At 36.7% G+C, this 62652-nt stretch overlaps 2 protein-coding genes and 1 long non-coding RNA gene across 3 annotated transcripts; 1 reads left to right on the top strand and 2 right to left on the bottom strand.

The window, feature by feature from the left end:
- Window positions 1–16084: 16084 nt before the first annotated feature.
- pck2 (phosphoenolpyruvate carboxykinase 2 (mitochondrial)) lies at window positions 16085–46125 on the bottom strand. Its single transcript, XM_036561436.1, has 10 exons — window positions 45804–46125; window positions 40180–40395; window positions 37761–37945; window positions 34244–34450; window positions 32281–32468; window positions 31937–32099; window positions 30065–30280; window positions 28273–28410; window positions 27831–27926; window positions 16085–17023 (listed from the first exon to the last, which is right to left on the bottom strand). The coding sequence occupies exons 1-10, from the start codon at window positions 45833–45835 to the stop codon at window positions 16554–16556; spliced, it is 1911 nt and encodes a 636-aa protein (XP_036417329.1). The 5' UTR covers window positions 45836–46125; the 3' UTR covers window positions 16085–16553.
- A 162-nt stretch (window positions 46126–46287) lies between these two features.
- LOC118801247 lies at window positions 46288–49303 on the top strand. Its single transcript, XR_005006485.1, has 4 exons — window positions 46288–46399; window positions 48068–48192; window positions 48464–48560; window positions 48641–49303. It is a non-coding gene; the product is annotated as an uncharacterized LOC118801247 (long non-coding RNA).
- A 103-nt stretch (window positions 49304–49406) lies between these two features.
- On the bottom strand, window positions 49407–51930 carry LOC118801246. The gene is made up of 3 exons (XM_036561437.1): window positions 51522–51930; window positions 51253–51402; window positions 49407–50005 (listed from the first exon to the last, which is right to left on the bottom strand). The coding sequence occupies exons 1-3, from the start codon at window positions 51667–51669 to the stop codon at window positions 49596–49598; spliced, it is 708 nt and encodes a 235-aa protein (XP_036417330.1). The 5' UTR covers window positions 51670–51930; the 3' UTR covers window positions 49407–49595.
- Window positions 51931–62652: the final 10722 nt, after the last annotated feature.

Genomic DNA, 62652 nt, shown 5'->3' with positions numbered 1-62652 from the left:
TAAGATGTCCAGTCAAGTTCTAGCTCTGTCATTGTGCCTCTCTCTATCTCACTCCAGTGGTGCCAATATGGTAGTGTGTGGATTGAGGCATAATCTATGTAGGCACAGCCAAAGTTAGGCTACATTATGGCAAGGTAAATGAACCCCCTGTTTCTCAAAAGCAATTAAATATGCATCTCCATCTGTTTTAAGCATCAGTTAGCCTACAGAAAACAGTGAATAAACAACAGGTTGTGTTACACAATGCTAGAACAAATAGTAGACTAGAACATTTGTATAATGTTCATTATAGAAAATACAAAGAAATGGTAAAAAACAAACAAGCCAAAGACAGTTATCAAACTGTTTAAAAAAATGACAGAAAAACGGAGGACATAATAAAACACATATTAGGTGCTTGGTTTTTTTTCGTCTGTGGTATTTACAAAGATACAGCCAAGCTCTCTCCCACTGGTTAATCCTTCAAGAGCTGGAATGAAGGCTTCCCAACATACTGACCACTAGAATCGTGTCATCATTTTGTAGTCTATTGCTACATGTAAGCTAAGGCTACTGCGCACTGAATTGACGTCATTAGACACAAGGCAGCCTCCTTAAAAAACTGTGCCAACCGACTGATACTAACTGAAGCATGATCTTTCTGTTCTGTTCATAACTTGATTTGAAAAGCTTGCAAGCATACCTTCACTTAGGATAATTCAGTACAGACTCAACATAACCTTACTGCTTACACCCTTAGGTTATCAGAATATTCTCATTATTATTTTGATGCCGGTAATTTTCTGAAGACATTTTCTCTGAACATCGCCAGCTTCTTGTTCGAATTTAACCTTAAATGGTGCAGCAGTTACATTCTGGCACCTGAGGTGTTATAATAACTGGTGTGCCATTTAAGGTGGAAGGGGAAAATTCAAACAAACAGCTGGTGAAAAAAGTTAAATTCAGCCTTGTAGTTTTAAAGCTGGCAGCATTTTTTGACATGGAGTTTTAGACTCTCAAAATATCCTAGGTTTTATTAAAGGGCATACCTCTAAAAATGTGCTAAGGTATCACATTTCTATAAGATAGCACAAATCGCCAGAACGCCACCATAGCCCGACTTACTTTCGTGTAGCTAAGTGACATCACATTGGTGCACAGTAACGTTACATTATCAGTAATGTTAACAGGACAAAACCTATCGGGTTCTGAACATATTTATGTACCAAAGGGTGTGATAAAGGCGATCTTTAGAAAATCTCATTCATTGTGGCCACAAAGAAATCTAGCTGAGACTCAGTGTTCCTACTACAGGCATAACGTCCCTACAGGCTTGTTCAACCATCGATGCATGGGAGGCGTGGCCGTGTGGAGCGACGAGCGGGAAGCACCAACTTTTCTTGTACATAAGTTGTTGTTGAGCAGTTAAGAGAGCTGCAGCAATGTTGTGTGTGCTGTTTTGTGTTGGGGTGTGGGGTAGAAGGTGGGTCTGGAGTCTCTACCATTAGTGGACTGTGTAGGAGTAGCACTGACCTGCCAGCTACCCGCTGCATTGTCAGCTATTGTGTTAATAACGGGGCACCTTTCTGAAATGGTATGTGCAGAGGTGAGCCTAGCCATCTTCTACCAAGTACTGCAAAACAGCAGAGGGCGCCCGCAAGTCCTCAGTGAATGGGAGAAATGGAGCTCAACGGATAAAAAGTTTAAATAGTTTCTAGTCACTTGCCCAGAACTTTACTTTAATTTTAGACAGTAGAACACTGTATTTTACTAAAAACATAAAGAAAACTTAACTATATATGCCCTTCTCTCTACGGCTAATGACTGCTAATTGGTTGGTGAGCGGAGCAGCTTATTGGCTGTTCACGCTCACAGACGTCATGGATGTACATGAGGCGCCGTTTAAAACTCCTATAACTTGAGTTTAAAAGCTCTTAAGAAATATTATAGCATTGTTAAAATGTTTTCTGCTATTAAATGTTCAGGAAATTAATGTATTCTTTTACATTAAACATGTTACCGTTAAATTTAATGGCATCCTATTGTTGTGAAAATGTACAGTTTAATACCCTTTTTACAAAAACAGGATATAACTGTAATTTAGTACATTTACAGTATAATACTGCAAGAGGTTAACACTTCATTACCTTTTTTGATGGGGGTTCACTAACTTTCCTGACAGGTACAGCTACAGATTTTTTCTGTACTGATAAAAACCATTGTGTTTTTACTGCTTGTTAATCTTGCCAGAAACGTAACATGCATGAAAGGGTTAATTATTTCACTGAACAGCTGACATAGCAATTTAAATTGTGACTTTAAAAATGAGACAAAAGCATATCTTATAAAAAAGTATATCTTGTAAAATGTGTTGCTTTATTGTAAGTAAAGTCTAGATGATTCCACTTGCAAACTCTTTGCACATTTTTTCACATCAGAAAATGCCATTTCAACAAAGGAAAGCATTTAGGCATTAAAATTAACAGCAAATCAACTTAGAAATTACCCATTTAAAAATATATATTGTTAAAGCTTGTTCTCTTTGTATGTCATGTCAGCATAAACATGAATTTTTACAATAATCTTTGTACAACAGTCTACAGCTGTAAAATCCTGTCTTTTCCTGCTTCATCTGTTCTTGTTTCCATCTGTGTCTGCATTTATCTTCCCATCTGCATTTTGTTCCATGTGCTTTTGTTGTTTTGCTCATTTCACTTTTCTTTTGTTTCTGGTTCTTTCTAGTGATGGCAAACCAAAGCTTTCCTCCTAACTAAATCATAAAAAAAAGGTTCATTACTCAACGCTTCATGACACAGTGCACATTAGTGGCATCTGGTGGCCAAAACCACAAAGTGCTTTGGGTATCTGGTGTACAAGTGATTTTTTTTCACAGATTTTAAAACTAAAAACACATTTGTTGTTTCAATAAAACAACTGCTAAAACTAAATTGTTTGTTGTGCATGTCTTCAAAATCTTATTGCTGTGTTATGTACAAATATCCAGGGTTGAGCAGAATGCTTAGAAAAAGTAGACTGAATAATGGAATGTATTCTATTACAATGCATTAAACAGTAATGTATTCAGAATAAATTTAGAAAACAGGACACACATAGTAAACAGAGCACATCTTGATAAGGCACATTGGTAAAACTATTCCTTTGTAACTATTATTACATTCACACTGTTGCTGGTAGGCATTTATCATTTATTGTTATGTAAATATTCTGTTAATATCTCTACAATTTTAAAGTTCTAAAATTTATTGACAAACTCCACAGCAGGGCTTTTGATAATCTATTTATATTTATCACAGCCCAAAGTCCATTGCTTATTCATCCATTAGCAAGGCTCATGTGGGCTTTGTGTATGATGTATTTAACATGTGACAGAATTTTGTGCTCATGGATGTGAAAGTAGTGCTTGTGGACAGGGCAGTAAAAGTGCTTTTGCAGTGGGCAGGGATTATTTAATGGTGGGTGGTCGTGAATATGGACATGAACATATATTATTCAGTTTTTGCTCAGTAATAAGATTTTTTTTTCACTGTGCTGGGGCTAAGTTGGTTTAGCCTTTGAAAGTACCCGCTCACATGGGACAAAATATTATACCTTATAAAAGTACTCCCTTTTTGTGACACATGCCTCGAAGCTTCAGGTTCAAGGGTGACATCACTAGTTCTTTCTTTGCTACTTTCTCCATGGACAACAATGAAACTGCCAGCTCACACACGCATCCTGACTTTTCGTCTCCCATCACCTTATGACAACTATGAATATTTTTACTTTTTAAGCATCTCCAGCTGGCTTTGTCAAGTCAACACAAAGTTTGACCACAAATTTCCCTTTTCTAGTTTTACTTATTAAAAGTAGACCTTTTACTAGTAGACTGCCATTGGAGAGCACTTCAGTAAGTGATGTCACATCATGGTGGCACTAAACTCAGCACTTGGCTTCCTTCACTGATTGAGAAATGGCAGGCTAAACACCTAGATACAACTGGAAGACCGGAAGACAAGCCGACTGGAAGAGACGTTTGCTGTTTCTCCTTCAATAGATAAGAACCAAGTGCAAGGCCCAGTGCAACCATATGAAATCACACTGCAACTATTGCAGGCATTTTGAATAAATGTTCTAGGTCATTTGATGTATACTATATATATATGGTTCCATGTGAAATGGTGTGAATGCCTAACCTTTGAATGAATTTCAGTGTGCATGCCGCTTCTCTTTGATACTGAAGATTGAAGTTGTAGAAAACACAGAAGCAGAAGCAAGCACTGAACAGATTACTTATTTTCCCTTCTTCAGAGTTAGTTATATGAAATAGTCTAATATCAACCATAGGCTAGCATGCTGCAAATGCTTTCAGACACAAAACTAGCTAAACCACATTAGTGTGGTTAACACATTTTCTCTAACAATATTGTGATTTCATGACCACAGACCACAGAATTCAGTTGTTAGCTAATTTAGTTAGATAGTTATCAAATGCTCCTTCTCTCTCTGAACTCTCCTCTTAAGGAAAAATGCACTGCTATGATGGTCTTCAGTCTTGCCAGCATTCGACGGCTAGTTGCTGAAGGTGCTAAAAACGCAGTCTCCTACAAAATGATAATCCAGACAGCTGGAAACGTTACAGATGAGTTTTGTATTTCCTCACAAGCAAAATGAAATGCCATGCTATAAATGTAAAATGTAAAGGTGGATGTAAATCACAAGCAATTGTCACAAGCTACTGCTAAGCTAGCTACATATCACTCAACTGTTGTAATGCATTAGGTTTAAAAGAAATAGCTGTTTTTAAGGATAACGTGATAATACCGTAAAAAAGGCTGAAAATTTACAGTCGCAATTCGTTTTACAGTAGAGAGCTATTTTTGTGTATAACAGGATAATACCATTGAAAACTGGCTGTTAATTTATAGCAATTTTTACAGTGTAATTCTCATCTCCACAAGTTCTCGTGTACGTGCCTCGTAACGTCTTCTTCTTCTCTACCAACAGCACAGTGGCATCAGATGTGGGATCGCCCCCTAGCAGCGGACAAGGCCACCCACTTTTTTTGGCTTGGAGAAACATTCCTGGTCACCAGGCATAGAAAGCTGCAGTACTGTGCACATATGAGGCACCCAAGAAAATTGTTTAAAACTATTATCTTGGCTGTAAATGTGTTTGGCAGTATAATACTATATACTATTAGAATAAATACAAATAAATATAAATGCTGTAAAACATAAGTTTTCCTTTGTTTTTTTGTAAAAGTTACTAATATCTTTGTTAGAAGAGTACAGCGAGAAAAGCATACATTTCTACTCTGTGCACTCCAGATATTGTCTAGATTTGTTACATTTCTTCACCAGCACAACTGATTTAATGACAACTGGTTTAATGAAGGAATGATTAGCTGAAGCTGGTAATGGGTGGAAAAACCAAGATGGCATTGCAGACGGCGACACTGGTTGGGAGCTTTGTTGTGATTTGTTTGTTTGTCTGGCTACAAGTGAACCCTATAGGAGGCAAAACCTCTTTTTGCCATTTCTTTTTCCAAACATCTGTACAAATATCCTGCCGAAATTGAAAATGAAATGAAATACCTACATTAGCAAATAAATTTTTCACATAAGCACGAGTCATATGTGACAAAAATAAAAATAAATTTAAAACAGCTATTAGTCATTAAATTTTAGTCATTATTCTGGTATTTCATGGCCATATCTAAAATGGAAAAGCTAAGAGAGAAACGAAAATCCAAGCTTCACTTTGACTTGACTTTTCTTCATGAAATGCATAATACGTGTCAAAGCTAAAATCAAAATGCAAATTTTACGTTCTTATTTCTTTTTCATAGCAATAGGCTGCATATCTCACAAAATAAAAATTAAAATGGATAAATCAACAGCAAAGTGACAGTTTGCAATTCAGTTTTCAGTGTGGACATGCTTTAAGTGTCAGAATAAAAAGGCAAATAGAAGCAAACACAGGCGCCATCTGCTGGTGATGTAATTTTCATTTCCCACTTTGCTTTTTCGTTTTCAAGTTAACCAACATGGAAATATATGTTTATCAACACTAGGCGGGGCTACGGGGTACATTTTTGGACACTCTCAGACCTCAGACCAGAACGGCATCTTTCCTCAGACTAAGCAACTTTGAGTCTCGGTAAAACCATCGTCATGTCTCAGGTCTGGTGCACTGAAAAAAAATGAAGTTGGCCCTTAGTAAATTTTACATAATAAAACTGTGCATGGTTTCTCAATTTAAAGTTTTTGCTTCAACTAAATAATAATAAGCAATGTTGAAAACCAGTAAACTAAGCATATGAAACATGTTTAAAGTGAATTAGAAATAATTATATTTGTGTCAAGGGGTCGAAACTGCTTTTCCCGAGCTGACGGCAGCCATTTTCTACACCTCGTCTCTGGGAAGATTTGGCTTACCTGAGAAAATTCTGTCATCTTACATTTACAAGGTAGGATATTGTATATTGTCTATTGTTTGTCATTATGGACATTTAACATATTCATGACATTTATGCAGAGAAATACAGTTAATTGCCAAAAACGTAGCTAGCCAGGTTAGTTTAAACTGATGCATATTCAAAGTACACGTAACGTTACTCGTCAAATAATCACTAAACTTACTAAGGCTGATCGCAGTGTTTTAATTGTAAAGGTCAATGTTTTAATTTAATGCGTCCTTCATAATTATCTGTCTATGTTGAGGTCCTCACTAAGTATGCGCATGAACACAACCGTTAGCTAGCGTTACTGTTGACCTAGCATGCTAGCTAGCTAGCTAGCTAAGTAACGGTGCCATTTCCTAAAGTTCACTGCAGACGAGTGCATTTTGCTGCTGTGTCATTGTACAAGTACACAGTAAAATATTGTTTTTACCATGTAGCGTTAGCTTAGCAAAGGTAGCATTAATGGCTAGTATGTTACAGACATCAGTTACCTGGTTTAATTTCAACGTTTTGTCCATTTAACACTTTTGTGCTCTGTTCGATGAACCCAGTTTGCAATGTGGTGTTCCAATATGGACTCTGATGCTGTTAGCACAGCTAGCTAGCATTAGTTAGCTCAGCAGACGTTAGTGTTAGCAGCTAGCTGGCTAACTTATCTAGTAGGCTACAAGCACCATGAAGCAGGTTTAACATTAATTTTAGTATTCTGTTCAGCACCAATCACTTGACTTTGCTCTATCAGAATTTTCAGTGGAGATTTAGTTCGGCATAATAGAATCTGTTATCTTGTTAACTGTCAAGTTAATGATAACTGTTCAGCCCTGTAGTGGAGAAGAGGTTTATGTTTGTCCATATAACAGCAGAGTGCCATTGCTCATTAATATAGTCAGAATATAAAGCCACTTCAAAATAGAATTTTGTATATAAGATCGTGCATGCACACACACTCACAAATGTATTTTGCTCATGTAACCCCCCTGTCATTGTTACCAAGATGGGGTTTGCCAGTTTAGTCAAACTGCATTTATGTTCAACATTATCGTCTTCAAGTGCCAAGTGGTAGAAGAAATTATTATACATTGATTTTGATGATCAATATTGCACAAACCCTAGACTGGGAATCCTGATAGCCCTATTGATTAAAAGAACTATGATGTGACTTAAATATCATACTTGGTATTAAACTAAAATAATGCTCAAAGGATTAAAACAAATAGCTAAATATGAGTAAAATAATATATATTATTGTAAGACTATTAAATTTCAGCAAAAATAATGCACTGTTATGTCCTTCCACATGGTGAGATAAAACATTAAGGTAAAGCTTATGTTTAAGATAAAATTTAAGATAAAAAAAAAAGTTAATATAGTCTCTCATTTAATTTTATTTAAATGCCCTCTTTGTTTATAGGTTTATAAGTCTCTGGTAAGTGCATTTTTATGATCCAGATTTGATATTTGTATTTAACTACAAGGCTATTTGTTTTCTAAAGCTACTTTTTATTTATTAGTTTTATTGTTCAAATTAGTAATATTTTTTCAGTCTCTAAGATGATTGGGATTTTGAAGTTCATATGTTTCTTTTATCTGTTCCTTGTATGCTTGTAAAAATGAATGTAACAGTTGTTTTTTTTTTTTTAAACAGTTGAAGGTATTCTAACAAGTGCAATCAATATGTGCAGGCAAAGGATGTCCACCTTAAAAGAGAAGCCATCATAAAATCTCTTGGTCCGCACCTTAATGAGAATGATAGATATCTTATCAAGGAGTACATGGTAAGTCAGTATGTGATCTAAGCACATCACCATCATTCTTTGAGGTGATACAAGTATTTAGTTTTTTATTTTAAATTTTAAAATACAAATCTCAGTAAAGATTGAAGACAGACTATTCACACAGACAGACATTCTGTGTAGAAAAGTTAGAAGACACCAGTTTGTAAAGTAATTTCTAATTTCTAACTAAGGTAAATTCACCTTATTTCACATTTGAGCTCCTTTAAATACTTGCTGTGTGACTTCCAGGTACTTCAGTTTTTATATCAATTGCTTACAACATTTGCTTAATAAAATCAGCCCCCTCCCATCTGTATAGCTCTATTCAATGGTAAAATGCACATTATGCACATGGCACACACACTCCTTGGTTAATAAGGAAAAACATTTTGTAGTGAATTTATCAACATTCTTATTTGAAAAGGCATTCTTAAAAAGACAAAAACGTCTTTTTTTTGTGCTTCAGTCACATTTAAAAACTAGATGTGACTTTAAGGGATGCATTTTCATTATGAGATTATTTTTTTCTGTCAGTTGAGGTGTGTGTACAGAGTGTGAAAGGCAATGGAACACGAGAGTGACTGAGTTTCAATAAAGTTACTCTGCAACATAATGTAGTATGCATGTTTATAGTAGCATGTCGTATGGCACTTCTCAAACATAAAGAGCTGAAACTCTCGCATTCATTTTGCCATTCATCACTATTGCATATAACTACAAGTAGTCTCTCTTCTTACCATTTCCTCATGATTTCTGTTCATCTCTTCACACCATTCTTACTTCCACTGTTAAGCTGCCCAGTAAATCCAAATCGAAACGAGGCGTTGGTGTGTTAGTATGTTAGAACTAGAACTGTCCATTTTGTAATGTGTATTTTACTATTGAATGGAGTTTTGTGGAGATGGGGGCTAATTTTATTTAGACTCATCATAAAATAAGTATTTGATATTAAAAAAAAAACCTGGAAGTATTTAGAAGAGCTCAAATGAGAAATAAGCTGAACTTACTCTTTATGGAACAAGTAGTGCATGGAGTTAAGTATTAATAACAAGATTTAATTTGTAGGACATTCATGGTGAAGACATCTTGAGAGACCAGCACAGCACTGAAATGGGCATTTATGTCATCAGAAGAGCTCTTGGAGAATATGAAGACGTTGACACTGATGGAAACGTTATTGTAGGAAACATCAAATCAGCTGCACCAGACTGCAGTAACACTTGGAGTAATCTATGCACTGAATATGGCTCATCACAACTGGCGGAAATACTGCTATGAATTTGTACATTCCTCATGCCAATGGATGGTGCAAGGCTCTCCTCTAAAGCTGAAGAATAAAATCTTGGGATAGTCAAAGTAGGCTGTCCATTCTGGAAATATATGGAACTTTTCACACTAGCTTCTACTTTGATTGAAAAGCAATGGCCTTTTGAACAACGCTTAAGTCACATGAAACAAGAATTGCTGTATTTGTCAACATCTCTTTTAAAATTCAATGACATTTCAATGATTTTCTATACAACATCTCAAGATCCCGGTCATGTTTAAAAACATTATGTCTTAAAACAGCATGCATTTAAATTTTAGAATCTTTTTTTGCTAAAGCTGTACAAAGTTTGAACAATTTGAGCTCTATAAATCTTCACCCCAAATTTGCATAGGCTAACAAGCAAAATAAGGCTGTGCTAACTAGAGGCAGTGCTTTGACAAGAAGGCACTCTGTAGGCACTATTTCTGGGGTATTATTTTGATAATTGATGACAATTGGATATTGTATAAAGTCATATAATATTAAAACTGTGTTATTGTGCTGTTCTATTTTAAATATCTGTGTATGTTGTACTTAAGTTGCACCTAAGGTTGGTGTTATCATTACATAATTACTGAATGTCACTGAATGTTCTGTTTGAAGCTTAATGCTGTATGTAAAGTTGCATTTTAGTTTGTGTTGCCTGCAAGACAAGCAATAATTTATTGATACCTGTGCACTTCTAGAGAAGTATTTAGTCTTTTTTTATTACTCTATTTTGTCTTGTTTTATTACTTAATATTCAGTGTTTTTCTATAGTGGTAAAGCAAATGTGTATTGATTCTAATATGCTTGTGCATTTAATGTGCCTTAACAAAGTCACTTTAATTTTTCTTTTGTCATGATAGTCATTGTCTTGAGCATGTGTTGTACATTTTAAATAGATTGAACATTAAGTGTAGTTGAAATTTAATTTGTGAAAATTAACATTTAAACTTGTACATTAATAAATGCTCTGTGATACAATTAAGCTGATATATCTAATAAACAATGAGTAACTATTTGGAAATACATCAGAATTGAGTAGTTTTACTATAAAGTTGTTTAACAATCTACATAATTTAATGAAATAGCATGAACCTGATTAACTTTAGTTAAAATTACACTTTAAGGAAATTTTACAAAATATAATTAAGCTGACAAAACTTATAAGCAATAAGTGAATGTCATCAGAAAGGCATCAAATTTGAGGTGTTTTAACTTAAAAAGTTGTATTTATAACAATCTACATAATTTGCTTAAGAAGAAAGAACATGTTTCATTTTAGTTGAAATTACACTACTGAAGTAAATTCTGCAAAATATAGTTGACATTGCTTTTAGATAAGGAGTAAATGTTACTCAAATTATATCTGAATGTAGATAATTTAATTTAATGCAACCTTTTGACGTAAAAATATTAAGTAAATTCAAAGAGTCATTTTTTTGAGTGTGTAACTGACTAAACAGCCTTAGAAAAAACTCTAAAAAATGTTATACTGGCATTTTCTATCGAGAATACACAATAGTTTTCTAAGTTATACACATTAAATTTTTCTAAGTCGCATTAAATATAACAACGACAAGCCCTCGTTTAATGCCGAACTAAAACAGTTGCGCAGGTCTAAAGAAGCAGCATATAGAAGTGGAGATCGGGCTCTGTACAATCAGGCAAGGAACACACTGAATAAAGAAATCAGAGCTGCAAAAAAGAGCTACTCAAACAACAACAAGCTGAGTAGTATGTCCACAAACTGTCTGGAAGTGCCTGTAGAACATCACGAGCTACAAAAGGACAGGGGACAATGGGTAATAGTCGGCTGGCTGAGGAGCTTAAAACCTTTTACTGCAGGTTTGAAAAGCCCATTTCCACAAACCCATTCAGCACAAATTCACACCCTCCTGTTATTCAGCAACCTATTCAGTCTGCCCTGAAAAGCTGCGAAAAAGACTGTACCTCACGGACCCCTCAGTCAAAATCTTGAAGTTTGCGGATGACACTAAAGTCATTGGTCTCATCCTTGATGGTCTGGTTACAGATGGGTGGATGATCAGGTGGTCCTGTGGAGCAGCCACAACAATCTGGTGCTGAATACAGTGAAAACAGTGAAGGTGATACTGGACTTCAGGAGAAGCCCTCCAGCCCTGCCAGCACTCACCATCCTGGACAAAACTGTGATGGCAGTGGAGTCCTGCAAATTCCTGGGCACAGCAATCACCAGGGACCTGAAATGCCTGACCTGAAACAGCAACATCAGTTCTATCATCAAGAGAGCACAGCAGAGGATGTACTTGCTGCGTCAGCTGAGGAAGTTCAACCTGCCCCAGGAGCTGATGGTATGGTTCTACACAGCCATCATAGAGTCTATCATCACCACGTCCCTCACAGTGTGGGGTCACTCAGCCACCAAGCACAACCTCAACAGACTGCAGCATATCATCAGGTCTGCAGAGAAGATAATTGGGGTTAAGCTGCCCACATTGCTGGAACTGCATGCTTCCAGAACCAGGAAGCACGCAGAGAAAATCTCCACTGACTCATCACATTCCGGCCACCACCTGTTCGAGCTCCTTCCCTCAGGCCGGCGCTTCAGCCAAATGAGGATCAGGACACCCAGGCTACAGAGAAGCTTCTTCCCACAAGCCATCACTCTCTTGAACAGTTAAAATATTACACATAAACAATATTCCAACTGCACTTCTTATCTTAAATATATTGGTCTATGGCATATATGGTATATAGTAGCACTCAACACTCCATCCTCAGTAACTACTGTCTCAGACCAGCATTTTCTTCTAGCACCTCACTTACCTGCCCTTTTACCCCACCTATCTGACATGTTACCTTACTTATCCCTCATACACCCACTGTACACCCTTTAACTGCTGCTGCACTCAGCTTTTCAATATATTACATATACATTGTGCAATGCAAGGTTTACAGGTGTGACTGTGTGTGTGTGTGTTTGTGTGATTCTTTTCTATGTGTATGTGCATACCTGGCCAATAAAGCTTGATTCTGATTCTGAAACTGTAAATACTGGGATTTTTTCAGAAGTGGCTTTGAAACGGTTATGCTAACATACTCTGACACATAAAATCACAATATACTGTTTATTTATTTATTTATATTTATTCTAATGTTAGTGTTTTTGGATGAAGAAATGCTTATTTCCCTGATAAAAAGAATCAGATGGCCTAAAATTTCTTTTCCCAGATGGCCTAAGACTTCTGCACTGTACTGTACATGCTGTAGGTTGGAACCAAATAAAGAGAATTTCCATAACACGATGCTTCCTGTTTCTGCAACAACATATCTCAATTTCTTTTCATCTTATGGAATAAGATGTCTGAAATAGACTAAACAGTTGTGATCATTTTAAATTGCATTATGTTAAAGAGGGATAAATATTTATAATCATGGGAAAGGGAAAAAAAATTAATCCACTTTTACTCACATTTGTCGATAAACAAATCTGTCCTGATTTTTTGTCAACACCATAAAAGTCTAATAAAAGCTAAAAGTTAGCTAATAATCTGAAGGTACCATTTCCTGTTTATTCCCTGTGTCATAACATCACTCTGGCACAAGAAAGTTTTTTCATACATTCAGTATTTACACTGTTGTGGTCACAGCCATAATGTGTTAACACCATTTCTTTAATTGTAAAATTTGCTGGGAAATAAGAAAAAAAATCAAATATTTACAACAGATACAGGTATAGAGGTATAATTATTTCATTCTTCTAGTGTTGACATATTTTCTGACTGATGCTACTAAAATACGATTTTGTACTAAATGTGGCAACAATAGGAGTTTGTATGTATTTTACCATTTATTGCTTGCTTTAGAAAGGCTGATTATTTGTGATTATTTGATTACCCATCTTTAAAAATTATTAATCATTAATTAGCCTTTATTTTTTGTAGGTTTGTATGTGCGCATCCTGAACTCAAAAAGTGGTGGGTCAAATGCCAAAAAAATTTTGGTTAAGCATGACAATTTTAAAATAGTTCTATAGTTATTAAGATCAGAGGCATCACCTCCTTTGTGAAGTGAAATTACATGTGCAATTACATGTCTCAGATACTGAACATTCTGCTTGATGAAATAGATTGATTAAAAATACATGTAATGTGCTCTAAAATAATCTGAGTCACAAGCCTCAGAAAAAAGGGGTCCAAGCTATCCTCTCCTGTACTATGTCTTACAGCAGGGGCTATTTCATTGAGGGGCACTTTTGTATTAGTAAACATTAGTAAAAGGTGAATTGTAAAGAGACCATGGTCTTGTATTATTTAGTATTGATAATACTAATCCAGCAGGGGGGGCTTCCATATTAGTATTAACAAATAAATGTATGAAAGCTGCAAAGTGAGTAATAAGTGCTTGGCAGATCTCTCTGTGCAGTAATCTGTTCATCATCATCATTAGTCACAAAATGGGTTGGTATAGGCATTGATTTGTTATTGAGCAAATTAACTGTCTTCCAGAATTTAGAAGAGGAATTTGTAAATATCTAATGGGTAGAATTCTGCTTTAGCTTTTCTAATGTAGGAAGTACAATTGTTTCTCAGATATCTGAAGGTAAGCCAATGGATTCTGTCACCATTTCTTCTAGCAAGGGCCCATGCTTTATTTCTTGCATTGAGCAAGGAAGATATTTCAGAGTTGATCTATCTCTGATTCTGATATTTGTATACAGGGCATGCTTGTTTACCACTACCAGGAAAGTTTTGCTAAAATGGTCTAGCGCTAAATCAATATCTGGGATTTCAGAACTGTAGTGGATGTCACTGAGCGGCAGGTAATTTACGAAGCCTTGGTCATTAAAATGTTCCAAATTGCTTCTAACCACCATCCGAGAACCTTATGCTAGTGTTTCTAATGCATCCAATAGGGCAGTGGTCACTATTGTCGTGTTGGCTTTGTAATTAGTTGCATTAGACATAGATTCGCACACTTTCTTCAAATGATCAGATGCATTAGTTAACTAATTTAGATGAAAATCACCTAAGATCAGCATTTCTGAGTTGATGTATCGATTGAAAATTCAGCTTAGTCATCTACAGTTTGAGAGGGCACGGAAGGAGGTCTATAGAGCTACCACGAAACTGTTTTTTGTGTCCTACATACGCTTTTAGGGCTAAGACCTCAAAAGATTTTTCTTTGGATACCAAAGTTTTTACTTGAATAATGAATTTGATGTAAATAGCCACTCCACCACCCCTTTCCTACCAGTTCTATATGGATTATAATCAGACAGGGATACTTCTGAGTTAGACACAGATCGTTTTAACCAAGTCAGAACTACACTATCAACATAGGCTTATGAAATCAAAATGTTCAGATTATCCAAATTATCATGCTGACGAAAGTTTTAAATGAATTGTGCCTATGCCTTTTCTCTGTTTGAAACTAATACAATCTGTTAATAATTTTGTTGCAAGCACAGGTTTTTGGATCTGTGAAACAATTTGGGGATGGAGACCAGACGTAAATGTCTTAATACTGATAAGATTAGCTGGGTTAATAAAAAGGTGCCTTTCCGCTTTATTCCCATGCATAAGTGGCAGATTTTAGGTCAACTGGTAATGATTACAGGGATAGCTCAGTAATCATTACTAGTTTCAGGTAGACATGTCAGAGTAAAACACATTGTGACTTAAAATCTACAAGCCCAGCCTGCTGGGATGATCCCATTGTTTCCATAAAAGGATGGATGGTTCCAGAAAAGATAAAAAAAAGTTGACAAACAGCAATTTATTAACTACACAAGCTTCCTGGAGCCAACTGTGCAGGTTTAACAAGTGGCTAAAACAACCACTGCCTCTTCCTAGGCAGGGGATTGGACCAGGGATAAAAATCCTTTCGCCACAGTTTTTGAGGGTGTTAAATAGTATTTTTTTAAGAGTTCAGTTTTTTGTCTTTGATGTTGTTACAGCCTACAAGAATAATCACATTCAGAACGAGTCAATGCTTAGCGAGGAGGCCAGCAAGCTGCTGCATAATGTAATTTACCTTGGCAGCTGAGAAGGAGTATTGTGATTGCTGAGTCTCTGTTTCCATATCTGATGCTAGAGTCCAATAATCAATGTAGATGGTGGAGACTGCCGCTCGAGTGGTGAAGGCCAGAGAGAACACAATCACAGTCACTTACTCTGATGTATACCACTCGAATTCTAAATATTATTTATATGGGCTAGTGTTTTTACTGAGTTACATTTTAACAGTAAATGATACATGCATTCTTATGAAAATCAAAATGTACATTAATGTTTTTAGGGGGGCTGTTGGGGGTTGCAAATTTTTATACACACAGAGAAGACAGGCTTGTAAACAAACAAAAACTGGTAGAACATCTCACAACTAATTAGATTATTGGCAACAGGTCAGTAATATAATTTGATATAAAAAGATCATCCCAGAGAGTCTATCAGAGGCAAACATGAGGTGCTGTTCACCACTCTGTGAAAGACTGTGTGGGCAAATAATGCAACAATGCAAAAATGACGTTAGAATATTGTAATATTCTAAAATATTTGTGTATGTGTGTAGTTGATTCACTCACCAAGTAAATAAACTGACAAATTATAAGTGGTTTATTAAGTCAGATCAGATCTTAAGCACCATTACCATTTGATTTATAAAATAGATTCACTGAATTCCACACTCCATCCCTCAAGTTTAGTCCTACACATGTTTTTCATTTCAAGTAACTGTGACAGAACACAATAAAAGACGATATTTGAGACTGTGGTTTGTAAACATCCAACAGAGTGTTTGGAAAATGTAATGGAAGCCATCAAAACACAACATCACAGACTGAGATGAAATTTCCTCAAAATCCTGCTCTCAGTGAGCAAAACTAATGCTCCTATGCCTCCCATGTTTGTGATTGGTCTTTCGTTTAGGTTAGTACAGAATTACAAGTAGTAGCTTTAAAAATTAGTTACTTCTCTCACTCAGCCCTGTGCCTTACTAAACTATTGCCACAATGCAGCAAATGTTTAAGGTACTATACATTGAATCACCATCTTGTTGTCTCTTAATTCCTTACTCTTTCCTCCAATGCCCTCAGCTCTCCCTCCACCTGCTCAGGCAGGTCAGCCCCCACCTGCTGGGTGAGGTAGGCTCGGAGCTCGTGGGCTTCTTTCTGCCAGAACGTTTTAGGAACATCAAAGAGTGCACCCATATCCACTTTCTTCCCCAAGCCTTTTGTGTTGATGGCACCCTCTTGAGGCAGCCAACCTATAATGCTCTTTTTAGCAGCTTCATCTTCAGTGGTGCGGCCACATCTGTGGAAGATCCACTCAAGGACCCGAGCATTCTCACCAAAACCAGGCCACAGAAAGGAATTGGTCTTAGGATCTTTTCTGAACCAGTTCACATGGAAGATCTTTGGGAGCTGGGTGGGGTCCTTTCTTGTCTCCATGCTTAGCCAGTGAGCCAGGTAGTCACCAAAGTTGTAGCCGAAGAAAGGGCGCATAGCAAATGGGTCATGCATGATCATTTTACCTGAGGGAGAGGAGTTTCAAAATTCAGAAAAAATACACTGATTACTACCAAACAACATGCAAGTTACTGCTTGATAAAACAACTGGAGTCATGTGAAAAAACAAGTACACCGCATGAAAGTTTAAACTTTTTCAACATATTTGGATGTACTGGTATGTGGTGCTGTATTACAGAAACATCTTAATCTTAATTTATCTGTTTAGTTACCATGACAACTTCAGTTAGGACTGGATTTCGAACAGTAGCTATTACAGTACAACAGTTTTTAAGTTCATAATTTTATCCTGGCTCCATATAAGAAAATAGTATTACAGAAACATCCTAACTAGACAAAACACTCAATGAAGGGAGGTAAATGGACCTAAACGACTAAAAACGTTAAAATAATTTCTAATCACATGCTCAGAACTTTCCTTTAATTTCAGAAAGTAGAAGGATATATTTCACTAAAAAGGTAAAGAAAACACCTATATGTTTCCTTTGTTCTACAGCGAATGGTTTTTTTCATAAAAACAGCGATGTTAAAATGTTTTATGCTGTTCTGTGTTCAGGAATTCAATGCATTCTTTTACATTAAAAATGTTTAAGCATTATAAACATTATATATTATATAATTACATATTATAATAACATTCATTTTTGACTTGCTTGATGGTACCCTCTAACATTTGAGAAACCTGGAAGACATTGTAGAGTGGTAATTCTTCTCTCTACAAGTTCTCTGGCCTGTCCCTGACCTGAGCTATCCCTGGAAATGTCCCCCTTTTTAAACTGTGAATTAGAAACATACTAGAAACTCTTAAGAAAGGCCTGGCAGACGTTTTGTGTTGTGCTTGTTTTAGACAAGAGAGGGGGCTGTCTGCTGCTATCTACTAACCATTTATAAAAAGGGATAGTTTCTATAGTTCCCGGTCCTAAAATCTGATTGGCTGAGCCATGGTCCGTATTACTACCCACATGGACCACCGAGTGTATTAATGAAGGAAGAAAATGTTTGTTTGAACTGAGGAGCTGACAGCTTATTTTCTTAACTAGAACTAGGCTGGTCAGCTAGCTAATAGGCAAAAAGAAAGCAAAGTAAACAATGTCATCATTAATATCACAGACTTTAATTTAAGTACCTACAGTACAAATCACTGTAAAACTGCAATTTAAAAGACATATATATCTTTTAAATTGTAGTTCTACAGTGATTTGTGTGTGTATGTATATATGTGCATATATGTGTATACATACACATATATATGCACGCACACACACACGAACAAATCACTGTAAAACTGCAATTTAAAAGACATATATCTCTTTTAAATTGTAGTTCTACAGTGATTTGTGTGTGTATGTATATATGTGCATATATGTGTATACATACACATATATATGCACGCACACACACACGAACAAATCACTGTAAAACTGCAATTTAAAAGAGATATATATATATATATATATATATATATATATATATAGCATCAAACCCAGGCTAAATCTCAAACAGCTTTGTAGTCTCTCTAAATAGTGTGCTAGGGAAGTTTTGAAATTGTAGTTTCTGCAGCCAAATAATGCACTATTTTTCCATGTATGGATGTGGCCGAATCCCAAATGACTATTTTTAGCTATGTTATGCACTGTTGGGATGCAGGAACCAGTATTTAAATTTCTACGTGGTGCACTATGTACTAGGGAGCCATTTGAGATTCAGGCCCGGCATGGGTGAGGGGTACTGTTGGGTTGGTGCTATACAAGACTAGTGGTGCTATGTTAGGATATGCTCATTATTATATGACAAAAAGGTAAAAAGTTAATGAAATGACTGCAGCATACAGTGATGGGAGACAATGTTCATCTGCTCATTCAACAGTAAATGGTTGCTTGGCAACAATATCACACTCTAAAGCAGGGTTGCACAACTCCAGTCCCGGAGGGCTGATGTCCAGTACAATTTAGTGATTTAACTGCTCAAACACACCTGATTTAACCCATCTGTTGATTGCAAGGTTTACTGAGTTTGTTTGAGTAGGGAAATAACGAAGCTGTGCCCTCCACGATCCGAGTTGTGCATCCCTGCTCTAAAGGAACATTTCTACAGTCCATTATTATTGTTAATAACTTAACAAAAATTGTGTATTTTATCATATTTTATGTTAGCTGCTGTTTCATAGAAGCAATAAACTTATTGCTTTATTCTACCTCTTGCTCGCCTATTTTAGAGAATACTGCTGTGTAAAACTCAACCAGAAGCTAGTAAGTGTCAAAAGAGTCCACAACACCACCACAAACTTCTTTTCAAGACACAGGCTAACCCAGGGATTAAAAGCAGGGGCAGGGTTACGGAACTAAATCTGATTTGTATAGGCATACAGTCTACTTGAATGTAGGCTATAATGCTATCTACAAAACAGCACATAATTTTTTTAAACTGCATCACTTTTTCAGCCATCTATATGTGCCATATGGTATATGGTAGGCTACTGTATGATTGACACGGTTTACAAAGATATACTGACTGGAAATGGAGATGTCCCCGGTTTTCATTTCAGACGTCTGGTCACCTTAACTTTTAACCATGTAAAGAATCATTTTAGTATTCTAAGCATTTGCAAAATGGAAACTGGAACTGTGCAGCAGTGGCATTCTGATAAACAGAACACTCACAACATTCATAAATCTCCAGTTTATTGCACTTTGGTTTTGTTGTGAACTTTTGTACAACAGTAGCTGCAACCTACATTTTTAACGTTATTTTGATTACATGTTTATGTTTTAGCTGTGCTCGGATCAGTTGTGTGGTAACAGACATAACAGTTGATCACTGACTTCAGTCGAGTAGGTTAAGATTTCCTTTAGGTAAGATTTTGTAAGATAAGATTTGCTTCTGTAATACAAATTTGTGAAAAATCTTATCTTGACCTGTCAGACCTTAAGTTAAAAAGACAGGAAGTTTCCGTAATGCGGCCCCAGGTCTTCAGTTAAATTTAACGTTGACAGATAAAGGTAATAAAGCTTGAACCCTTAAAATTGACGTTTGAAATAAACATTTTTTGTATGGAAGAAGTAAAAACACTTCTACATATATCACTACTTCAAATGTGTCAAATTGAACTTAGGTGCACGCTCTCTGGGGCTTTCAGAAAGAAGCTTGTAGATGCCTAAGAGTCTGAGAAGGGGTTTAAAAAGATTTCCAAAATATTTAAAATCAATCATACCACTGTCCAGAAGATTATTAACAAGTAAAGAAGTTTTAAAATGACTTCCCACTTGTCTAGCCCACGCCGCCCCAACAAATTTAACCCGTGAGCAGACCGTAAGATGCTAAAAGAAGTCTCCAAGAACCCCAAAATTTCATCACAGGATCTGCAGGTAGCTCTTGCCACTGTTGATGTCAAAGTGCATGCATCTATTGTTAGAAAGAACACCGGGGCAAGACTAAAGTTTGCCAATGAATATCTAGGCATGGACCAGGACTTCAGGAACAATGTGCTACGGACAGATGAGTCAAAGACAGAGTTGTTTGGCCAAAGAATCAAACGCCATGTTTGGCAAAAAACAGACCGTATTTTATCAGAAGAACTGCATATGAACTATAAAGCAGGGTGGATGAAATGCTATGGTTTGGGGCTGCTTTGCTGTCTCAGAGCCTGGCCAACTTGCAATCACAGAATCTTCTTCTACTATAAATTCTCTTTCATATCACAGAGGGCTTGAAGGGAATTTTACAGTTGTGCAGTTGAGAGAAATGTAGGAGTGAGCAAAAATTTCTCCCAGTAGATGTCAGAAAGTAGTAGACAGCTATATCAAATGCCCATATAAAAAGATCAAATAGTGATATGTCCACATGTCAAAAAAATTAATATTTAATGGGGTGTGCTTACATCTTTATGTACACACTATGCACAATATTCATATTACAAATTTTATTTTTATTTGATCCCCCCCCCCATATGTGAGTTAGCTTAATGGGGAATTTCACAGAATTTACCACATTTCTCCATAATTTAACAGTGGTGATAGGAATCAAATGGTCAAAGCCTTTAAAAGCTACATCACAGAAAGGTATTACACAAAACAGTTGCAAATACACTGACTGATGCCTGAGACATTGTTTTATACTAGTTTTGTGATGAGGTATTACCCTAAAAGGTGTTTCTGCAACTAAAGCCACTTTTGACTTTTCAAAAAATCAACGTCTATGAATTTTAATTTTAACTAACACAGTCAGTAATACATATAAACAGGTACACAAAATTATACAGTATTTTATATTATATATTTTCATCTGGAACATGTTTCTTTTTTTATCATTTACAGCATCTGTTCCCAAAAAATGTCCTTAATGCAACATTACAATAATGTTCATTTAATACAGTTTCCTTTTTCAATTTCTATAAAATTTAATACTTTTAAATTCATTTTCATGAAGCTTTGTGCATCATTGTAAACAGGCCCAGATCATCATGTAATGGGCCCCTGGGCACAAATATTTGGTGGACCTCTACCTGGCTACCTTTTTTTGGTGGTCATTGATTTTGTCATGATATCACAGCAAGGCATCATACTAACCGCAGTGTTGGCATGTCACCACTATGACCGTATTTGTCCCCCCCCCCAATCGAGACAAAACAGTAGCACACATTAATGAGACCTGTGGTGCTACCATCGGTGAAACATTTCCCTATAACGTATGAATCCATTCTTGACAAGCAAAACATTAATCTCAATGAAGACAACACAAATTACAATCGGACAGCTGGGAATGTGCACAAAGATGGAAAAAAGCAGCAAACTGAAAAACTCAATCTGTCAAGTAGCCAAGCTAGAGTATAGCACTACAACGGACATGGAAATGTTTGTTTTGTTTTTACATTTATATATCACCTTTAATGATGCAGATTACCACCGACAAGGACAAATCAACTTCTACTCTGTTGAAGTTTCAAGTCTTGTTTTTACAGGTCCCTCAGGCACATCTTTTGAATACCTGGAGTTTCATATTCAAAAGGACATGCATAGGAATGCTAGCTCACTGCTAAAAACCTGAAAGCTTGAGCAAGATACTGAAGGATTGTATAAAGGTCACTAAGCACTAAGTCACTCAAAACATCAAATGTGTGAAACAAACACATCAAAAGCTAGCCGCTTTACTGACAGAGCTGTCCAGCTGCGGGGCAAGTATTTAATAGAATTTGTAACGGGTTACATTTTATCTCCACATTTAACGTCAGTAGTCTAATTAACATATTATACCACCCTGGTTTTGGGCAGCTCACTTATGCTCACTTGTATCTTTGCTTAATTAACCCAACTAGTTATCTAACACGAAACAAATGGTTTTCACCTCTAACTTCCAGCACTCTGGCTGTTTCTCTCGAAATTGTTTACTGGGTCAATCCCTCTCTTATCCTCTTCATGGACTTTCTCTTCATCCATTTTAAGGTGGAATGACAAAAACAGAAACAGTGCATCGATTAAAAACGGTGCAATGCATTGCATTGCATCCTGCCGCTCACAGCTAATGTAGACAGCTTTACTGATTTTAATGAAGGCGTTTTGATTTTGCTGTTGTCAATCGCTCATGTTTCTTGCTGTTAGGACACTACATTGGTTATTTTTCCCACTGTAAGTTCCCAATGCGAGTCAAAACAGCTGTTTAGATTTTCTCATGGTGGGGGGACCCCTAGTGGTTCAGACCCAAAAAACCCATTGGATGATTGTCAATACTGATTGAAAGGAAAAAAAAAAAAAAAAAAACAGGGGATTTCGTCATTTTCTCTATGGAAAACTTAGACAGCAACCTAAAATGTACATTGTCTTCACACACACAAAAGATAAAATACATTGCTTTTACGACAAATATTGCAATTCTAATGAGTAAACTATCTCTGTGTATGTGTAAAAAATTTTTGGCAAGTAAAAAAAAAAAAAATGATAAAATAAAGCATCGCTGCGGTTCTGACATCTTTATCAAAAAACAGAATGTTTAATGAATGTCATATTGTAACTGACTTAGCTCTTTTTACGCATGTCAAAATTGAGGCCACAGTTGTGGGACATAAACAAAAGTAGTGTTTGGACCCATAAAATGCTTTATAAGTTTTATTAAATAGCAGAGGTCTTGCATTAAATACAGAGTAAAACTGATGAAGTTTCAACACTAACACGGCCCCATAACACTTGCAGCATCTCACCACAACTTTACATTAGTATACCATGTCCAACTTTCAGATACAAAGATATGCTTTGTATCTGTCTCGATGTTTTAGCATTTCCTCTGCATTTCCATGCTCTTACTGTAGATGAATTTGGTCTAGCACTCAAACAGTTATATTTTAATAGTAGTGCATTTCCAGGCAACAAAAGTGAAAGAAAGAAGTGGGTTCATGCAAGTTACAGTCCTGATTAAACAAAAGTAAACTGAGGATGCTCTGTGTGTGGCACTGGGACAACGCTAGCTTCACAGGCTACCTGTTTTTAAGCTGCTGGCTAACTTGAAGCAGCACTCTGTCACTCGCACAGCACGGCAAACTGATGTTACTGTAGATCAAACAAGACAAAAAAAGGACCAACTTCAGTTTAAACATACCTAAAAGGAGGACTCTTTGTCTCATGTGAGAGAATCACACTGCAGTTAATGCTTCTAAAATAAATAAACTTTGCTTGCTTTTACACAGCGTCAGATGTACTGCGGTCCACCCCTCAAATTACTATGATAGACTAGAGAAATCCAGATGTCTGCTAGCTGTAAGTTCCCAATGCGAGTCAAAACAGCTGTTTAGATTTTCTCATGGTGGGGGGACCCCTAGTGGTTCGGACCCATAAAACCCATTGGATGATTGTCAATACTGATTGAAAGGAAAAAAAAAAAACAAACATAAGGGGATTTCATAATTTTCTCTATGGAAAATTTAGACAGCAACCTTAAATGTACATTGTCTTCACACACACAAAAAATAAAATACATTGCTTTTATGACAAATATTGCAATTCTAATGAGTAAACTATCTCTGTGTATGTGTAAAAAATTTTGGCAAATAAAAAAAAAAACATGATAATTAAAATAAAGCATTGCTGCAGTTCTGACATCTTTATCAAAAAACAGAATGTTTAATGAATAATGTCATATTGTAATTGACTTAGCTCTTTTTACATATGTCAAAATTGAGACCGCAGTTGTGGGACATAAACAAAAGTAGTGTTTGGACCCATAAAATTCTTTATAAGTTTTATTAAATAGCAGAGGTCTTGCATTAAATACAGAGTAAAACTGATGAAGTTTTAACACGGCCCCATAAACACTAACAGCATCTCACCACAACTTTACATTAGTATACCATGTCCAACTTTCAGATACAAAGATATGCTTTGTATCTGTCTCGATCTTTTAGCATTTCCTCTGCATTTCCATGCTCTTACTGTAGATGAATTTAGTCTTATCTAGGGTTGCAAAGGTGACACGTTTACATGTAGCCTACAATATTGATAATATAATGTACACTCACAGGTCACTTTGTACTTTTACAGTCTAATGTGATACAACAACTCTGCCATAAATTCTTTCTTTCTTTACAAATATAATAATGCTTTCAGTGTCAGTTTTCATTGACACTGACAGAGAAAGTGATTGAGGTTGAGTTTGCAGTGGTGTGGAACTGAATTGCATTATATTGAGACGTGTTCCTAATATTTTGTCCACCCCATTTACATACATGTAAAGGGCAGAATAGTAGAAACACTTTTCAATATAATGCACTTCAGTACAACATCACTATCCACTACGACCATAATAATAAATATAAAGTAGAATCGTAACAGTGTCAGCAAAAACTGAAAAATTCTAAGCTTTGTGAAAGTAGAATTCATAGCAGAACTGTTGTATTGGATCATTGCTCCTGTAAAATATCTTGCAGAAAAGACAGTTTTGCTAATATTACAAAGGCAGCTAGCAAGGTCTGCTACATTAGTTTTGTCTCTTAGCATCGAATATACATGAATTCAACAGTAATATTAATTTATTTTTAAAAAAGAATTTGAAATACACTGTTAAGCTATACGGTAATGACACTCAATAAATACTTCAGAAGAAAAGATTACCTTTACCTTGCTTTTGCTGGATCTTGGGTATGGCTGGGCGATAAAATGATAATGAATTATCGCGATATAACTTTCCTCGATAGAACTATAAGAAATGTTCGATAAATGTTCGATATAACAAACTTTTCTCACACTTCCACATCCTAGCGACAACCCTGTTGGCGTTTTCTACTACAAGGAAAGCAACACTCTGCTGTTGCCACAAGAGGGCACACTAATTACGTCATGATTAGAGAGGGAGGGGGCGACGAGTAAAATGAGTCGCCACATATACTTTAGATACTTTAGCAACACCTGAAACATGGAGTTATATATTCCCTGTTTGAGTGGAGCGATCTGCGATCTATTCTCCTGTGACCGAGTGTGAGTGACGAGATAAGTGGCGTAACTATACTGTCCTAGAGCATACTCCCCTCTTTCCTAACAACCTAACAAGCTTTAACAGCGTTAAATCATGTCTGCTCCACACAACTCTGTGTGTGGCACTGGGACAACGCTAGCTTCACAGGCTACCTGTTTTTAAGCTGCTGGCTAACTTGAAGCAGCACTCTGTCACTCGCACAGCACGGCAAACTGATGTTACTGTAGATCAAACAAGACAAAAAAAGGACCAACTTCAGTTTAAACATACCTAAAAGGAGGACTCTTTGTCTCATGTGAGAGAATCACACTGCAGTTAATGCTTCTAAAATAAATAAACTTTGCTTGCTTTTACACAGCATCAGATATACTGCAGTCCACCCCTCAAATTACTGTGATAGACTAGAGAAATCCAGATGTCTGCTAGCTTGTGTTTGAATACTGTGATATACTCTGACATGGATGTGGTAGGAGTGATGGCAGTACAGTGGTGTGATCCATCACTGATGTACCAAGCCAGCTAATGTTTGCTGTTCATATTAAGCTGACGTTGTTGAGAAATTAACAGTTAAGCACTTGAAACCAGATAGCCAAGCACTCGTCAACAGACAGCTAAAAATAATCTGTTCTCTTTCTTGAGGTATGACTAATACAAAAATTGCAACCGTGCTTTTCCAGCTGGTAAAAGCAGCTAACCAGACACTTTCTCCCACTATCCCACGAGAGATTTGTGAAATGTTCCACTGTTTGGTAAGCGTTTGTCATGTTTGTCATGCAAAAATCAGCCTTCAACCTTGAAAGAAATAATGATTTGACATTTAGGCAATATGTATCGATATTGACTGATATGGCCAAAAATGTTATCGCAATAAAAAAATTCATATCGCCCAGCTCTAATCTTGAGTCACCTAGTGTGGGTGGTGAGCACATGTGCACCATGTGCTCTCTTGGTAATTCCTACTTCCTTAGAAACTAGATTTATTTGGCTTTGGAAAAAAAAAAAAAACTTTTTCTATGACATTTGTTCAGTGTTGCAGTAAGGACTCAGAGGTGTGGGACAGATGCGTTTAGTTGAAAAAAAATCATATAAATGACAAACAATGAAAAAATTATTTTAATATGGAGTAAAGTAATATTTATATGAAACAATTGTATTTGAAATAATCTCATTGTAATTGAATTAGCTCTTTTTACATAACATTTAAGACCATATTTGTGGGACATGAACAAAAGTGGTATTTGGACCCATTAAATGCTTTATTAATTTTATTAAATCACACATGATAGCACTGTGTATATATTTATCAAGAATCATAAGACAAATTTTTAAATAAATCCAAAATTTCACTACTAGGATTTAAAAATGCCTATGGTTTTGAAACACCCTTAAATGTAGTTTTAAAATACAAACTCAATACCAAAAAAAGTCTGGACAGTATAAAATGCAAAAAGCAGTGATCAGTAAATTCTGTTTGACATGAATTAAACTGAAAACCGTATGATGACCTAGTGAACTTTTTTTTCCATTTTTTACCATTCCAAATATAACACCTGCAACACACTCCAAAAGAGTTGGGACAGGAGCAAGTTTACCACTGTGTTACATCACCTTTCCATTCAGTGGAACTTAATAAATGTCTGGGGACTGAAAACACCAATTGATTTCGTTTTGAAAGCAGAATTTTTTTTGCCATTCTTCTGTTATACAAGTTATCAGCTGTGCAGTCATATGGAGCCTTCATTGTTGCATTTTTCACTTCATAATGCACCATGCTTTTTTAATAGGAGACAGACAGGTCTGTATAGCACCTGCACCCTCTGACTATACAGCTATGCTGTTGCACATGCAGAACATCTGAAAAAAGATGGCAATAAAAGGCAGCATATGTTGCTCCAAAATGTGAATGTGTGTATTTCAACATTAATGGTGCATTCACAGAGGTACCCATGCTATAGGCATAAACCCCCACCCAAATCACGACAGACCCTGACTTTTAGCTGTACAACAATCTGGATGGTCCTTTACTTCTTCGGCCCAGAAAAAAGATAAAAGATAAAACATTAAACATCTTGTTTTCATTTAAATACAGGTCAAAGTGGACTTTTTATCACCATTGTACCATTATCAAAACTACATATAAAAATTCAAAATGCATAGGTGCACTGGTCATTTTGCATAGCTAAAAAAATGGTTAGATTTGCACTATTGAGACCCTGGTTCCTCTCACCACCATTATAAAGAAATCAAAGTTAGTAAGCTCTTCTATGATGCACCATTTTACATTACATTTTACAAACCATTCTGAATTATGCAAATCTTTTGAAAAATTGATTGAATTCCACTTAAAGGTAGATGTACCTTTATGTTCTGCAGCTGCTGTAGACTCAGATCTCATGGCAGCACCCACAAACACTCCATGGCTCCAGTTAAAAGTTTCATACACCAGTGGCACTCCTGAGAAAGAGGGAGAGAAGAATAAAAATATTTTTTTTATTTTAATGGACTAAATTGGTCTACTGCAATTTGTTTTTGTTAAAACGACCACACAACAGTTAGTGCCACAGTTTGAGCAAGTGCATTACAAATTAACATCACTTATACTTTAACACTTCAAAATGCCACATAAGCACCACTTCTGAGGTGGCATTTTCACCATGATTAGGCTACACAATGCTATTAGACAGATGTTTCCATTTTGCAAAAGAGAAAAGTAGAACATACAGTTTAATGTGTTATTGCCAACACATAAGATATGGCGAAGAGCAAAAAAGAGAACTGGATTTCAGTCTTTGGTACCAACCCTCTGGTCTCCTTCCACCAAATATGATGGCATCAATAGGCACTCCCTCGTCACTCTCCCAAAGGGGGTCTATGATGGGACACTGGGCTGCAGGAGCACAGAACCTGGAATTAGGGTGCGCGCACAGCATAGACGAACCTAAGGAGCAGAAAGGAAGACACCACAGAGAGGCAATGATGGAACAAGAGGTTACAATCCTCATATACCGTACACTTGAAGTGACATGTCAAAAATGTAAAAGCACAATACTTCAAAAACGTTTGACGATAAACGATTTGATACAATATTTATTTTTTCAGATAACTAATAAGTTGCCACATTTGAAAAAATATCATCAGGAAACACCCCGGACAGGTCGCCAGTCCATCACAGGGCAATCAGACAGACATATACACTCACATACACACTCACACTTAGGGGCAATTTAGCATGTCCAGTTGGTCTGACTGCATGTCTTTGGGCTATGGGAGGAAACCGAAGTACCCAGAGGAAAAACACACAGACATGGGGAGAACATGCAAACGGCAAACAGAAAGGACCCTGGTCGCCACTGGGAATGTGCCACTGTGCCACCATGCCGCCCCTATTTTCATTCAACTATATTAAATTAAACAGAACTAATTTTGTTCTCTTTGTAATCAAGCATACAATTGGAAAGTGTTTTAAGTACTGATAATATCCATGATCTGCTTAGAAAAGCATATTGTGAAATATTATGAACTAATTTATAGCAATGACAATAAATAACAATAAATATTGTTATATTGCCAAGACCTTCTGTACTCACACTCACCTTCTTACAACGCTGTTTCCAAAAAAGTTGGGAAGCTATGCAAAATGTAAATAAAAACAAAATGCAATGATGTACAAAACATGTAAGCCCTATATTTCATTGAAAATAGTACAAAGACAACATATCAAATGTTGAAAGTAAGTAATTTAATTATTTTAAAAAAAATATAAGCCCAATTCGAATTTGATGCCAGCAACATGTTTCAAAGAAACTAAGACAGGGGCATATTTACCACTGTGTTGCATCATCTCTTCTTTTAACAACACTCTGTAAGTGGCTTGGGAACTGGTTTGGGCGCTGAGGTGAAATTCGACAAAGCTGAAGTTTTTTTTCTACTTTCCCAATCTATATTAAATGGTGAAACAGTTACATTCAAGCACCCGCACAGGTGACAGAATATAACTGCTACTCTGTTTAATGTGCAAAAGAAAATTCAAACAAAAACCTGGCTAATAACAAGCCAAATCAATTCATAAAGAGCTAGAGAAGGGGTAATTTGGTGACATTAATCATTTAAACCTGGTAATGAGCTCAGCTGAGTCAGGTGCGTTTGAGCATGGAAATCACCAAACAAAGTGTCCATGGCAACAAAAGTGGACCATTTGTAAGATGATGTTTTGTTTCATCCCTGAAGCTGTAAAAATTTTGGATGAAAAATTTCAGACTATTTGAAATGTACAGACGTTTTGCAGTCACTAATCAATGCACTATTAACAAGCATACCTTTGTGTGCTGTAAGGTAAGTTTCACTTTATTTTAAGGAATGGCTTGGCAAAAACTAAAAATTTACATAATTTCCCCCTTATCTGCGTAGAGGCTGAAAGTTCTCCCTGGTTTGATTAGTCTACTACTGAATGTTTTAGTCTGTTAGTGCTATGAATGCTACCAGGTGGCCTGAACTGAAAGTTTGTAAGACATAGCAACAGCAAAGAAGTGAGGCAGGTCTGCATTTTGCAAATATTTAATGCTTTTTATAACAGTCTCCCTAGCAAACCTTACCAGATTTCCAGGGCTTTCCATGCCAGTCTGTTAGAGTAATGCCAGGTTCAGGAGGATCAAGGCCCTCCCACCAAATTCCACCATCGCTGGTCTCACCCACATTTGTGAATATTGTATTCTCAGAAATGGTTTTCATGGCATGAGGGTTTGTCTTCACGGAGGTGCCAGGAGCGACACCAAAGAACCCATTCTCTGGGTTAATGGCTCGGAGTTTGCCTGGGAAATAAATAGAGTTCTCTGCATCAGTCCTAGGAACCAACACTTTGTTCAGTTTATTTATTAATTTATTTCGCTAATTAACAACCTATCCTACACACTAGCTATTGCCATGTATTTAAAATATCTGACAAACCATAAGTAGCTCATGTAGTGCCACTAGCTACGTATTATTCTGCATGAGGCTAAATCATTTCTGCCAAAAATCCAGCAAATAGTATTAGTAGTATTAGCCTTTAAACAAATTCCAGACATTTATATTTGTGAATGTATTAAGTGTGACCTGTTTATCTGCCAGGTTATAATAACTGCTGGACCAAAATGTTGCATAATTCCCGTGGCTATTTTTAGTTTGAAAAAAATTAGAAAGAAAAGTAAATTAAGTAAAAATAGTTTAACTGTCCGAATTTTCCAAAAGAGGAACTACAACATTTTGATGAAACAAGAAGCACCATTCCTCTTATGTTCAGCTATATGCCTAACTACTAGAATGTTCTTAGCATCAGCTTCACATAATACAGACCTTTTCAAGACAGGAAATGGCAACAGGATACCATTTAAGAATGGCAGCAAACAGTGAAATGATAACCATGTTTTTTCTCCATTTACAACAGTGTAGTACATGTCTCAGGCTCACAATTAAAATATAAATTTTGCATTGCTCAATTTGACTTCGATTAGCAGGATAAGGTGTAGTAAATTAAAGATGGCATTCTGCATTTATTGCTTATTAAAAATATATTGAATTACAAAAAGCTGAAGTGGAACTGTACTGCAGCCATGAGCTAATATGATTTTGAATACAAAATCAATACAATACAAACAGTTTGCAACCGGTCTTGAAACCTGTAAGGAAATCAGCACTGAGCTTCACTATACTCAAAGCAGTGCAAGAAATAACGTTGCACTGGTTGAAATTTCAGTCCACTGTTAGACTACTACTGCATCAGCTTTGAACAACATATTATATAATATGATGTGCTACATTAGGGTTCATGGGCATCTATTATTAGCTAGACTTGCAATAAACGATCATTAACCACACAGTAGGAAGCTTCTAAAGCAAGCAGTGTACTTCAAATGATGAAACGAAATCAAAATATTGTTGAACATGTCTCAATATACTTAAAAAATCTGTCTTTGACACTCAGCACTGCTAGAGGCCTACTCCAAGCAGTGACGCTCTTAACCATGTAACACGGACCAATTAGAATCAATGAGAGGTGTCAGTACAAACAACATAGTTATTAAGAGTTCTGTTTAGCAACTGACTCACACCACAGTGTATGAACTCAGACCACCAAAATTGTTTAGCTTTGAAATATTTGCTTTGAAAGAAGTATATAATGGGCAATCATGGGCTGGAGGTTAGGAACCCAGCCTTCCAGGTTCGATCCCCTGAGCCAACAGTACATGACTGAGGTGCCCTTGAACAAGGCACCGAAGCCCCAACTGCTCCCCGGGCACCGTGGATAGGGCTGCCCACCATTCCGGGCACTGCTCACTGCCCCCTAGTGTGTATGTGGTGTTTCACTGCACGGATTGGTTATATTGCGGAGGTGAAATTTCCCTGTTGTAAGACTAATAAGTGCCGGCTTAATAATACTAGCAGCACTAATACAACATCTAGGATTGCCACTAAAAATATGTCCTCACCCTGACTGTCAAACTTCATCCAAGCAATATCATCTCCCACACATTCCACCTTCCAACCTGGCAGTGCTGGCTTCATCATGGCCAGATTGGTTTTCCCACAGGCACTTGGGAAAGCTGCTGCAAAATACCGTTTGACACCCTGGGGATTTGTGATTCCTAAAATCTGAGCATAAAAGACAAAGGAAAATAAACATTTAAAAAGCTCTGTGCATGCATGTGTAGATGTGAATGCTTAGTCAATATGTCAGCAGATTAGCAAGATTAAAATATTTTTGATCTTTTAAAGATGTATTAAAAATCACTTGTTTTCACAAAGAACAAGCATTCTCGCCAGTTACTCTCACCAGCATGTGTTCAGCCAGCCATCCCTCATCTTTGGCAATGCAAGAGGCAATACGGAGGGCAAAACACTTCTTTCCAAGAAGTGAATTTCCACCATAGCCACTTCCAAAAGACAGGATCTGCCTGCTGTCTGGGAGATGTGCAATCAACACCTTCTCTGGATTACAAGGCCACTGGTTCACCAACGGAGCTGAGGTGAATGAAGAAGTATTTTGCTTATGATTTTACCTATCTAAGAAGTACTTTGTTTTTAGTCTGGTTAAGGAAACTTCACTTCATGCTGAACATTACAACACAGCTTGAGCTTGTTGTACAAGTGCAATATTCCTCCATCATTAATTGTATCCATGATAAAGGCAGATTAATCACCAGCTTGACAGAATTGATCAGTCTTAGAGCAGCTCATTAAACGCTCTAGAGATCTAAAATAATGAGAAATGTATAAATTCAATTCAATTTGGGTGATCTATGTGTCACAGGCAGGGACAATGCTCTCCAATTTGACTGCAAGGCAAATGGGTGACATCTCACAGCACAATCATGAAGGCAAAGCTAAAAAGCTAAGCCTACATCTTAGGAGCAACATTGTTATGTAATATATGGTTGATACAGTCACATAATAAAAACAATTCGTCAAAGTCTGAAAATATTACTTTTTTCTATTCCATTAACCAAATTGATGCAGTCATGAAGGAATCAGGAAACAGCTACCATTTTACCAACTTCAAAATTTTGCATTTCCAAGAACAATATATTGAACTGAGAGAATGATAAATGTTAAATATAAACTCTAATGTTCCAGCCCCCCATTAAAAACTTTCCCTTGTATTTCTATAAATCTTAAACTAGCACTGTTTTTTTTTTCTCATTGTACAATTCAGACAGGCTGATGAGATTTCCTTTGACAGGCATAAAAAAAAAATCAATATAGGCAGTATTAATTTGATTGATACTGTAGAAATAGGGACTGTAAATCCCATAGTTCTTTATTTAAGACGGCGACACACAATGACAACATGCAGACAGACAGGTAGAAGTAAATGCCTGCAGACCCTTTCTGTCTAGGAGGCATGTACATGGCTGCAGCTGGGGTGGGGTTTGTATAGTTTAAAATCCAGCAGAAAAGGGTAAACAGTTCACTATCGTTGTTCACAAATTAGAGTTTGGAAAATGTGACCCTGCTCCCCGGTGCACACATTAAAAGGTACACTAGAAGACTCCCGTGCCAGTGTCTGTCCATGATGAATGCACATGTTCACTGATGTGATTTCATTTTGTACTAAAACATTCTTGCTCAGGAGGCACATTTGTGATGACTATATGCCTCCAATAAAAACTGGCAGGCAAATATGAGTACATGCCCTCCATTGTTAAGGAGGAGTCTATGAAAAATTTTTGTTTTTAGATTTTACATTGAACTTGGGAGAGAAAACCAAAAATTGCAGTGCAGTAAAATTATTAAAAAAAAAAAAAAAAGAAAACACACACATAAACACATTCCATCATGGATTTTAACCCATTGTTTTCAAAAAAAAAATGAAAACATAAAATAAAGGCTATAACTATTATTCTTGCAAATATTAAATATAAAAAAGTGACCCATATGAAATAACTTGTATTTTTAGATATAAAAATGTACAAAAAAAAAATTATTTTTAGTAACCAGACTTCATTAGGCTTTCTCCGAATGCTTTCCTTTCCTTGATGAAGCTTTGCACAATCCAAACTTTTAGTGAGGAGCCACCTGGGATGTTTTCCAACAGGATAAAAACTTAAAATTGTTCTTACACATCCTACAAATAAATTACTTGTTGGGGTATGTTCATTTTTTTTCTTTGAATAATTTTGCCATTCTTCATAAATATTTCTTCATCCCCTTTTTTTTGCTCATCTTTAACAAGAGTGCCAATAATTCTGAAGGGCACTGTACACAAACTTGGCTTGATTGGAATACAACATTAGTACCTTTAAGTGGCAGAGGTCTGCCCAATGAGTGTTGGCAACGCACAAACTCTACCCCTTGTGCAAGTTTCTCCATGACAGGTGTGCCTGTGCGAGTCATAATTCCCATGCTGGCTACCACATATGGAGAGTCCGTTACCTGAACACCAAATTTGGCCAATGAGGAGTTAACCGGACCCATACTGAAAGGGATAACATACATTGTCCGACCTGTGGGGAGACAAGGAAAGAACAAAATATTAAGAGCCATATTTAATAGTTTGTCTCAATTGATTTAACACATTTTTTTTGTCTGGTGTCAAAACAATTAACTCTGACAAAATTTGCTTAGGAATACAAATAAATACTATGTAATAAAACAAATCTGTGTCAGACCTATAAAAACACTGTATATAAGGCCTTTTATTATCTTATTACTGGCACAGCAATACTAATGCCATTTTTCATTAAGAATTTATCAAAGTCTTTGCCATTTCCTATCCAAAAATATTTTTTCTGATTGTAGTTTATAGTAATCTTCATACACAGTATGCCTACAAAATCATCTAATGTCTTAAAATGATGAAAAATCAGATGGAGGTATTTGAAATACACAAATTCTTGTAATTCGACTTTTACTTGACTATTACACCGATCAGGCATAACATTATGACCACCTCCTTGTTTCTACACTCAATGTCCATTTTATCAGCTCCACTTACTATATAGGTGCACTTTGTAGTTCTACAATTACAGAATGTAGTCCATCTGTTTCTCTGCATACTTTGTTAGCCCCCTTTTACCCTGTTGTTCAGGGGTCAGGACGCCTATGGACCCTCACAGAGCAGGTACTATTTGGGTGGTGGATTATTCTCAGCACTGCAGTAACACTGACTGTGTCTGTGTCGCTGCTGGGCTGAGAACAGTCCACCAACCAAAAATATCCAGCCAACAGTGTCCTGTGGGCAGCGTCCTGTGACCACTGATGAAGGACTAAAGGATGACCAACACAAACTGCACAGCAGCAGATGAGCTATCGTCTCTGACTTTACATCTACAATGTCTAATAGAGTGGACACACCACCACCAGAGAAACAGGTGAACTACAGTCTGTATTTGTAGAACTACAAAGTGTACCTATATAGTAAGTGGAACTGATAAAATGGACAATGAGCATAGAAACAAGGAGGTGGTCATAATGTTATGCCTGATCAGTGTACATGCCAAGACTCAAAATTATCTAGCATAATTACTACCAAGTGGCAAAATGAATAAACATTGATGAATTTCAACAAAATAAAAAATTCCCAAGGACAGTCACACCATATTCACTACAAGAAACACGTCTAAGTAAGAATATGCCCAAAGACAGGAAAGGGGAGGGCTGAGGGGGCGTCCCTTTTCCTGGGCATATTTTTTAACCAGCCCGAAATGGCCACGTTTCACATGTATGCACATTCACCTGATCCTCTATGTTTTCATTCAGGGACGCATTCACAAACTCCGAAAAACTCCAGTGCTATAACAAACTACAGACTAGAGACAGAAATTGCAAGAGAGAAAATGCATAAGCAAATGAATTTATAAACAAAATGCTGTTAAAAAGGGCAAATCTACTACATAAAATTCACTCACCGAAAAACAGACCCAATTTGAGCCTGTTGTTGTGCATATAAAATCGACCTAAAACCCAAAATTTTAACAGGCCTTGGGTTGGGAAGCAGACCTCTAAATTGTTTATCAAGTTATCCAGGTGGAAAGGTTTGTTTTAGTGTTTCAAAGTAGCCCATCAGTAATATATAATTCAAAATATAATAATAAATTGCTTATCTGTTAGTAAAGAGAAGGCATGTAGAAGAGATGGTTGATGTGTTTTTTTTTCTAGTTTTTAAGATTTTGTTTACAAGAGACTTCAGTAATCAGCGCTGAATTCCGGAAAGATGTATTCATGTCTAACTCCTCATTTTAAATAAAAAAGGTTTTAGAATTCCTGGGGAGGATGCCCAAAAACATTCCTACAATGAATTGTGCTGAACCCCAGATCTTTACATGTCACCCCTGGCTGAGGGTGTTGCATCATTCCCTACTCTTTAAACATGTTTAACTGCAAAACTGTTTGAAAAATAATGAGAGACAAGAATGTGTACATAATTAAAAGTCTGCTGGTGCTGGGCATAGACAGCATTTGCTAAAAAAGTAAAAAATCAGCTCCTAATGAGTGCAAATAATTCAGGATGTACACAAAACATTACGACCACCTGCCTAATATACTGTTGCTCCTCTCCGTGCCATCAAAACATCTCTAACCCACGAGGCATGGACTCTGAAGGTGCCCTCTGGTATCTGGCACCAAGACATGAGCAGCAGATTCTCTGAGTCCTGTAAGTTGCAAAGCAGAGCCACTGCGGATGAGACTTGTTGTTCCCATAGATGCTTGTTTGGAATGATGGGAATTTGGAGGCCACGGCAACACCTTGAACTCTTCACCATGTTCCATGTTCAAACCATTCCTGAACAATGTGTGCAGTGTGGCATATTATCATGCTGAAAGAGGCCACTACTGTCAGGAAATACCATTGATGTACCTCACCTGCAACTAAGTTTAGGTAGGTGGCATGTGTCAAACCTCAGAGTTTCCCAGCAGAGCATTGCCCAGAGCATTACACTCCCTCCACCAGACTGTGTGCCTCCCACAGTGCATCCTGGTGCAATCACTTCCCCAGTGACATGGTGCACACATACCCGGCCGTCCATGCAATGTAAAATAAAACAGAACACATCAGACCAGACGACCTTCTTCCATTGCTCCAAGATCCAGTTCCAATGCTCAGGTGTCCATTGTAGGCACTTCTGATGGTGGACAAGGGGTAACATGGGCACATTCTTCCTGTAACCATCATTAAAAATTTCTGTGACTTGTACCACGGTTGCACTTCTGTCAGTTTGGACAAGATGGGATAGCCTTGGTTGCCCTCACACTTCATTAAGCCTTAGCCATCCAACACTCTCTCATGACCACTGTTGGTAGGTTCTCACCACTGCTGATCAGAGCAGCCCACAAGCCTTGCTTTTTCAGAAATGCTCCGATTCTGCTGCTTTCTAAAGATGCTTAGGTCTTAGGATTTCTCACAACATGTTGACTATGACATTTTGTTTACCGTCTAATATATCCCAGATCTAGACACACAGTTGTTACCAGAGGATCAACAACACAATACAAGCAGCCTATGTTTAAGACAAGGTATACTTTTTTGACAAACTCATCAAAGTCCATGCATATTTATAAGGGAAAGGATGTTCATACTAAAGCATTTTCTTGGAAGAATGGCATATAAATGTGAAACAAACATAACACACATTCATTTTACATGTACCTAATTTAATTAATCTATTAAAATGTCTGACTGAATACTAGCTCAAGACTTACATAGAGGAAAGACGTCAAAGTCAAAACATATTAATGTTTTTGCTCTTTCATCAGGCAGTATGGCCTGTTAATTCAGAATCCCTCCAGAAGCTTAACTGTGACACACAAACAGACCTGTCATGCAGGCTGGGAAACGGTCCTCTCTTGCTTTCAGGAAGTCACTCTCACTCATCCAGTTGCCAAGCTGGCTCTTGATGCTGCTACTTGGAATGGGAACAGCGTCTCTCTGCTGCCTAGTCACTACCACTGTCTTACTCTCTACACGAGCCACATCTTTAGGGTCTGTGCGGGCCAGCCAGCTACAACAAACAGCATGTTTATAAATCAGTACAATTCTTTAATAATCATTTAACAGTTGAAGTGATTTTTAGCATTGCTTTCTTAAATAATAAAATCTTGCTGCTCAACATTTGCATCTTTCATACAAAGGACTTTAAGGCACAGTTTGAAAGCAGCTCCAGCTCTGATCTCCCCAACATTACATTAAAGTATATTATTTGTAATTTGCCAGCTATGGGCATCCCCTTCTCTGCCGAAGTTTTAGGTCTTGTCTTTACAGATTCCCCATGCACATCTTTTGAATATCTGGAGCTTTAAATTTAAAGTACATTCAAAGGAACGCCCTCCCACTGTCCTGTTAGTAAAGTTCCCACCCCTACATTTACGGCATTTGGCAGAGAAGAGAGCTGTTTAGATTTTCTCATAACTGCTTGTGGGGCCCTCACTAATGGTTCAGGCCCCTGGGCATGCTCTCCTAGAATCCAATGGATGATCCGGGCCTAATAGTGTGGGTTTTGAACTTTCAATGCACTGACATGATGTGACAAGTACATGTGACATTATGCAATTTCTCACAGCTAGCAACGTTTTAGTCAAATTTACAATTTTTTTTATGTGAATGGTTGAAGTTATGATTTCATATGCTATGCTTTCACATGATTTTTCATGATGCATATTTATGGATCACAGAAATGACAAATTTGTTTCATAAACGAGGTGCTAGTTCCTGATCTGGCTTGTTCTTGCACAAATTAAGGCCTATGCTAAATATTACTAACATAATATTGGATTACTGTAAATTACATGCCATTTTTCAGAAAAGAAAGCAATACTGTAAATTACTGAAGTATTAAACATAACATTTATAAAATACCAAAACACATGTATAAACTAAGAAAACAAGCTAACCAATATAGTGAGAAATTAAGAACCTTTCTGACAGTAATTTATTTGTAATGCTGAATAGGATCCCAGCTGTTTGCTGCATTCAATGTCTACATTACCCCAGAGCACTCAAATGTGGTGAGTTGAGATCTTTCTCAATCTTTTATTGGTTTAACAGAATGCTTATTGTAGTGGGAATGAAAAAGTTTGACAAAAAGGTCAGTCAACTTGGCTACAATCACCTCATTTGTTTAGAAATTCCCTACAAATATAAATGTGGCAGTTATCAGTGGCAAAAATTTTAATGACCTCTTACATGCTAACCTAGTGTTTGGGTGTAGAAGCATTAGCTGCACAGTAGTGCACAGCAATATATTTTTCCATATCATTTGATATCTATAATTACTTATCATTATGTATTCTGTAATGCTCAAATTGACTGAACTGCAAATAAAAGGCAAATAGCACCATGTACAATACTAGAGAACATCATGTTAACAACAATACCTGAGTTAATAATAAATACAAAATATAGAATAATACAATATAATATAACCACCCAGGCATAACAGCATGTTCAATTTTACTCTGCACTTTCCGGTACCACTTTTCAACTACATTTTGGTGTTTACAAAGTGAGTACGCAATTCAACAAATGGCTTTATGCTAATCCTATATGCTATATAAGCTACAAGCATGGTCAATTTTGGTGTAAATTTGACAAAAAAAAATTAGGAAGCAAAATTGGATAAGGAATCAGCAGTGAGGTTAGAGGTCAACCTTTTGCTTTAGTCTCTAGCTGCTTAGATATTTCTCCCCAGCAAAAAGACTCTCACATGCATCTTCTTTTTGTTGAGATCTCAAAAAAGGTCATAAAATGTCATAAATTCTCCTCAGATTTGCCAAGATAACAATGCTCATGTTCATCTGCCATAAAGGCAGTATAAATCAACTATTTCTCATCCAAGACTAAAAGCCTTCTCAGTTTTGATGCTGTGAATATCTTCATCATTTTTATCAGACATATCTGGAGTCTCCTTTTTGTCTACTATAATTTAGCAAAAACATCTGTGAGAATTAAGCATTTGTCTGTGACCCACAATATAATACAAAAGAAGATTAATAATTGTACATTGTGATAAAGTTTACATAAAAGTTTATTAGGTATGCTTGATATTGATGGTGACCTAAAAAAATATATATATACACATACACACATCGTAAATTTATCGAACATTTCTTATAGTTCTATCGAGAAAAGTTATATTGCGATACTTATCGTTATCATTTTATCGCCCAGCCCTAAGTACAATATAGTAAAGGTGCCTACTTTAAGTGCAAAGCTTAGAACTGACATTGCATTACTCACCAGTTCTTATATTTCTGCAATTTTTTCACCATGCCTTCTTTTTCCATGCCAGCCAAAATGTCTGCTGTCTCTTCAGGTGTGCCTGTCACCACATGCACTTTAGCAGGATTGCATTCTGCCACAGCACCAGAGACAAATTCCACCACAGCTTGGGGGAGCGGGGGAATGGAAGCCAGGGAGCGAAACCCTACTGCAGCTGTGCCAAAACTATCCCGCCTGTAAACACAATAACATCCACCAATTGTTAGGTACATAATAAAATCACCATTACAGAGAAATCAAGTAATTTGTGTAATTAAACTAATTAATGTACAAACTGTGGGACTAAATTATTTCACTCCAAGCTGCAAATAATCCAGTGGCTATAAGGTCATGCAGTCTTATGCTCATATAGAGTTGGATTTAATAGTTTTGCTGGTGTTTTAAGAAGGTATGAAATTTGTTATCTGTGTGAGAAGAAATTTTTTATCTTAACAATAAAAATGTATATTTAGATCACAAAGCCAAACAAGAATAATACATGCAAATGAAAATAAAATAATCTGAAGTTAGTGCACTAGCAAATGAGTGCTGCCACTAATGGCCAACTGTTTCAATTATGTGTAAATGCAATATCAATTCTTGTGTCAAGCAATATGAATTAAATTTGTTTAAAAAAAATCTTTTTCCATTCCATAAAAATAATAATAATAATATTCATTTAAGGCACTATTGACAATTGTGGAATCTGTGTTGGATCACATTTGTGCATAAAATACACATGATCCTCCTCCAAAAGTATTTGAATGGCAAGGTGAATTCTTATGTTTTACCTATACACTAAGATCAAACGATGAATATGAAACAATAGATCAGAATTTTATCGTTTATTTCCTGATCTTTACATCTAGATGTGTTATATGACTTAGAACATGGCACCCATTTTTCAGGTGGTTCTTGTTGCCCAGGTGTCCCCTGTTAGATTGATTGTTTAATGAATTAATAGCTCTGAATGTCTATTCTTGGTTTGAGCCCTGGGTTTTGGCTTGTGAAGACTGCATTTGTTGTTAAAAAGGATAAACCAACATGAAATCCAGAAAGTCAAGACAGTTCTTCAAGCGTTCTTTACTAAAGAAAATGTCTCTATATAGAACCATGAACACTCAAAGAACTCTCCACATGATGAAAGTGTTCTTCAGATTGACAGAGAATGTGCTTTAATTGGTTCTATACAGAACCTTTTTAAAAAGGGTTCTATATAGCACCAAAAAGCTTTCTTCTATTGTTACAAGCTTGAAATCATAACAATAGAAGAACACTTTTTGGTACTATATAAAACCCTTTTCAAAAAGGTTCTATATAGAACCATGTATAAAAGATTCTTCATCAATCTGACAAACCCTCTTATGATGAAAAGAACCCTTTAATCATGCAAAGTGTTTTTTGATTGTTCATGGTTCTACATAGAACCATTTTCTTTACTAAAGCAGCATTAAAGAGCCATCTTTAAGTGTATGGGAGAAAAAAAAGGAATTTTGAAGCTGAGAAAAGATGCACAAGCATTGAGCATAGCTAATACAACAATTTGGAATGTCTTGAAAATGAAAGAAACCAAAGAAACAACAGCAGTTGATGACTGAAAAAACCTCCACAAGGCAGGGGTGGAAATAGCACAATCCACTGTTTAAAGAAGACTTTGAGAGCAGAAATATGGAGGCCTTCCACAAAATGCAAATAGAGAGAATTGGAAGGCCAGATTGGAATTCACAAAGAAATACAGAGGTGAGCAACAAAAGTTCTGGAACAGTTTTACAGACTGATGAGACCAAGATTAACCTCTACCAAGTGACTGAAAGGCAAAAGTATGGAGAAAGAAAGAATCTGTTCATGATCCAAAACCTACAAGCTTATCTGTCAAACATGGTGGAGGTAGTGTCATGGATGCTTCTGAAACAGGCTCACTAATCTTTATTGATGTAAATAATTATGCTAGTCTACAGAAGTCTACAGAAACATTTTGCCTTTTATTACAAGGAAATGCACCTATTTAACTGGAAGGAACTCCATTTTGCAGCAAGAGACTGGCCAAGTCAATGACAATTCGGCACGCATTTCACCTCCTGAAGAAAAGACTCAAGGTAAAAAACCCAAAATAAACAACAACTAAAAGAAGCTGTGGTCAAAATCACAAAAGAAAAATGCAACAGCTGGTAATGTCAGTGAGTCACCAGCTTCATGTAGTTGCTGCATGGACACAGAACCCGCAACCCTGTGAGCAACTGGCCAAATCTCTAACCTCTATGCTGCCACTGCCCTGTTTCGATGTAAATATCAGCTAATAAAATGAAATTCTGATCTATCGTCTCATTCATCTTTTGATCTCAAACTCAAATGTCTTCAGTGTATAGCAAAAACAAAGGAATTGTCCTTACTGTTCCAAAACTTTCAGACAACTGTGTATTAATAGGACAAAAAATATATTAGAATGAATGAACATGTTTAGAAACATTCATGCTTGTGGAATGAAAACCTAAATGAAGAAAAGAATTAACTATATGATTTGTAAAGCACAGGCACATATGAAGAACTGCTCTTCAGACATTTCTTGGCACGAATTCAAGAAGAGTTCTTGCTCAATTATGAAAAAAAGTCTGTTGCTCAACTGCTGTTCAAAATGTCTATCTAGGTTCAGTCATACCCAGCTACAGCAAAAAGCTGAAAACTAATACAGACAAAATAAGAGAAGATAAATGAATTATTACCTCCTGTTAAGGGGTATGATTTGTGAGAGCGAGCGACAGAGAGAGTGCAAGACAGATAATAAGTTTCTTTTTACTGTCACCATTTTTCGAGCTCTAGCTAGCTTCGTTAACTTTTTTGACTAAGAAAGTAATGAGAACTACTTTCAAATAGAGTGACTCTTGATTAGATGACTAAAGTTCAAGACATATGAGGAAGACATTGCTGTTCTCTTTCATTGGTGTCTATCCCTTTATTCACAGAACCTGCTTTTATTCTATCATGCTAAAACTTCTCTGAAAAAAATAATGTCTGAAAATATTCAAAATTTGCAGCATTTACTGCTTTATAATGTATTTCACTTAATGCTTCAAAAAGATGACTAACGCTTTACCCATCAAAGGAGTTTTATTATTATTTCTAATATCTACTCTTTTTTGTAACATATTACATGTAGGCTACAGGACTGAGGTTTTAAAAATATATCAAAATAAGTGCAGTAGTCTGATAAACTGACACCAGAAAACACAGATAAGTTCCCAGTTTATCAGGATTTCATCACATTGATTCTTATTTTCGCTCTTTCATTTACTCTCATAGATAGCTCCTGAGCTTTGCTCCTTTCCTATCCTCAGAAGCCAAACACACACCTCCTTGAGAGTGGGCCAATCAGGCAAGTATACGCACTTACTCCCCCTCCGCCCTACTCTCCTTGGTTTAATTGTTCCCCAAGCACATGCACACATGCACGCCCACATCATATGCAGTCTCACAGAATTTTTCAAATAACTAATTTTCACTTGAAGAAATGTCATTGTGTCAGAAATTATCTTGTAGCTTAGAAACAGAGACTGAATCCATGTCATAAACCACACACTTATGAACATGCTCTGTAAGAGAACTATCAGTCAGCAGCATGCTCTATGTAGGAAAAAGCTTAAAGAGATGATTTCCTGCTGTGCAGATTTGCTGTCTGTGAGCAATGATACTACTCCCTCTAAAAGAACATAACAGTAAAGGAATGCAGAACAAAAAAGGAATGAGGATTAGAAAGACTGGATTACATTATACTTCACTAGAAATGCCAGCCTTACACCTGAATGCTGTTAAATGGACTCAGAAGAAGAAACCATCTTCCACAAGGGTCACAAATCAGTTAATAATTTCTCAGCAGGTCAAGAACATCTAGTCTTTGTGTCACAAGTTCAAGTTCTGTCAGCTAAAGCATAGTAAATTTGGTTTTATATTTTCAACTCTCTCTTTAATGCAGACAGCAAACTACAACCAAATATATTTAAAAAATATCCTTCATTACGTTTCAATTAACTTACTGCTTTACTCATTAAGAAAGTTTTATTTCCCATGAATTTAGCTACAAGAATGTAAAAGTATATAAAATGATGTGTAGTGAAGAGAGCGACTTCCTTTAAGATTACCACAGACTGCAGTTTCTGAAAACACACCTTAAATTTACAGGCTATTTTTTCTTGCCCTAGAACGATTGTGTCATGCCAGTTGGGACTTTAAATCAGAAATTAAATCACTTTTAGCAAAAAGAAGAGCTTCTCCTAAGCTTGCTACAGCTTGCAGCTGCCAAAAAACCATGGTTAAAAATCATACTTCTCTGATAGAAATTTTATTTCTATCAAAGCATTGTGAAATCACTTGTGCAGATTGACAAGAATTCATTGTTTTTAACCCTCTAAACAGTGCCTCTGGGGAGATTTATCAGAAAACATGAAATTAGTTTCTAAGTTTAAAAGATATGTCTAGTTGGATGTCAAAAAAGTTGGATAAACCAGGATAAGTTGGCAAGATAATAGACTCTGATCTTAGCATTGTTCCTCATATAAAGAACATCTCTAAGGTTGTGTTTTATCACCTGAAGAAATAGCAAATGTTATGCCTCAAAGGAGGATGCATTTGTTACCAGAAGACGGGATTACCGTAATGCTGTCTCTCATGGAAAAATACATATCTACAAAAACTATTTATCCCTGTTACAAAATGTGGCTGTAAGGATCTTAAAAAAGAACAATGACAGCAAACATATGACACTTATTCTTGAAAATTACAACGGCTAGCTGTGGGACCCAGAACAAATGTTAAGTTTTTTTTTTTTTTTTTTTAGTATTTAAGACTCAATGCTATAGTTAATGCTGTGGATTAGAAACTATACTCCCAACCAGAGTTTAAGATCTGTGAATGCTGTTTTCTTTGAGAGGCCCCAACACAAAATGAAGAAAACTGGTGTAACTGGTGTAAACTTTAGTTTTTTGTGTGTCATGGATATGGAATTCACTTCCTTCTAAAGTTTGTCGGGCACCCTTAATAGATACATTTAAAAAGCAGCTTAAATTTTTATTTTGTAAAGCATTTTCAGCTACTTTTTTGTATGAAATGTCCTCTTCAAGTGTAAAATATCAGGGAAGTACTACAGAATGGGTACAGTAAATTTATTTTATCCAGATTTACTCAAAAATGAGTAAAATTCAATAAAGGAAAGTTTCAACACGCTAAAGGGTACTTACAGGAGATTGTTTTGTCATTTTTGATTCATTAAAGCATTTTACCAAACGTATGTTCTGCGAAACTGAACGAAGGACATTCTTGAAATATTTTTGTTGTGGTTTGTTTTCTGTCTTCTTGGGAGAGTGAAAATATAGTTTTATTTTCTTTGCTGAACTTTCATTTCATGAGAAATCAAAGGAAGATGGTTGAATTTCCAACGAATACCGAATTTAAAACCAACTTACCGCACTACCTGCAAACTCTTCAGTCACTCGGTTAGGTAAACGAGCACCTACACTCGTACAGTAACTTTGGTAGCTTTTCAACAATGGTAGCACATGCAAAAGTTACAAAAACATTTCATTTTATGATAAAAAGGGTAAAAAGACACATACCTTCTCAGCACACCCAGTAAACGACACGACATCTTGAGAAACAGGCTAGTAACAAAAGAAATGTTCCAAAAACAAGGAGAGTGTCCTGGGAGCGCCTACGCTTCACTCTAACCACTTCTTATATATGGGTAATCTCAAAGATAGAAGCCCCAGTTTTGAGGTTAGCCTGAGAGACCCTTGCACTTTAACACGTGTAACTTATCTTGACGCCACACGTCTCTTGCTCAAGTACCATTGCTCTTCTTCCAATCATGCCCATTGGTTAATACTAAACATGAATCACATTGAGTTGGATGTGCAAATAATACTACTTCGGCTGTCCGTAGTTACAGTCCGCCACGTCAATAAAAGGCTCTATCACTGCAGCCAACAAAGAGTTCAAGCTGGTCTAACCACCCCCTTAAAACGTTCTGGAGGAGAAAGCTATAGTATCATTTCAATCCTAAAATCTTTTTAGCTTGTGTTTTGAGGTGTGTCCCAGTGTCTAATATCAAGAACAACTTCATCTTCCACCGTACGCCTAGACAGCTGTAAAATCTCCTAACACCGGCTGACGCAAGCTCTCGACTCCTGTTCCTCTTCCTGTATCCGTGAAGGTATACTGTAGGCTGTGTTTTGCATAAACGTGACACCCGCTTTGCGTTGTTTTTAAATAAAGTTGTAAAGTTCACATCGCAAATGGGTTATTTTTTAGACTTCCAATAGGCTATAGCTTTGGGTACACAGTGTACTCGGCAGTGCCGAGTAAGCACGTTTGCAAGTTAATAAACAATTGTTAGCGGAGGGAGGAAACAGACAGCCTAAGCGATACGTGTGCCGCCTCCTTCGTTCAGAAGGTTTATGTCTGTGTAACGGTGTGCATTTTAAATAGACTGTTTCATTTATAGACGTTGTCGCATGTGTAGCTTTACAGTTCTTAAAGCATAAAGTATAATTTACTGATCTAAGCCTGTTTAGTTTTTATTGTAATCATAATACATTTAGGCAGGCACAAAATGAGGCTGTCCTACAAGTCGATAGGTGCAATCAATATCAGGAAAGCTGTGTCCATACAACATGTGTGGCGAAGCATGCAAAATAAATATTTAGTTGAGCAAGATGCAATAAAAGTAGTTACCCGGTGCGCAGACATACATTGTTAAGTAAGCTGTACCATAGAAGTGTTCACTGTAGGCAGAGTAATCTGTGCAAATAGACTTGAGTACTTGAATATGCTGTTGGTAGTACTTTGTTTTATCAGGAGTAACCTTTGAGCAGTGGTAATCGCTTTCGCGTGTGTGAGTAAATTGGAGACCTGCCTCTGACTAATGTTATAAGTGTTGACACATAGGATATCTATTAAAAAGGTAGTGTGTATTAAATGTAAGATAAAATATTGATGCTCAGTGTTTTTCTTACTTCAGTAACTTCTTAATGCACTGATATACATGTGACCCGAAATGTTCACTGGCTATGTTTACATGCAGAGATTTTCGCCAATCCGATTGAATACATTCCGATTACAGATTCAGACTGAGGTGTTTATATGCACATCGTACTCTACAATCTTATGAAAATCTCCATTTACATGCACAGTACACGTAATCCGATCCAAAATTACGCGCATGCGTGGACTACAATTTAGTGTAACCGTTACTATGACAACAAGCTTCTCGTGAGTCCAGTAAGAGTGAGTCGAGCAGGAGTATGTTGCCTGAGTTCACAGCTGGCGTGCTTGTGTTTTTAGTTGTTTTAAAATTATGGCCGACTCAGGAAAACGTAGTTCACATGTACTTTTTAAAAAAGGGGCGAGAGGAAGACGTCGTGTCCTGCAACATTCTGAGACACATAAACTGGATGCCAATCCCACCACCGATGACACGATACCTCTGGAAAGTGCGCAGTAAAGACTGGTGGGAGAGAGTCGTACTGAAGGAATTCACAGATTTGGAGTGGAAGCTAAATTTTCGAATGACACGGCAGTTGATTGAATGATTTTATGCGAATTAATGTCAGACTATATGGCCCCCGCAGAACATACCGTAAGAACCCCTATACCAGTAATAATGCGTGTTGCTGTTGCCTTGTACAAGCTAGGCTCTTGCGCCGAGTATCGCGTTATCTCCAACCAGTTTGGCATCCACAAAAGCACCGTCAAGAAATTTGTGTATCTGTTCTGCAAAGGAATTGTACAGTCGCCAATTAAACAACTTATAAAGGTTCCAAATGAAGAAGCAGCTTTGGAGCTGGCTCGCAGATTTGAAGCCATTTCCTATATACCTCAGATTATGGGCCTAATCGATGGAACACACATTCCAGTTCTTCCCCCCACAGATGGGTACAAAGATTTTGTAAATAGAAAAGGCTGGCCCTCCTACGTGCTTCAAGGAGTAGTTGATGACAAAGGCTGGTGAGTCAATTTCACAGCATAATTTTAATTACATTTAAATAAACATTTATTTTCTACATTTGTATTTTAAAATTGTTGCAAATAACAGAAATCTTAAATCAGAGTCTATGTTAAGTTAAATATGAAGCATTATTATATAGTAACATTATTAGATACACTATGTGTATGTATATTGTAAAAACATCATTCTATTTTTTATGGTTATGACCATAAAATGCAGATCAGTTAATCTTTGTTTCTAAAATCTATTTTTATTTTTTGTCTTTTCTAGCTTCTGGAACATCAGCTGCAAAATGCCTGGGAGCGCACATGATGCCACTGTGCTTCGTCAATCTGAGCTCTTTCAGAAGGCTCACCTCCTGCCCAAGGTAATGTGTTATGTAAGACGGTGTATTCTTAGAGCTTGTTCATAGTCACGGTACATAATATCCATCTTCTTACTTTATAGGGTGTGAAAAACATTGAGGGAGAAGAAGTCTGACTCCTGGTTGTTGGTGACCCTGCTTACCCCTTACTTGACTGGTTAATTAAAGGGTACACAAACTCCCCCAACCTGACACCAGAGCAGGAGTCATTCAGTGTTTACCTTAGCTCACTTAGGGTAGGGGTAGAGATGGCTTTTGGCAAGTTAAAATCAAGGTGGCGAGTACGGCTAAAAAGAAGTGACTTTCACTTCTCATTCGCACCTACGATGATTGCCACATGCTGTGCTTTGCACAATTTTTGTGATAAGAAGAAAGATGGCGTCAGTATTAACTGGCTGGAAGTTCAACCAGTTAATGTATCTACCAGCAACAGTGGCATCAATGCAAGGGAGGTACTAACCAAGTATTTAGCCAGTCAATTTCCCCTTCGACAGGGTCACTTACACTAAACAATTCAGAGTAACTGCAGATTTTAAATCAACATACTATGTATAGTCATATGTAAATGTTACAACACCCCTTGGTCAAATTGCATGTTCTGTTAAAACTTTAGGTTAAAATAACTACACATGTGCAGAGAGAAAAAAAAAATTTATCTTTAAGTTAATATATTGTGGAAAAAAACTGGCATGCATCAAAGGTAAAGAGACACTGTTTTATTTTTCAATATTTGAAGTTCAGCGACGTCAATTGAATGGGGGTTGTCTAAACCTTTGCATATGACTGTACATACTACTCATTACTCATTAACTCTGGACATACAAAGTATGCAAAAACAAAAAGAAAACATTTAAGTGAAAGCACATTTTATTGTATAGCAATTTTTGTGCAACATACTATACCTTAATTTGAGCTATTAAGGCACAGTTATGTTCTTTAACCGTAGGAGAACAGTGTGGTGAACAATTTGTTTTTGAATGTAAAAAATGTCAGCAGCAACAAATAAAAAATTGTGCATACATTGTGTAAACCTTTAGTTCAGTTTAAATAATGAGTGCTGTTTATGAAAGTGTAACTGTCAGTGTCACTATAGAATGGGGTGTTCTGTGAGCGGTGAACATTTTGGCTGTCAGGGTATGGATGACATGGTTGGAGATGGGAGTATTGGAATTGTGCGGTTCCACCCTGGGTAAATGGTGGCATGCTCATTGTCTGGGAAAAGATGCTACTAAGACCTGATAGTAGTTGCCCTACAAGACGCTCATTTAATCGTGAGGTTTCCTCGACCAGTTTAGCAAGAAGCCTCTCTTCACCTTGTTGGCTTCTCTCCAGTTGTTTTTCCATCCAAACATTTTGCACCTCCTGCATCTTTTCCAGAAATGATTGCTGCTCAGTTGACCAAGTGCACATGGCCTTGTCGTAACGAGAGGAAACTCTTGTTCCAGGTCCTGCAAAGACATGTAGTGGACTATAAGCAATTTTTTAGTATAAATCCATTACCAATAGCTTTTACTTTAACTACATATAGAAAACACCCTGAACACTATTCTCTTTTTTCATGAGATTCAGACTTTTATTTTGTGTTTTATTACAGGGAAATTCTAAAATACTTGTGAATGTGCTTAAATGAGCTATAACAGCAACCTAGAATCACTAAGTGTTTCCCACATATTACTGGTCAGAAAGACACCAAAAGGACAAAATACAAAGTATGTACAATAAAATTTAAAAGTAATAATCGTTGAAGTTCTTCCCTCTCTACTTTCACATATTTTAAAAACTAAGCGTAACATGGCTTAAAAGTACTAAAACCCCAAACTATAAACACAACTTCTCTCATTGCTATGTTTGGCATGTGACAGTGCTTATAACCATATGTCAAATGTTGGTTGCTTTAACTTGTTAAATTTAAGCTCTTTCTTTATACACTCACCGAGCACTTAGGAACACTAATATTAATACTAATACTGGGCAGGGCATCCTTTTGCTCTAAAAAAACTATCTAAATTGCTTTCTTCCACAAGATGTTTTTCCTTTGAGATTATAGACCATGTTGACGTGACTGCATCATGGAATTCCTGCAGATTTTTCAAGTACACTTTGATGCTCCTGTTTTACCACATCCCAAGGTGTTCTATTGGACTCAGATCTGGTGACTGGGAAGGTCACTTAAGAAAACTAAGCTCATGGTCATGTTTATGAAACCAGTTTTAGATGACTTTTGCTTTGTGATATGGTGCTTTATCATGCTGGAAGTAGCCATTACAAGATTGTAAAGTGTGGCCAAGAAGGGATGCACACAGTCAGCAACAACACTCATGCAGGCTGTGGCATTCAAGTGATGACTGATTGGTATTACAAGTCCCAAAGTGTACCAAGAAAACATTCCCCCACACCATTACACCACCATCTGAATGAGGAGGTACCTAGGTGGTTGTTTTGGTACATTAAGCCAGGTTAAGCTTTTTTTCTTATAATGGGTATAACTAGAGAATAAAACCTAACAAACATATATTATTTTTAGATTACAGGTTTGTGTCTTTGACAGTAAAAAGTACTCATGACCAGTGAGTTATGAGACATTTGATTAGATCTTTGTTTAAGTACATTAAGCCAGGTTAGTTTTAGAGTTTTAGAATGTTCCATGGAAGCCTAAACCTAAAGTAATGCTGGAGTAATTAAGAAATGAATGTACTTTTTCGTGAAGCCCCATTGGTCTGCTCGCTGCCATCATCAGACTGGACGCTGGAGCTGGTTCCACTTGCAAATGTAGATTCCTGGGCAGCGGTAGCGTTATCAGAGTTATCAGAGGTGATCTGGTCCGCATACTCCTCAGGGCTAGAATCTTTAAAAAGGTAAAGACACTATAATCAGGCTCAGTTAAACAGAAATTAAAGCTAGCTAACTAGACAAATATGCTCATTATGACTAGCTAATCAAATAAGTACCCAGCGATGCACTTACCCTTGTTAACGTTTTCCAGCGTATCCATCGTCAGCAAACCCAACATCAACACTGTTTTCATCCGTGTTAGCAAGGGGTCGATCTCCCATGAATTCGTCCATAATATCGTAAAACGGAAAAGTGGACGGATCGGAGCCGCTTTCACCATTCTGGCTTTTAGCTTTGTGATACGCCGATTTGAGAAACTTCCATCTGTTTTTAATTTGCTCTATAGTTCGTGTAAACCCGCTGTCGTTCATTTGCTCATATAGTTACTTGTCTGAACAGCTCGTTATTACGAGCTTTACGGCCATCCATCCTGCTGATTATTTTTAAAGTTTGAAGCATAAACTTTGTCTCTCCTGAAGACCAGTTTCTAGCTCCCGCCATGTTGAAACTTCCGCTATGACGCGACGCACATGTGCAGAACGTACTTACATGTTCCGACTGGAATGTGATCGGATTCAGGCGTTTACATGGCTATTATTCTTCTATTTAACGGATTATTTAGAAGTTTACCCACCTCGCTCAATCGGATAGAAATTGTATTCCGAATGGCCTCAATCAGATTAGTCTATTCCGATTGAGGTGTTTACATGGACGTATTATATTCCGATTGAGCTATTAGTCGGATTCTTAACGGATTATCAGTCTGCATGTAAACGTGGCTACTACTGTTAAAGGAACAGTAGTAACTCATTGGCTATGTTTACATGCAAAGATTTTTGCCAATCCGGTTGAATACATTCCGATTACAGATTCAGACTGAGGTGTTTATATGCACACTCTATTGAACAATCTGATGGAAAATCTTCGTTTACATGCGCACTGCAAGTAATCCGATCGAAAATGACGCGCATGCGTGGAGTACCACTTAGAGTAAACGTTACCATGACAGCGAACATCACGTGAGATCCAGTCAGAGATGAGTTTTCAGTTGGCGTGCTTGTTTTTAATTACTTAAAAAATACGTCAGACTCAGAAAAATGTACCTCACATGTACTTATTAAAGAAGACGAGAGAAAGACGTCATGTCCTGAGACACATAAACTGGACGCCCGTCCGACCACCGTCTTTTAAAGCTCCCGCCTATGGAGGAGCAGATTTGCCAAAATGAAAAAGAAATAAAATTAAAAATAAATGACTTGGTGAATTAATATATTAAGTAGAATGGCAAAAAATAATGATGATAAATCTGAAAGTAAATAAATATACATAATATAATTAATAAATAAAATCTTATATAAATTAGTACGTGCATTTATTGATGTCTATTTAGTAATTTCCCCTTCTCACTAATTGTTGTATTTTTTTGTTATTTATATGTTTCTTTATTAACATTTTTTCTGTTTTTCTATTCATTTATTTACATAACTATTAATTTCTATATTTATTTATTTCTCTTTTTATTTATTTCTGTATGTTCTTGTCCTTATGTCCTTAAGGGGCTGTCAGTCAATGATGTCACAGCATCTTAATATTCCTATTGGTTGATCGATATCAGATTCTTTAGATAGATTGTACATGTCTTGCTCTCTCAGCGGTGACTAAGGACAAGACAGTACAATAATAGCTTCTTGCAGCAGCAGACAGCCAGAGATCTGAGAGTCTGAGAGTACGGATTATTTACTCTTTCGCGTGAAGGCTGTGGCGGACAGTTTGCTCCATTTGCTGCCTCTGCTAATACAGAGGTCGACCCGTAGTGTACAGAAATTTGGAGGAGGTGGTTCAGCGTCTTTTTCTGCAAAAATCAGATCAGACATTCGGACACCCTTCTCACATACTGCCTGTGGAAGCCATCTAAAGTTATTTATCGGCATGTTTGTCTGTCTGTGGCATTAAAGTTCTTTATAGAGTTAGGGAAAGAGCAGTTTAATCAGCTCTTCTCCTCCTGGTCTTGATTGCTAAGCCTGAACGTGAAAAACACGCCTCTTATTATCATATGAACGACGAAATACAGAAACAAATAAATGAATTAATGAAAAAAAAATGAATACATTAATCAATGAATAAAACGAAAATTGTTAAAAATATAGGCATTAATAAAACAAAATACAGAAATAAATAAATTGAGAAACATATAACTGCAGAAAAAGGAAATGTGTATAATTACAATCACAATAAGCAATATATACTTTATTTAGTTTTTTTTATTTATTGATTCATTTACTGAACCATTTATTTTTTAATTTTATTTATTTTTCAATTTGGCTAATCTGGTCCTCCATACCCGCCATGTTGAACGGTATAAACCTTTGCCAGAGCCGGTGTTGTGCCGAATTCGGCACCCCTGCCACGAGATGCACCCCCTCACGGGAGCGCCCGCTCAAAGTCTTTTGCTCGAAAGCGGAGGTCATCCGCTTTTACTTTACATATATCGATTTGAAGAACTTGCAAATCACCTCCTTCGTCTTGATCAACACCACCATAAATTGCTGTTTTAAGAATGGAAATACCCCAGATGTTCTTCTAAAGTACAGTGACTCGTAAATAGTAATACAAAAGTATAATGTAGCCTACATACACCGCTGCTTATGTAACGGAGTTGAAATTAAACAGTTGATAAAATATTGAGTTTCACCAAAATGACTCCATTTTTGTAAAAAGGTTCAGAACAATTGTAAAAAGTTATTTATATTTTTCTAAAAAAGGTTATAATTATTTTTAGGGAGCTTTTCTTTTCTTGCTGTGACATCACTGCAGACTGTGTCCCTCTGCTGCTGCCGTACCTCCATCAGACGAGTGAGAGCTCTGAGATGGACGCTTGTAAGGTCTGCAGCCGTCTAAGGCAAGAGAAGATTAATACACCATAAAATCTGTTCCAGAATAAACAGAGTGGAGAGCGAGCCCTTTTGTCCGACTGTTTGATGACCGAACAGTGGTCGTTACACTTACTTATTCTACGACATAGCAGTCTGCATTGGCTTTGTGTGCAGCAAAACTTGTTTCTTGTTGCTATTTGTCAACAAAATATACATATGAATTTCACCTACTTATCGTGTCATGTTTCTCACTAGTCTGGATCAGGTTCTTTAGATTTTACACTCTAAAGGCAGTGACTTGTAAAAAAAATCTCAGGAGATGCAACCCATTGTAAATCGGGATACACTCTTATTGCTGCCATGTAACTTGCATGGATACATACTGTTTGCAAATACATACTGCTAAAATCATTTCATGGTAGACTCAAAAGAAAGAACATGACAGGGAAATGCTTTGTACAGCAGAACACTGGCCAGAAATTGCTAGTTTTGCTAAATTGGTGTTGCATCCCTGAAAATGTATTGCAGAAAACACATGTTGGCCTTAAGTGTATGTTACTAATATATTTTATAGTTCTGTTCATAAAAAACGTTACAAGAGGATGCTTTTCAAGTGAGTCCACCTGTCAGGAAAATGTACCCTCTGTTAGATCTGGCTGAGGGGTTGTTGTATCTATGATACTTGTATAGGTTTCACATGTTGGTCACAATTATGTGTGATTAATAGGGGGGTGCCTTTTAAGGCAGTCCACCTGCCAGGAAATGCACCCCCTCTAAAATCTGGCTACTTGATACTTATACAGGTGTCACATATTGGTCCAAAATATGCATTACTAAAAATGTTTCATAGTAGTATCACCAAAACTGCTGGGAAATGCACTGCTTCTCAAATCTGGCTATATTATTATCACATCCAGGATGCTTATACAGGTAATGCTTATTGGTTCCAAATATGTTGAAGGGATGCAGATTATCTCCTGTAATCAAATTTGAATATTTTGAATTCTTGCTTAAGAATATTTTTCTCCAATCTATGTCAACAGACATGGCAGTGACCGATGGTAGAGGAGACCGAACTGGGTATTTTAATCATTGTATATAACTGGATGAAAGGTGACCTTTTGGGAACCTTCAAGGTCTTGGGCCTGAGACTCTTGCTGAAAAGATTACGAGACACCATATCTTTGTTGACTGAATCTCACCAATGACTCTGTTCAGTTTTGTTTCTAAGCATATCTAAGTCTACATTATAATAGTTTTGTTGTGTAATGATGGATCAGTGATTATATGTGTAGATTGTCTCTTTTAGATATAATATGAAAGCTCTAACTGCCTCGATGAAGTCTGTGTTAGATGAGGGAGACACCTGCGAGGGCTCTCACCCCACCACTTTCTGTCTTTCTGTCTATCTGCCTTTCTCTCTCTCTCTCTCAAGTCTTTTAGCCTGCTGATTTTCTTTAAGCTTTTCCTTAGTTAAGCCTTTGTGCATGTGGTTTAAGTGAACATAATCTGTTGAGATTATTTTTCTCTATTTTTATATTTTCTTTATTGTATGTTTCCTTGGTATGTTTGTTATCCTGAAAAACATTTTTCTTGTTAAATTTCATAATCTATTCTACTTTTGAAATTCAATATGTGGTTTAGTTTTTGGGGCATATAGCATCACAAATTATGAATGGGTGTTTTTCATACATTAGTAAATTTATATCAACTATGCAGTCGTAAATTACAAACAAAGTTAAAGTTACAGGGGGATGCTGTTTGTGGCACACCACCTTTCACGAGATGCACCCTTTCTTATATTTTGCCATTAAATGTACGAATACTTTGTCAAGTGAATGGTCATTTCCCACAAATATAGATCATTTAATGGCCAAATGAAACAAGAAAAATGTTTTTCAGGATAACAAACATACCAAGGAAACATACAGTAAAGAAAATACAAAAATCGAGAAAAATAATCTCAACAGATTATTATGTTCGCTTAAACCACATGCACAAAGGCTTAAGTAAAGCAAAGCTTAAAGAAAATCAGCAGGCTAAAAGACTTGAGAGAGAGAGAAAGGCAGATAGACAGAGACAGAAAGTGGTGGGGTGAAAGCCCTCGCAGGTGTCTTCTCCATCTAACACAGACTTCATCGAGGCAGTTAGACCTTTTTCATATTATATGTAAATGAGACAATCTACACATATAATTACTGATCCATCATTACAAAACAAAACTATTATAATGTAGACTTAGATACGCTTAGAAACAAAACAGAACAGAGTCGTTGGTGAGATTCAGTCAACAAAGATATGGTGTCTCGTAATCTTATCAGCAAGAGTCTCAGGCCCAAGACCTTGAAGGTTCCCAAAAGGTCACCTTTCATCCAGTTATATACAATGACTAAAATACCCAGTTGAGTCTCCTCTACCATCAGTCACTGCCATGTCTGTTGACGTAGATTGGAGAAAAATATTCTTAAGCAAGAATTTAAAATATTCAAATTTGATTACGGGAGATAATCTGCATCCCTTCAACATATTTGGAACCAATAAGCATTACCTGTATAAGCATCCTGGATGTAATACTAATGTAGCCAGATTTGAGAAGCAGTGCATTTCCCAGCAGGTTTGGTGATACTATGAAACATTTTTAGTAATGCATATTTTGGACCAATATGTGACACCTGTATAAGTATCATGTAGCCAGATTTTAGAGGGGGTGCATGTCCTGGCAGGTGGACTGCCTTAAAAGGCACCCCTCTATAACTTTCTTTCTGTTGACACAACTGTGATATGTTTTTAATCACACATATTTTAGACCAATATGTGACACCTCTATTAGTTTCATGGATGCAATAACCATGTAGCCAAATTTTAGAGGGGGTGCATTTCTTGGCAGGTGGACTGCCTTAAAAGGCACCCCCCTATAACTTTCTTTCTGTTGACACAACTATATGTTTTTAATCACACATATGTTGGACCAATATGTGACACCTGTATAAGTATCATGGACGTAATTATAATGTAGCCAGATTTTAGAGGGGGTGCATTTCCTGGCAGGTGGACTGCCTTAAAAGGCACCCCCCTATTAATCACACATAATTGTGACCAGCATGTGAAACCTATACAAGTATCATAGATACAACAACCCCCCAGCCAGATCTAACAGAGGGTTCTTTTCCTGACAGGTGGACTCACTTGAAAAGCATCCTCTTGTAACGTTTTTATGAATAGAACTATGAAATATATTAGTAACATACACTTAAGGCCAACATGTGTTTTCTGCAATACATTTTCAGGGATGCAACACCAATTTAGCAAAAACTAGCATTTTCTGGCCAGTGTTCTGCTGTACAAAGCATTTCCCTGTCATGTTCTTTCTTTTGAGTCTACCATGAAATGATTTTAGCAGTATGTATTTGCAAACAGTATGTATCCATGCAAGTTACATGGCAGCAATAAGAGTGTATCCCGATTTACAATGGGTTGCATCTCCTGAGATTTTTTTACAAGTCACTGCCTTTAGAGTGTAAAATCTAAAGAACCTGATCCAGACTGGTGAGAAACACGACACGATAAGTAGGTGAAATTCATATGTATATTTTGTTGACAAATAGCAACAAGCAACAAGTTTTGTTGCATACAAAGTCAATGCAGACTGCTATGTCGTAGAATAAGTAAGCAGCGCTGTATGTAGCCTACATTATACTTTTGTATTACTATTTACGAGTCACTGTACTTTAGAAGAACATCTGAGGTATTTCCGTTCTGTAAAACAGCAATTTATGGTGTTGTTGATAAAGACGAAGGTGATGTTTTGCAAGTTCTTCAAATCGATATATGTAAAGTAAAAGCGGATGACCTCCGCTTTCGAGCAAAAGACTTTGAGCGCGCGCCTCCGTGAGGGGGTGCATCTCGCGGCAGGGGTGCTGAATTCGGCACAGCACCGGTTTATGAGTTCTCTGCTTTTGCTGTGACGCGAACGCACATGCACAGAGCGTACTTACATGTTCTGATTGGAAATTTAATCGGATACAGGCGTTTACATGGCTATTATTCTTCTATTTAACGGATTATTTACAGGATTACCCACCTCGTTCAATCAGATAGAAATTGTATTCCGAATGGCCTCAATCAGACTAGACTATTCCGATTGAGGTGTATACATGGACGTATTCTATTCCGATTGAGCTATTAGTCGGATTATTAACGGATTATCAGGCTGCATGTAAAGTGGCTATTGAAACAAATATTGCAGGGACTAAATGTAATAGAGTGAAAAGGCCTGTGTGCGTTATAATATAGCAACATTCAACATAATTGCTCCATCAGGCATCTTGGGGGTTCTTCATCTTGTCCTCATAGGTGAACACTTTTTAATGTACCTAATCATGACCAAAAAATAGCTTCAAAAACTGTTAAACATAGATGAAATGTCTTGTACAAGTATGTGCAACGCTGTCCTTCTGACTACACTACAGAAATGTTATACACTGTCTGGGTGCACTGCACAGTTTCATTTGTTTTTCTTGATCTATCAAACTTTACTGAACTCAAGAAGGATTTGATAATAACTAATCATATGACTGCTGCAGTGTAGTTGAGTCTAACACAATAGAAGTCTTCAAACATCAAAAGTATGGTATGGTACCAAAATTTTTTTTAAATGGTTATAGTCTAAGCAAGTATGTTTAACCAATAATACAAATATATTATATTCATATAAATAATTATAATTATATATTTTAAAACACAACACAACTCTGATCATGAAGGTTAACTCAGTAACTGTTTTACTGCCTCAGTAATTGTAATTGTTTTACTACCAGAGTTACTGCTGTGTATATGTATGTTATCTGACGGAACTTACAGATCACATCATGTTAAATATGTCTGCACCTTATTCCACTACCTCATGTCCAGAAATCTGTGCTGTGTCGGTGCTACACTGTCCGGTCTGTTTACTGTGTTTAATGTCTGTTTAATTTACCGTATTTATTGTATTGTTTTTAGCTTAATTTTTGTTTGCACACTGTTTGCACACTGTCTGCACGTTCGCACTTTGTAATTTTGTACTTTTTGTTCTTTGTTGTACCTTGTTCCTGGAGGAACGTAATTTTGCTCCACTGTGTACTTCTACATAGATGGAATGACAATAAAAGCCTCTTGACTTGACTTGACTTGATTCCATTATGAGGGTAATAGGCAGCAAATGAATACTAAAATGCTGCCTCCCCAACACAACTGCCTCTAAATTAAATGAAGAGTTTCCCAACATTCTCTCCCAGCACCGGGCTCGATTGAATTATTTTGCATATGAGCAAAAATGAGAGGGATTAAATTCAGGTCCAGAAAGTGAAAATTATCCTCAGGATTTTATTCCAATTGCCTCAACACCTCTGCTGCTGGTTTGAACTAGAGAAGTGAGGCAGTTGGAACAAAATCCTGGGGAGGATTTTTACTTGCTGGACTTGAATTTACCACCTTTGGCAAAAATGACATCCAAAGGGAGCACTAAGAAATACTTAAAAGGACTACACTAAATTGTTTAATACTCTTGAGAAGATGACAGTTCAAACATTCATTAGTATCTGAGGGACTTGTGTTTTCTCACAAGCTGAGGCTGAGCAGGACCTGTAGCCTAAAGGAGTTCTTCCAAACCCTGGTCCTGGAGTATCCCCTGCACTGCACATTTTAGGGTTTCCCTGCTCACACACACCTGATCTAACTAATCAGCTCTTTAACAAGCTTTTCCTGACTTGAAGTGGGTAAGATGAAAGCAGGGAAAACACTAAAACGTGCAGGGCAGGGAATACTCCAGGACCAGGCTTGGGACCTTGTGGCCTAAAGAAATGAATTATATTGCCATTTTCGGGGTGTTCTAGGCTACATAGAAACTTTTAGACTAGATGGTGTCCACCAAAGCAGGACTGTAGTGCATTCATTAAAGGACAATCTTCTTTTTGCCTATTGCAGTCACCTCCCATCTGACCCTAGCATTAATTCAACACTACAAGTGCAGCCACTGTCCCCTCCACTTGCCCCTGGCCACTGTGATGGACCATCAGACCCCACTCCACAAGGGGAGACATTTCAGAAAAGAAGTGGCCAGTGGCATAACTAGGCTCTTATGGGCCCCAGTGTAAAAACCATTAATGGGCCTCCACCATATAAAGTTACTTTCAATTAATAAAAAAGACAATGTAATTTGCATTTTTATTCAGTATTTTTAGTCTCAAACGAGTTGATGCTTTCAAGGCATGGCACTTCACCCACTAGCATCTAATGTATTTGAGTGGCTATATATAACATTGAAACAAATATAAATGCAGTAAAAATAATGTGTTTTTTGGTAGTGAAGTTATTTATTATGAAGGTTAGATGAATACAGTTAGAACAACACAGGTTTGACTGACTTCTTGCAGCACTACAGCCATTGCTTGGATTAGTTCAATTCCATCAGCAGCACAACTGTATTAATTTCTTGGAAGATTGATTTAATAAAATAGGTGTTAGACAGTGAATGTAAATAGAAGACTTCAGCTAGGAGAGATTTAGAAAATGGTTTAGCTAACACACATCAAAATCACAATGGAATTCTTATTCATTTATTTGTATTTATTCTAATGTTAGTGTTTTAGAACAAATAAACACTTACTGCCTAGATAAGTAACTTTGCATATCATTATCTGAGATGCCTGTTATTATTTGTTTACAATAAGAAGTGATGCCAGACTTAAACAGTATATACTGTCATGTCAATGTATGACTGTACCATAATCAGCTGTCACTTAAACATTCCAGTGCAAAAAATAATCCATACTTGGACACGTGCTGTTAAAGCTGAGTGATACTTTTACGTTAATCCTTTAAATGTAGGCCTAACAGTATTTTTGTATGTATGATACATTGTCTGTGTTCTCTGTAGTACTCTGTAGTGTTTCTAAAAATATTTATTTGAAAATTGAAAACTTTAAATCGGCCTGAGCATAAACTACAAATGTAAGCAAAGGTTCCACACGATTATAGGCAGTTCTGTTTGTGTAAAATCAGTGATAAAATGGCTATGCTAGGAAGCCGAATCTGAGCTATTACCTGGGAATGGGCTTGTAGTGGGCTTTTTGATGGGCTATATTGGTTTCTAACCATGGGACCCAGTTAGGCTACAGTCTAAGGCTCTAGTTGGATTACATTTTTGGGCCTCAGTTAGGCTACAGATGTGGGCCCCAGTTGGGTTACAGCTGTGGGCCTAAGTCAAGCTGACAAGTCATATAGGAGTCCTCAGAGTTGTTTTATAATAATTTCTTGCATTTATTTTAATAAATATACAAATATTAAATATCAATTCCTTTAAAAAATATTACATATAAATAGCATTTAAATATTTCTAATAAAATATTGTAAGTACAGACAGATAAGTGTGGTACATAATTTTCTGCCTCAGCTCACTTAAATACAAGACGTGGTCTATAAACATCTCTGCTCTTCAACTTCACTTTATTTTTAACTAAATACAACAGGTCTGTTTCTATAACTAGCTGGAACTGGTTCAAAATGTTAAAGATTTTCAACATGACAGATCCAGAATCAGATTTAATGTTGCAGTCGCTGCCCATACAAGCCTAGAACATTCTGTGCACCTCCTGCCTTAAATAGCTCAAAGGCTAGCTAGACTTCCACTGCTCAGGACTAATCAACAGAATTACAGAAGTAAGAAAGAGATATTTAGTCCAATTTCACTGCTATTGCCAAGTAAAATGAAGGTTTTGATGAAGGGATCAGCTATTAGTCCAAATGACTGACGATTAAGCCTGTAAGCCAGTAAACCTTAAACAAATTCTAAAACCGCCAGATACCTATGTCGCTAAGTAAACTGTTTTCAGCTGTCTAAAATTTTATTTGTGATAGTTTATATCTGCACAAACTATGCAAAACATTATATTTTGTTGATCAAGGAGTTGTAAATTGAGGTTCAGTATGAGTTCTGTTACAAATTTATATGAAATATGCTGTGTAATATGCATTTTTTTAAGTTGAGGTATTTACTGAATAATTATCTAAAAATTGCACCATACCAAGTAAAATTGAATGTGTTTTATAAGATTGAAATGTCTATTTTAAAGCTAGAATTGTCATAAGTAGCATTAAAACCAGTGTGGATAAGTGACAAACTACTATTAGCTAGGTGTAACATAACATTGAAACATAAGATTGCTAGTGGAAATTAGCATTATTGCCGCTGCTTATACAGTGGTCCTGTGTAAAGTAGCATTTAAAAATCTATTCAGTTTTATGTTGGTACTTGCAGATACCATGCTTAGTAGTGTGGTAACTTACTGTGTTGCTCTTTAAAGTTTACTTTTTTCCTTCCCTTTTTCATAATTTGTGATACAGAGGACTCC

The sequence above is a fragment of the Colossoma macropomum genome, unplaced genomic scaffold (genome assembly GCF_904425465.1).
Source record: "Colossoma macropomum unplaced genomic scaffold, Colossoma_macropomum, whole genome shotgun sequence".
Classification (NCBI taxonomy): domain Eukaryota; kingdom Metazoa; phylum Chordata; class Actinopteri; order Characiformes; family Serrasalmidae; genus Colossoma; species Colossoma macropomum.
The sequence above is the reverse complement of the archived record's forward strand: the minus strand, read 5'-3'. Positions and strand labels throughout refer to the sequence as shown.

Excerpts from the sequence above, each read along its gene's own strand:
- pck2 (XM_036561436.1), bottom strand. The coding sequence starts at position 45,835 with ATGTCGTGTCGTTTACTGGGTGTGCTGAGAAG. Across the intron at positions 37,946-40,179 it reads TTGCAGAAATATAAGAACTG|CTGGCTGGCCCGCACAGACC; the intron begins GTGAGTAATGCA and ends TGTTTGTTGTAG. Across the intron at positions 30,281-31,936 it reads GATGAAGTTTGACAGTCAGG|GCAAACTCCGAGCCATTAAC; the intron begins GTGAGGACATAT and ends TTTATTTCCCAG.
- LOC118801246 (XM_036561437.1), bottom strand. The coding sequence starts at position 51,669 with ATGGTGAAAGCGGCTCCGATCCGTCCACTTTTCCGTTTTACGATATTA. Across the intron at positions 51,403-51,521 it reads GCTGGAAAACGTTAACAAGG|ATTCTAGCCCTGAGGAGTAT; the intron begins GTAAGTGCATCG and ends ACCTTTTTAAAG. Across the intron at positions 50,006-51,252 it reads CAATGGGGCTTCACGAAAAA|GACCTGGAACAAGAGTTTCC; the intron begins GTACATTCATTT and ends ATGTCTTTGCAG.